A 60,948-nucleotide genomic window follows, 5' to 3' on the forward strand; every position below is an offset into this window, starting at 1 on the left:
GTCTATGATGAAGAAATGGGCCAATCTTATGCAGGGCTGCTTCCAGGAAACACGGTTCAAAAGGACAATAGCTTAGTCACACCCAGAGAACAGTGTTTCACAATAGAGGACTGAAGATACAACCTTCAGGATTTCCTAGTGACAACGCAGGGCCAGCGTCTTGTCCCCATTGAGTCATTTGTCCTACTGCTACCACAACAGACTCCCCAACCTCAAAACAAGTGGACTCTCCTGTAACAGGGCCCAGGTGTTAGCACAACTGACTCCATGGTGAAAGGACTATGCGGGCCACAAAACTCAGCACATAGACAGTCCCACCAGCCAAAACTAAAATCAAGGCCTAATTCACCAACGCCCATAGTTCTGGGAAAGTCTCTAATGGCACTGGCCTTGCTTTTCGGCTTCAGTAGTTCTGGCTAACTGTACTTGCTAACAGTATGTCAACCCAGACCAGTTTTTGTGCTTAAAAACTCACCCTAAGAAAAGCTCAGGGTGATCAATGGGACCCACAACACCAGTGTAGTCACTGGCCGGCTAATAAGGACTCTCTTTGACTTAAACCCATGTCTGAGCAGTCTTCTCTGGCAGATATCCCACAACACCCTTATAGAGAGCAGAGATCTCTTTTCTGGATTGCAGAAGTTAGTCCGGATAAAGCCTGAGGAGAGCCTGAGGTCCATCGCCAGGATTTAGAGATCTTTATGAACTGAACAACTTGTGTTAGCTTCCAAACTGAACATTCTGAAAGGTGGAATAGAGACGGCCAGGACCAGCAGAGCTAGCCAGACAAGAAAAGAGATAAGACAGTGTCCTTTAGATAAGTGGGAATACATGAGACGCCCCTAGACCAAGTGAATCCCAGAGAAAGGAGCATTACTGAGGTGTTAGGATATGCCTCTGCTCAAGAGACCTGCCTTCCATGGCAAAGAGACCAGATAGTGAGACTTTCTATAGCCAGAAGAACAATCTGGGGTAGGGGTGGGACAGTGTGCAAGTGTCGCAATAGGTCAGGGCTGCAGAGAGAGAGCTCAGTGTTTCAGAGCACACTCAGATCTTGAAGAGGACCTGAGTTCAGTTCCCAGCACTCACATTAAGCAAAACAGTTCAAAAACACCTTTAATTCTAGTTCAGGGGGATTCAAAGCCTCTGTTTACACACATGCATATAACCCCACATAGACACACATGCATGCACATTGTTAAAAATAATAAAGTAAGTGTCTTAGTTAGGGTTTCTATTGCTATGACAAAACACGATGACCAAAAAGCAAGTTTGAGAGGAAAGGATTTATTTGGCTTACTCTTCCGTATTGCTGTACATTATTGAAGGAAGTCAGGATGGGAACTCAGAACAGAGCCCTGGAGGCAGGAGCTGATGCAGAAGCAACAACGGAGGGTGCTGCTTACTGCCTTCCTTTACATGGATGGCTTGCCCAGCCTGTTTGTTTGCTTGCTTGTTTGTTTGGTTGGTTGGTTGGTTGGCTGGTTGGTTGGCTGGTTGGTTTGTTAGTTAGTTGGTTAGTTGGTTGTTTGGTTGGTTTGTCGGTTAGTTGGTTAGTTGGTTGTTTTGTTTGTTGGTTAGTTGGCTGTTTGGTTGATTTGTTAGCTAGTTGGTTAGTTGGTTGTTTGGTTGGTTTGTTGGTTAGTTGGTTAGTTGTTTGGTAGGTTTGTTGGTTGGTTGGTTGTTTGGTTGGTTGGTTTGTTGATTAGTTGGTTGTTTGGTTGGTTTGTTTGTTGGTTGGTTGGTTGGTTGGTTTTGTTGGTTAGTTGGTTGGTTTGTTGATTAGTTGGTTGATTAGTTGGTTGTTTGGTTGGTTTGTTGGTTGATTGGTTGGTTGGTTGGTTGGTTGGTTGGTTGGTTGGTTGTTGTCTCTTTTTAATTTGTCAGAAGCCATCTAGGAATGGATATGACAAGCGAGCGAGTTTTCTGGAGATGGCCCACTGAACTATATGACTGCATTGGATGAGCTCTGAGATGCAGGGTCCTCAGAAGCCATCAGGTTTTTGGTCCCTGAGTAACAAGAGAGTGTCAAATTTCTAGAAGTCATCAGCTTTGGACCCCAGTCACAGACACCATATCCCTCACTGCCTTGTTGAAGAACCTGACTGTGGGGACAGGACCTAGCATTTATTTACTATAGATCCCAATTGAAGTTTGCCCTTCCTCCTCTCCTCCTAGTCTCCCCATCTCACCTCACACCCTCCCTCCTCTCTCCCTAGACCCCCATCTCACCTCACACCCTCCCTCCTCTCCCTCTAGTCCCCCATCTCACCTCATACCCTTCCTCCTCTCCCCCTAGACCCCCATCTCACCTCACACCCTCCCTCCTCTCCCTCTAGTCCCCCATCTCACCTCACACCCTCCCTCCTCTCCCCCTAGACCCCCATCTCACCTCACACCCTCCCTCCTCTCCCCCTAGACCCCCATCTCACCTCACACCCTCCCTCCTCTCCCTCTAGTCCCCCATCTCACCTCACACCCTCCCTCCTCTCCCCCTAGACCCCCATCTCACCTCACACCCTCCCTCCTCTCCCCCTAGCCCCCCATCTCACCTCACACCCTCCCTCCTCTCCCCCTAGCCCCCCATCTCACCTCACACCCTCCCTCCTCTCCCCCTAGCCCCCCATCTCACCTCACACCCTCCCTCCTCTCCCCCTAGACCCCCATCTCACCTCACACCCTCCCTCCTCTCCCCCTAGACCCCCATCTCACCTCACACCCTCCCTCCTCTCCCCCTAGTCCCCCCATCTCACCTCATACCATCCCTCCTCTCCCCCTAGTCCCCCATCTCACCTCACACCCTCCCTCCTCTCCTCATAGCCCCTTCTCACCTCACACCCTCCCTCCTCTCCTCATAGCCCCCATCTCACCTCACACCCTCCCTCCTCTCCTCCTAGTCCCCCCATCTCACCTCACACCCTCCCTCCTCTCCCCCTAGACCCCCATCTCACCTCACACCCTCCCTCCTCTCCCCCTAGACCCCCATCTCACCTCACACCCTCCCTCCTCTCCCCCTAGACCCCCATCTCACCTCACACCCTCCCTCCTCTCCCCCTAGACCCCCATCTCACCTCACACCCTCCCTCCTCTCCCCCTAGTCCCCCCATCTCACCTCACACCATCCCTCCTCTCCTCCTAGTCCCCCCTTCTCACCTCACTCCCTCCTTCCTCTCCTCCTAGTCCCCCCTTCTCACCTCACACCCTCCCTCCTCTCCTCCTAGTCCCCCGTTCTCACCTCACCACCCCTATCCCTCTCTCCCTTTCTCCTCATCAAAGGGGAGACCTCCCATGGATATCAACCCACCTTGGCATATCAAGCTGCCTTAAGACTAGGTTCTATTATTGAACGTAGACAAGGCAGCCCAGTTAGGGGAAAGAGAGCCAACAGCAGGCAATAGAGTCAGAGGCAGCCCCTGCTCCAGTTAGGGGTCTCACATGAAGACCAAGCTGCACGTCTGTTACATATGTGTATGGGGCCTCGGTCATCCCAGGCACACTCTTAGGTTGGTTGTTCAGTCTCTGTGAGCCCTTATGGGTCCAAGTTAGTTGATTCTGTAGATTTTCTTATACCGTCCTTGACCAATATGGCTCCTTCAATCCTTCCTCCCTCGCCTCCACGAGATTCCTCGGGTTCCACCGAATGTTTGGCTGTGGGTTTCTGTGTCCGTTTCCATAACCTACCAGACGAAGCCTCTCTGATGACAGTTATACTAGGTCCCTATCTGCTAGCACAGCAGACTACCATTAATAGTGTCAGAGGTGGGCTCTCTCATGACATGGCTCTCAAATTGGGCCAGTCATTGGCTGGCCATTCCCTCTATTTCTGCTCTATGTTTACACCCCTGCACATCTTGTAAGCAGAACAAGCTGTAGGTCGAACGTTTTGTAGGTGTGTTGGTGTCCCCATCCCTCCATTGGAAGTGATTCATTTACACAATGGAATACTACTCAGCTATTAAAAACAAGGACATCATGAAATTTGCAGGCCAATGGATAGAACTAGAAAATACCATCTTGAGTGAGGTAGCCCAGATACAGAAAAACACATGTGGTATGTACTTACTTATAAGTGGATATTAGCCATAAATTATAAGATCACCATACTACAATTCACAGACCCAAAGGAGCTAAGTAACAAGGAAGGAGAACCTAAGTGAGGATGCTTGAACATTACTGAGAAAGGAAAATACAATAGATATCAGAGGTTGATGGAGAGAGGGAACTGGGTGGGAGCGGAAGTGGAAGGGAAACAGGAGGGACCAAATGTAAAGAGGACCAAGGGAGAGAGAACTGGGTTTGGTATGGAGGCTACACCTGGGATGAACTAGAAACCTAGGGTCCTAACCCTAACCCTATTCTAGAGGCCCTGGGTTTGATCTCCAGCATTACACACACACACACACACAGAGAGAGAGAGAGAGAGAGAGAGAGAGACAGAGACAGAGACAGAGACAGAGACAGAGACAGAGACAGAGACAGAGACAGAGAGACATAGAGAGAGACAGAGACACAGAGAGACAGAGAGAGAGGCAGAGAGAGACAGAGACACAGAGACAGAGACAGAGTGAGAGGACAGGAACAGAGAGAAGATAGACTGCTAGACTTCACCATGACATGAGGTCACTATAAATTAGATGTGATGCTGAATTATGTTAGGTGCCTTTCTGTTTTAATTAATTAACTCATTTATTTATGTTGGGAGAACATGCCCGTGCCACAACTTGTAAGTCAGAGGACAACCTGATGAAATTGGCTCTTTCCATCCACCTTATGGTGCCAGGGATCAAACTCCGGGAGGAAAGGAGAAGGAGAATGCCAATGGCTATCGCTTGATTCTGAAAGGTCCCTACAGGCTCACAGTGATTGTGACAGGCTTTCTAGCCCGAGCTGGCCTCAAACTCACTATGTAGCTGAGGATAGCCTTCAGCTTCAGATAGGTGTGTACCACCTGATTTGTACTGTGCCAGGAACCCCATCAGGGCCTCCAGCAACCTAAGCCAGCTCTCTACTTTGGAGCTACAACTGCAGCCCAAGTCATCCAGTCTCCGTCCCTCATCTCCCAAGTGCTGAGATTACAAGTGTGTAGCAACAAACTTAATGTAGTTCTGAGGATCAACCCCAGGGTTTGGTGCAAACTAAAATTGACAGCCCCAGGCTAGTGGGTTTTTTTTTTTTTAAGATTTGTTTATTTATTTTATTAGTACATTGTTGCTGTCTTCAGACACACCAGAAGAGAGCATCAGATCTCACTACAGATGGTTGTGATCCACCATCTGGGTGCTGGGAATTGCAGGCTCTTCACCACTGAGCCATCTCTCCAGCCCCAGGCTGGTGTTTTGAATGGCATTCCCCAGCTGGTGGTATGATTTTGGTGGGAAAGTAGGGCCACAGAAATACAGAAAAACAAATGCTAGGTTCTCTCGCATATGTGGACTCTAACTTCACTTTTATATAAATGAGCACACGCACACACAGAGAGAGTTAAAAGTGAAATATTCCTTAAGATAACATCATTTCATTTACATCTAGAAGGTTCTCAGACCCCACACAAGATGCCACAAAGCCTGGTAGAGCTCTAATTGTTGTGAGGCCCAGTGTTGTGGAAATAAATTAGGTATTAAGTACAAAATCATTGGGCTGGAGAGATAGCTTGGTGGTTAAGAGCAACTGCTGCCCTTCCATAGGTTCTGAGTTCAGTTCCCAGCATCTGTATGGTGGCTCACAAATGTAGTCCTATGGGATTCAATGCCCTATCCTGGTGTGCAAATATACATGCAGGCAAAACACCCATGGACATAAAATACACTAAGTTAAAAATAAAAGCAAACATGTTGGTGTACAACAAGCTAACAGACACTTTGCTTTCCAGTTTAAATGTGGTAGGTGCAGATTTCAGAAGGCAGATGTCTCAGCAGCCAGTTAACTCTAGGTTCCCTGCTTTCCCATTCTCTGCTGTCCCAACAATGACCTGAATCTTGGCAATGTATAAAGAAATAGGTTTACATAGCTCACAGTTCTGGAGACCCAAGATGCCAGCATCATTCAGCTTCCAAGCACGGAAGGGAAGTGGCAAATAAGCCCACAGCTCTTTTGCCTGGTCTGAGGTAAAACAAGAAAAGGCAAACACCGTCTATGCAGGTTACCTGGGTCTTGCTGAAGCCCAGAGGCCAGAGGTCCTGGTACGGTTTGCTCTTCTAGGATGAGAATTTAAAGTCTGAGGTGCCCAAGAAGGGGTTGCAGCCTGGTATTCTGTGCAGAAAGTCTTTATAGAAGCAGTTGGTATAAATGGGGTCATCTTAGGGCAACATTCTGAAAAGCATTGCTTCCCATTAAAGAATATAACATGGCCAGTAAATCAGGTCTTTATCTCATCGAAAGAAAAGCAGATGTGTGCAGCACAGCAGGTTGTGTGGTAAAAGAAACAGGGGAGCTGAAGAGAAGCTCAGGGTAGAGTGGTTACTATGCAGGCAAGAGAAACAGATTTCAGATCTACAGAACCCACAGAAATGCCAGGTGGCCACGGCAGCCTGCTCTAATTCAGCAGTCTGGAGGTTAGACAGAGGATCAGGAAGTAAACTAGCCCAATTGACAAGCTCTGACTTTGAGTTCAGCAAGAGACGATGCCTCAGTACATAAAGGGAAGAATCAAAGATGACATTCAACATAAACATCTTTTTATTTTTAAGATTTATTTTATGTATATGAGTACACTGTATCTGTCTTCAGACACACCAGAAGAGGGCATTAGATCTCATTATAGATGGTTGTGAGCCACCAAGTGGTTGCTGGAAATTAAACTCAGGACCTCTGGAAGAGCAGTCAGTGCTCTTAACCACTGAGCCATCTCTCCAGCCCCTCAACATAAACGTCTATCTTCCACAAATGTACATGAGTGACTACACACACACACACACACACACAATTTAAAACAATAGTTTTTGTTTAATCTGGTGGTAGCAAACTCCTTTAATCCCAGCACTCGAGGCAGAAACCGGCAGATCTCTGAGTTCAAGACCAGACTGGGTTACAGAGCAAGTTTCAAGGAAGACAGGAAGAGGCCAGTTTGGGAGCCCCACAGAAAGCTTTCTATTCACTGCCAGCAGCAGGGCCCACAAAAAAGATGATGTAAAGCTCTTCCCTTGGTGAGGAACAGAGGATTTATTTCCTCAATGTCCAAACAAAAACATATTCTAGAGGCAATAGGAAAGACTTCTTCTCTTCCCTCTCCACTCTCTTGGTCAGGCAGATTTTAAGTGTTAGTTGAACCAGGTGATATAATCAGACTTAATGCCTCTGGTCTATGCTGACAGTCTACAGTCAGGGTGTGCTCTCGGTGTGATCCCAAGGTGACCAGCAGCTACAGGATCACTTAGAAACTTGTCAGAACCAACCATCTTTGCTGAGCATGGTGGCATACACCTGTAATCACAACACTCGAGGCCAAAGAGGAAAATCAGGAATTTGAAGCCAACTTGAGGCACATAGTGAATTCTATGCCAGCTTGAGCTACATAGCAAGATCTTGTCTCCAAAGACAGAGACAGAAATAGAGATAGAGAGGAAATCTTTTTATTGTTTTAACATGTGTCAGTGTTTTGACTGTAACAAATGCCCACAGAGGCTGGAAGAGGCCATCAGATTCATTGTGATTGGAGAGTTATGAACCACAGTGTAGCTGCTGAAAACTGAACCTCAAAGTTCTGCAAGAGCAGCAAGTAAGAAGCCTGCTTTGACCCCCCCCCCCCACCTGCCACATCAGAAACATATTCACTGTTGTTTGTGACAGAATCCTCCTGCCTCAGCCTCCTGGATGCTAGGATTATAGTCATGCACCAGAACCCTTTCAGGATTGCTGAGAGCTTTGAAAAGGCAGTTAGGTGTAAGCACTAACTGAAAACCCATCGGGTATGGGGAATCTGCAACCTTGAAGAGGGGGCCTTCAGGGGTGCATTGCAGGGCTGAAGGGATTATTGATCCACAGATTTCCCAAGATCCTCCACTAAATCCTTTCCAGTTCCTATTCTCTTCCAGCCTCCCTAAACCTCAGCTTCCTCCTAGAACTCTTGGCCCAAACTCAGATTTCCTCACTGACCTGAGGAATCTTCCTGCTTCACAGATCTTAATCTTCTATCCCTCAATCCGTCCCCAGTGCATCCCAACCTGTGTACTTCCCTGAACCTATAAAACAAACACCCCCTCCCTACCCCCTTCCTGCCCATCCCAGCCTAGTCTTAGGCCCTAGAAATCCACCCCCACTCCACCCATCCAGGCCTAACAAAGGTGACCTAAGTGATCCCACCGCCTTCAGGACAAGGCCTCCCTCCCAGTCGGCAGGAGCTCAGGCCTGCTCGCTGTCTGGCCCCACAAGCAGCAGCGGCTGAGTATTCTTGCCCTTGTCATGCCAGCACACGTCAAACATGGGGTACACTGGCCCAGGCAGACGCTCGTGGAAAGAAAAGAGCGGTGTAAGCGCGTCGGCGTTGCTTGCATCATAGAAAGCCAGGACGCCGTCTGAGAAGCTTAGGTAGAGGCCGATGCGCGCCGGGGGCCTCTCTGGGGTGCGCAGTGCCCGCGGCTCCTTGGCCTCTACATGTGCCTCCAGGATCTTGCCATCGCGCAAGCCGAGCAGCCACAGCCCCTGTGAGGGCACCGCGTGCAGGCGCCCACGGCGGGAAGCGTCAGCTGCCATTACACCCAGGGCCCAGCGCGGCTTGTCGCCCACCTCCACCTCCCAATAGTGCTCGCCCTGTGACAGCAGCTGCTTCGCCACCACCGCTACTGCCTTGTCGAACTGGCGCGCGTCTTCTCCCGCTGGCGGCACCTTCTGCTCCGAGCACTCCACTCGGCGACCAGAGGGGGACACCACCAGGCTCGGGTGCGCAGAGCTGGGGTCAAAAGTCAGTTCCTCCAACTCTGCCAAACAGACAATGAATGGTCAGGCTCGCTCTGTGGAGCCTTCCTTTTCTCAAGGGTCCTTTAGACTCCTCTCCCCGTCTCCACGTGCTCAGCGTTTGCTCAGCTGCACAGTGAAGCGTGGTGGGCAGGACTGGGAGACACCAAATGAGTGATATTTTCTGAGGCCCGCAAAAGGCCCAAGATCCAGAACAGGAGCCAGGAAGCCCAGTTCTGTCTGTCTTGATGTAGTCCCTGGGCCCTAAAAGTTTTCTCTTGAATAAACTAGAGTTCTTGTCATTCCCTGCACTGGACCAGAGGCAGTAAAGGCTGAACAGCTCTGTGTGTGTGTGTCTGTGTTGTGTGTGTGTCTGTGTGTGTGTGTGTCTGTGTGTGTGTGTCTGTGTGTCTGTGTGTGTGTGTCTGTGTCTGTGTGTGTGTCTGTGTGTGTGTGTGTGTGTCTGTGTGTGTGTGTCTGTGTGTGTGTCTGTGTCTCTGTGTGTGTGTCTGTGTGTGTGTCTGTGTCTGTCTGTGTCTCTGTGTGTGTGTCTGTGTGTGTGTCTGTGTGTGTATGTCTGTGTGTGTCTGTGTCTCTGTGTGTGTCTGTGTCTGTGTCTCTGTGTGTGTGTGTGTCTCTCTCTCTCTCTCTCTCTCTCTCTCTGTGTGTGTGTGTGTGTGTGTGTGTGTGTGTGTGTCTTGTTAGCTCTTGGGAGAGGAGACTGAATCCTTGACCCCCAGCCACAGGCTCCCAGAGGCAGTGTCAGATATAGTTTTGTCTCCAGGGTTCCAGGAACTCTACAGAACCTAAGCCCACGGCCAGCAAGACCATCATCTCAATGGTCAGAGTCAAGGACTAACACAGCTCAGCCCATGCCAGCCACAGCAGGACTGGGGTCAGCTGAGTGTTTTCCACAACCTTCACCCATTGTAAACAGGTCCTCAAAGGTCCTTCTCCAAGCGCAGGTTAGAGGGCTACAAGGAAGGACCCCAGAAGCAAAGAATATCTTCTTTCGTTGCTTTCTGAGGCAGGCTGGGAGGCCTTTCCTTTGTCTTGGGCCTCCCGCCAACCCCACAGTTTTACAAACCAAGAGCCACCCGCCCTCCTCAGTACCTGGCATCAGAGCCCGGAACATCTTCCTCCACACCTGGAACTTGAAGTCATCTGAGATGACAGGCAGCTGGATATCTAGCCTTGCAGGTGGTGGTGACTCTGACAGGATCTTCTGCAGCCTGGGGGTAGAGAGGTGATACTGAGGGGCAGGAAGAATTACTCTAGAGACTAGAGGACACAGGTTGGTGGAGAGGGATTTCGGGGCTTCCTTGCCTTAAACTCACTTGGGAATCAAGAAAACTCTGGAGATGGGTGAAGATGGTAGTGTACAGTATGAGTGTATGTTATGCCTTTAAATACAAATGCACCCTTTAAAATGCTTGAGCCAGGCACGGCGGAGCATGCCAATGACCCTACCGTGTAAGAGGCTAAGACAGGAAGAACACCAGTTCCAGGCCTGCCCACATGGTGCGTTTGAGGCCAGCCTGCACTTTGCAGGGTTATTTCCCCAGCCCCTGTCCACACTTCCAGCTCCAATGTCCTTTCTCTTGGGAGTCTCCTTCAGCAACCCCCACGCCCAAGCAGTCTTGAAATGATACCTGTGAGTACTCCACATCTGAGGCACTGTGGCACCAGTATATGAGGTTCTGGGGTAAGGACTTAAGCTGTTTTGTGTCCGTGTTCAACGCAAAGTACACAGAAATGGTTGTGAGAAATGACTGAAAAGCACACGGTGAACAGAGGGTATCCCCGAAAGACTAGGGCAAGCAAGTTCAGCGAGAGCCAAAAGCTCACCTGCTGGTCACCAGGCAGTATTTCTGGAGAAAGAGAAAAGGAGAACGGGGATGAAGCAGGAAGGAAGAATCTGGGGAATTCTAACACTAAGTGTGGGGTCAGAAAGATGAGAAAAGCCAAAAGAAACCCAAGACCCAATACCACCCTTGGAGATTAACTATCATGTGAACAGAGAAACGGGTGCCCTTCCCTATCCTGGAGACATATATCCACCTCTTAGAAAACTGTCCCATGAGACACACAAGCCTATAACATGACGTGAGTGGCTCCACAGACATTCTGAGCAGTTCAGAGTCCCAACTGACATGAAGTCCTAGCTTGTCCCTTTGCCCTTACACACTTCAGGGTCCCCATGTGACAATGGGGTGTGACCTCTAGAGCCCAAGCCATGGCCTAGAGGCAGGGAGGGAAGGTTCTCGGTGCTCACCATAAGAAATTCTGTCTGTGGCTTGTCAGCCACCTCCTCCAGCACCTTCTCCATCTGCCTCAGTTGCTCCAGGTACGAGTTCAGGCTTGACAGCTCCCGACGCAAGGCAACCCCAGCCTCACCCCGGACCCTTTCGGCTTCACGGTCCAAAGAACTTTCTAGGGCAGCCAGGAACATCCGCATCTTCCCCAGCTGCTCCCCAACAGCTCCTCGGAACTGACGCACTGTCTCCTGGGTGGGGATGAGAAGATTCTTACCTAGGGACCCTCAGCCTGGACCTACAGTCCCAGGGTTCTCCCACTCTCGGCCCCTCACCTCCACCTCCGCCAACTGATGCTCCAGCACCGTTACACTCTTCTCCTTCCGCATGCATGCTTCCTGCAGCTGTATCTTCTGTTGTGGAAGCTGTGTCTACAGGACAAAGTAAAGGGGATGGTAGCAATGCCACCCTCATGTCATCCACACTTTCCCCACAGCATTAGCTCCTTCTCCAGCCTTCCGCCTCAGCCCTACCCACTTACTCACCTCCAAGTCTGACCATGCTTCACCCTAGTACTTTTCCCTTTGGCCTTCTAGTTTTTTTTTTAATTTATTTAAAATTTTATTTATAGGAGCACACTGTAGCTGTCTTCATACACACCAGAAGAGGGCATCAGATCCCATTGCAGATGGTTGTGAGCTCAGGACCTCTGGAAGAGCAGTCAGTGCTAGTAAGGGCTAAACCCGATGTTCTATTTTTTTACTTCCCACCAACCTTAATTTCCCCAGCCTCAGCTGGAAGCAGTTAAACCCAGTATAGGCCCTTGCAAGGATTGCAAACACAAGATGACCAGCTGACTGCCGAGTATAGCATGTGGCACACACGGCAGGCTTCCAGAAATGAATGATAAATAAAAAAAGAAAGGAAGCTGGTCACAATAGTGCATGTCGGCAACCCCAACTCTCAGGAAGCTGAGGCAGGAGAATCACAAATTTGAGGTCAACCTGAGCTACATAATAATACTAATACTTTGTCTAAGAAGAAAAAGTAAAAAAGGCAGAGAGAGGAAGGAAAATGAAAGGGAGGAAGAAGCACAGGAGTGGGGAGGAGGGGGGAGGGAAAAGAGAAGAAGGGGAGGAGGAGGAAGAGGAAGGAAGGGGAGGAGAGGGAGTACAATCTTCCCCTCCTGGGTTTCGTCCCTTACTTAAAAATGCAGTCACAATCAGCCTGGCGCCCTAGCCAGCCCTTCCCATGTCTATGGGCTCTGAGGACAGAACATCTAATGTGCACACACACCCGCTGTGGATCAGCTGACCCTCTGTGAGCTGGCTAGGGATCCTGGAGGGCAAGCATGGGTGAGCTTCTTACTGTCCCTGCCTTGGTCACCCCTGCCTTCTTACCAACATTGCTCTCCTCAGCCTCCTCTTCCTCCTATGCAGAATGGGGGCAGTAACACCCCCATTTCAACAAGATGGCACCTCCTGCTCCCCTGGGAAAACTGAAGACACAAGGTGGTGTTTGCTGAGGAATACTGGCCCAGGGGAAACCACAGGGCTGAACCAAGGCCTCCTGGCTAGCTGCCAGATCAGCCTCTTCCTCTTCCTCCCTTGAAGCATTGCCATCTGTTGCCAGTGAAGCCAGCCTGTTTGCTCTGGGCGCTGTGGTCAGAGGCTCAGAAGTCTCAGGGCTGAGCCACGGCAAACAGGCAGAAGGTTTAGGGAGCCTGACTGGCCCAAGAAGTTCAAGCTTGAAGCTGGCTCCACTCTCGAGGGCTTTGGACACATCCTGGGAGATAAGGGGAACGTGGGCCACTGGATGCCATCAACCTCACCAACAAACCGGTGGTCTTCAAGGACTACAGTGCCAAACCCATAGCAACCATGCTGCAGGACATGGGTGTGCAGAGACACGCAACACAGCTCCAAAAGGCAGTGTGAGCCCCCCATACCCAGGAACTCGTCCACCTACCCTGAGTCTGGTAAGTGGGTTCCCGACCTAACCCTCTAGCCTGTCAAAGCTCCAGGCATCAAGTCAAGCTCCTGAGCTATTCCTGTTCCCATTCCCCCTCCAGCTCTTTTCTAGGGTCTCCTTCTCCAGACCTCCTAAGGCTTAAGGTTAAGCTGGAGCAGGTCCCGGATACTGGAGCGCCACCTCTGCCCCTTATGTTTCCAGAAGCCTGATACATCCTGGGCATGCCTTTAACTCTCTGTCTGCTAGTCTTACCAGATCCTCCACCAGGTAAACATACCAGTCTATTTCACGGGTTCTAGTCTCTCCACACAGATAAAAATGAACAAGGTTAGAGTTCAAGGGTTAGCAAAGAGGAGCTGGACTGGGTGGTCTCCCAGGCTCACAGCCAGGACTGAGCTGAACTGAGAAAGGCAGACGCAGGAAGGAGGGCTGTGAGGAGAGGCCCTGGAACGTAGGAGAGTGAAGGCTAGGTGCTGAGAAAGCAATGTCTGGGAGGCAGCAGAAGACAATGGCAACAACTTCGCTGGGCTGGAGGACCACTCCTTACCTCTCGACCCCACTCCCCGCCCCCTGCACTGTTGCTGGGTTTTTGTTCCCATAGCCTAATAAATACTTAATAACAGACATCCCTGGGCTAGGTGAGCACCTATCTGCTAGTATCGCCTGCACATGACTGGTGATACACATGATGATTTGTAGAAGTCTGTGTACTTGGTGCATATCCATTCGACGATAATTGGATTACTTTTTCCTGGTGTAACTTCAGGATAACACAATTGTGTTGTATTCTACTTTAAACTATAGTAATAGCTTAGGCTGGAATCTTGGGGCTGCCTACCCATGGTGAGCTTTGGCCAGGAGTGCCTCCCCCTTCCCACTGCTCTCGAAAACTTCAGGCTTGCACAAGTTTAGTAGTTTCAGGAATGAGTAGGCCTCTGCCATTCATCAGTGCACAGCTGAACAGCCAGCCGGTCTCTGGGATTCCTGGGCATGCCTTTAACTCTCTGTCTGCTAGTCTTACCAGATCCTCCACCAGGTAAACATACCAGTCTAGCACGCCCACCCAGTTCATCCAAGAGTGTGTGGGCCGATATGTGTACCAGTATGCCAGGCACACCCCAGTTTGGTAAGAGCCAGTTTTTCAGGCTTGCTGGAGACTGCCGCCAAGCAAGCCAGCTATTCTGCAGGCAGCTCCCAGCCGGGCTCCTGTGGGCGTTGCTCTGCAGGCGCGCTACTTGCGGCCGTAGGACCTCCTCTTCTGGCTGCTTAGCTCCGCCCACCCTCCGTAGCAACCTGGAGCCTATCCTCAGAAGCTCATAATGCAAGTCTTCCCAAGGTCAGACCCCTGCTCTATTCAGCAGTCCCACCCGGCCTTTACTCGGTCCCGCACCTTGAGGCGTGCGTGGGCTTCTGCGGCAGGCAGAAGACGGTGACCACGGTGCGAACCGAGCGAGGCACACACACCACACACAAGTGTGCGGTCCTGCTCGCAGTAGATGCTCAGTGGATCCAGGTGTTCCTCGCAGTGGCCTTGGGGCACTTGCGCCAAACCCTCCACAAGGCGTGCCAACTGGAGGTTAGTGCTTAGTGCCTGCGGCCTCGTAGGCGCCTGACAACAGGGACAGGCAACCGTGCCGTCGGCGGCAGGCTCCCCTGCCACACGGATCAGGCAGGCACGGCAGAAACTGTGGCCACACTCAGCGGTCACTGGCGCATCGAACAGCTGCAGGCACAGCGGGCAGGACAGTTCCTGGCGCAGAAGGCCGGGTGCACCCGACATGGTAGCCTGGGAAGAGGAGTCCTATCAGAGAGACCCAAAGGCAAGAATTCCAGCTCAATCCTACACTGGATCTGTGGCCCGGCAGCCAGAGCTCCATCCTGTAACTACCTCAAGTTCCATCTGCTTATGGCCAAATGGTAACGAGGATGTGGCGTCGTCCCAGAGAGTGTATGTCACCATTCTCAGCCCAGATAAAAGTAAATGTGACCCAACTGGGCATTTATCAACCCTAGTTTCTAAACACTACCCAGTTCCACCCACTCTTTGCTCCTGATTTAGCCCAGGCGTCAGCCTGTGACCTAGGTCTGGGCCTTCACTCCTCTGAAGTTATCTAGAATCCCCTCCCCAACTGACCTCCCACTGACCTCCCTCTAGAATATCCAGACCTTTCCTCCCCCCCATATCTCCAGGCCCACAGGACTCACAGGTCTGGTGAGAGAACTTAGGCCTAAAAAGATTCCCAGGAGGTCCAGTCAGGGACAGGCAGAGAAGCAGGGTGAGCGGAGTTATGTCCAGAGACAAGCAAGAAGCAAGCAGCAGGCTCAATGCAAGGGCAGGAATTCAGGACCAGATGACAGTGGGTGGATGTAACAGGTGACAAGCACAGAGTGGACAGACCCTCCCAGATAGTTCAACGGCCCAAGAACTATATTTAGCTGTCCCATCCACTCCCTCCCACCACTTTCTGGAAACTGTTCTAAATGTGGAGTGTGAGTAGTCAGCAGACAGACTTTCATGTCTAGGCCACCTGGCCTGGTCTGGCCCGGATCTTTCCTTAGAATCAGTGGGGAAACAGGGATGCCGTTTCCACCTGCACTTCCACTCTGGCTTCCTTCCTCCCTATTCATTTCCCACGCTGGCAGTGCTAACCCCACCTGTGGGAAGGTGGGGCCTCCTTCCTCCATAACTAAGGGGAGGGTATTTTTCCCCGTTTTCTAGCATAGGCCCTGGAACAAAGTACCCCCTCCCCCAAGTGCTTGGGGAATGAATGATAGTTAAATGAATGAACTGAAACCAGAGTCTACAGCTCAGAACTGGAGCTTGCCCCCTGGGAGCACCAGGCTTTCTTATATGCTTATCTTTCAATTGTCAATATAAATTTTAGTCAGTATAGAAATCAAAGTCTTCCTTATGACCTACAATTTATACCCATCTGGCCCCACTCATTGCTCTGGCCTGTACCTCACCTGTTCCCCCTGGTCCCTCAAGGACTTTGTCCTTGCCACCCTTCTATCTAGAACATTCTTGCAGTCCCAGATACTACATAGCTCTTTGCCTTCTCTCCTCAGACCTCTTCTCAAAGCCAAGCTTCCTGTGGTGCTTTTTTAAAGTCCTAATCTTCTTCTTAAACCCTGACTGTCAGTGCTGCTCAGTAACAAGATAAATACACAATATCCCCTCACATCTTTAAATTCTAAGTACGAAGCTGGAGATCTGGCTAAAAGAGCACACTGTCTACTCCTCCAGAGGACCTGGGGTCTGTTCCCAGCACCCACATAGCCGCTCACAACCATCTATAACTCCAGTTCCAGGCAACCTGATACCCTCTTCTGACCTCTGTAGAGGTCACATAAGTGGCACACAAACACATGCATACACCCATACACATAAAATAACTTTAAACCACTTTTAAAAAACAATTACAGCAAGAGGCTGGAGTGGAGTGACTTATGCCTGAGAAGCTGAGGAAAGAGGATCAAGAGTACAAAGCCAGCCTTAGCTACATGAGAACCTGGGAAGCCGGTGGAGGAGGGAGAATATACAAGAGAGTGCTGTTGGGGGAGGTTGCACACTTAATCCCAGCACTCAGGAGGCAGAAGCAGGCAGGTGTCTGAGTTCAAGGCCAGCCTGGTCTATAGAGTATGTTTCAGGACGGCCAGAGCTACACAGTAAAACCTCAGTCCTGAAAAACAAAATTGTGTGTGTGTGTGTGTGTGTGTGTGTGTGTGTGTGTGTGTGGTGTGTAAAGCCAGCTCTGGGAGTCACCTGTAATCCTGCAGACAGGAAGGCTACAAGCTCATGGACATCAGGATGCTGTGTATAAATAAGCAAATGAAGTAAGGCTATTTGGGGAGTTTTGTTTTGTTTTTTAGTTTTCAGTTTTGGTTCCTTCTAGTTGTTGTTGTGTTTAGCTTGGTCTTTGAGAGAATGTATCCTGCAACCCAAGCTGGCCTCAAACTCCCTCTATACAAGAAACTTGCTTTGAACTCCTGATCCTCCTGCCTTCACTACCTAAGTGCTAGGTTCACATGTGTGTGCTACCATGGCCAGACTTAAAGCAAGTATGTCCCTCTTATGGATACACAGGGAGGAAATTGCTCACCCATGTGACATACAATAGCTCTCTGCTGGAGAGATGGCTCAAAGGTTAAGAGCACTTGTTGCTCTTGCAGTGGGGCCAAGTTTGGTTCCCAGCCCCCACACATGGCTCCCAGCCATCCTTGACTGCAGTCTCACGTGATCTAACACACTTTACAGACCTCTGAAGACAGGCATACACATGAGACACATACATAGACTCAGGTAAAACATCCATACACATAAGCTAGAATAGACAAATCTAAAAATAGGAAAAGAATAGCCCTCTGGGTCCTCAATTCCAGCATGACACGCAAAACAGAAAGAACAACAATCTTGCCAAGAAAGCAGGGAGGCACAACATGGAGTCTGTCTCAGTCAGGGTTTCTATTCCTGCACAAACATCATGACCAAGAAGCAAGTTGGGGAGGAAAGGGTTTATTCAGCTTATACTCCCACATCGCTGTTCATCACTGAAGGAAGTCAGGACTGGAACTCAAGCAGGTCAGGAAGCAGGAGCTGATGCAGAGGCCATGGAGGGATGTTACTTACTTGCTTCCCCTGGCTTGCTCAGCCTGCTTTCTTATAGAACCCAGGTCTACCAGCCCAGGGATGGCATCACCCACAATGGACTGGGCCCTTCCCCCTTGATCACTAGTTGAGAAAATGCCTTACAGTGGATTTCATGGAGGCATTTCCTCAACTGAGGCTCCTTTCTCTGTGATAACTCCAGCTCGTGTCGAGTTGACACAAAACCAGCCGGTACAGACACAGAGAGATGGGTCAGCAGTTAGAGCACGAGCTTTCATAAGGGTCCAAACTCAATTCCTGGCACCCACATCCAATGGCTCACAACTACCAACAACTCTGTCCCCTGCTTTCTTTTGGCCTCTATGGGCACCTGCAGCATATGCACACACGTGCTAGTGCTCATGTGCACACACAGAGAGGGAGAGAGAGGGAGGGAGAGGGAGGGAGAGAGAGAAAAAGAGGGAGGGGGAGGGAGGGAGAGAGGGTATCTTTTAAGGAGGAAAGGTACTACACCCAATATGCTCCCTATCTGCCGCATACATTGTGTCCTTATCTGTTCACAAAGAACTTTGTCACTCAGAACATACTAGGAACTGCAGGCATCTTAAACATTTATTAAGTGGGGGTTTCCAATGTTTATGTGCTACCCACACTCTATGTAAAGCTGCAATGCTGTGTGTGAGATACGAAATCCGCTGAAAGGAATTCAGGAATTGATTTTGTGAAGTCCCATGACCATAGCCTATGCAAAGAACTGATTTCTAGGGCAGGGAGAGGGGGAAAGTCAAATAAATAAAATCTATTAAAATATTCAAGCCAAAGGAAAAAAATCTCACTTCATATTTTTGTATTTGTGTCTATATACAATTTATGTGATAAATGAAACAAAGTTTCCCACAAGTCATGTACTTTCAGCAGATATGATATGTATAACTTTAAACTTTCTTAGGTTTACTTTATATATAATATACGAGTGATATAGAGTGAAGTGTGTGTGTTTTGTCTGCATGATGCATGGTACCATGTGCGTGCTTGGTACTCACAGAGGTCAGAAAGCATCAGGTCTTCTGGAACAGAAGTTACAGATGGCTGGTGCTGGGAACTGAACTAGGGTCCTTTGCAAGAGCAGGCAGTGTCCTAGCTCCACAGCTCCTCTGTAATTACAACAAGATGGTATTTCTCTCATCTGTTCGCCCAAGCCCAATCTATGTGGCATTTCACTGAAACCAAAATGAGTTCTCTGAGTTCCTGTAACCCTTCTTTCAATGGACTGAGCCAGTAATTGATGCAATTGCGCAGATCATAGTTGTTCCTTAGGGATGCAAGTTCAATTCTGTTAAGGTAATTTTTATATATAATTTGTTTTCCTTTTTGTGGTACCACATGAAGATCAGGGTCTTAAACATGCTAGAATCTCAATATGCAGCCAGGAATATCCCGAACTTAGGATCCTCTGTCTCTACATTGCATATACTAGTATTATGACAATGACTGCTTTGTCCTTTTTTTAAAAAAGATTTATTTCATGTATCTGAGTACACTGTCACTGTCTTCAGACACACCAGACGAGGGTATCAGATCCCATTACAGATGGTTGTGAGTCACCGTGTGGTTGCTGGGATTTGAACTCAGGACCTCTGGAAGAGCAGCCAGTGCTCTTAACCGCTGAGCCATCTCTCCAGCCCTGCTTTGTCTTTTTTAAAGATATCAGTATATGCTGCCAAGGCTGGCTTTGAACTTATAACTGTCAATAACTTTTACTACAGATGAGCCCCAAATGATGGTCTCATGTCTCCCCGAACTCCCTCATCTCTGCTTCTTCATTCTGATAAAGTTCTCACCGTCATATACAGCATATCTGACTTGGTTGCTTTATTGTCTTCTGCTAGAATATAAATGTTGTCCATGCTTGTCTCTGGCTTAAAATAAAGTGCAAGGCACTCTGATGATCAACTGTTTCCAAAAGGGAGCAGACACAGAAACTAACTCTTCTTCATTTGTCCTCTCACATTCAATCAGTTTTGCTCAGCCTTCAACTGGCTTTACTCATTCCTCCCTCAATGGTTCTTACCCAGATTCTTTACATTCTCAGTCTTCTCTTTGGAGGCTCTTTGTCTCAGTCTTAAGTGTTGGTATTTCAAGCTTGCTGTAATCCTGCTTCTTTAAAGCTAGTGTTCTCTCTCAGAAACTTCTTTTTCTCCTACTGTTCATTAGCTCTAAGTCTCCACCTACTTCAATGATGTTGGACTGATCAGAGTTGGCCTGATGTTTGTAACAGGAAGGGTGTGGAGCAAATGTATATTTGGAACCGGTTGCTGAAGCCACAAGCAGTTTCATTTAAGTTCAAAAACTAAGGTCTAAAAAAGTTTTATCTCATCTAGAATTTCCATCATTGTCAAATTGAGACTACAGATTCTAGATTTGATCCATCCATTCACAGCCAAAAGTAACAAAGACACACTAGGTCTCTTATTTGACCCATAAAAAAGGCATTGTCTTAAGTAGGCTACAGTACGAGACAGAACAAGAAGCCGAGTCCAAGGAGGAGGGAACCAGTGTTGCTGTTCCTGAGGTCAAACTCCTCCAAAGGCCCTGGGGCTCAGAGAAGAGCTCTCAATGTATATCTAGGGAAAGTCTCCCAACAGCCAGAATGATAAGTCCCATGAATGGCTCATACCTGTGACCCTAGCTCCCCTCAGGAAGCCGAGGCAGGAAAACACCCACAAGTTTGAGGCTAGCCTGGACTAGAAATTGAGTAGTGGCACCCTTAATTCCAGCACTTGGGAGGCAGAGGTAGGTGGATCTTTGTGAACTTGAAGCCAACTTGGTCTACATGAGTTTCTGGATAGCCAGAGGCACATAAGGCTACATGTACATGCTACTATGAGGAATAAAGAGGATAGCATGCCCAATGAACAGGGACAGGAGTCAAGAGTTTAGGAAGTGCTATCTGCCACTACTGCACTCAAAGTCTGACTCCACCATCTCACTGTATACTCTTGCACAAGTCAGTTAGCCTGGTTTTCTCCCATTCTCTCCCAGGAAACCGAAGAGTCCAGGGAATGTTTGTTTCTCCTACTCTTCATTATCTCTAAAATGGGAATTACATGTTGTAATAGATACTAGATTATTATGAAGATTCAGCTACTTAGTCCTTTGGACTTGAGGATGGGCTCTCATATGTGTTTACCTAAGAAAGATATACCTAGGTCCAGGTTAGTCCTACCTGGCCTTATTAACTTCTCCATCTGCCCACTGAGGATTAAGGTGTGAGCCATGCATCTGACAAGCACACAGAACATGTTCAGCAAACACTAGGTACTAATAGTATTACAATTCTTTCAACTAATTTCTCCAGTGAACCCTCCCAGCAACCTTGTGAGATCACTAACATCCCAGCCCACAGGCTGGAAAACTATGTTAGATTCTATGTGCCAGCACTTTATAGCCTCTAACTTTTTTGGGTCATGAAACAGACCCCACTATCCCTGCCTATGCCTTAGGGAACAAAAGAGACACAGAGGAAGCTGAGTAATTTGCCCAGTGTTCTGGAAATATTAGAAATATGTATTCTTGCAACGCATAGTAACACATCCCTTTAATCTCAGCATTTGGGGGGCAAGCAGTCTACAGAGCTATCGCCAAGACAGAGAAACTGTCTATCAAAAAACAAATCAAAACCAAACAAGCAAAACTGTAGCCTTTCTGACTCCAGAAGAAACAATATGGTTCACTCAATCACTCAGTTATTTTAGGGGCTAAGGGATCATACACTCAGGAAGCATCTCACTTTACCAACCACTCTGGCTTTGGTCCAGCAGGGCAGGGGTAAGCCAGAGCTGAACCCTAGAGGTTCTTTTCTGTAAGAGTTAAGCATCTCTCTAAGCATATTATCTAGAAATAAAAGAGAGTATTTGACTTCCCCCAAAAAATCTAAAACCCATATATTTATCTCCCAGGTAGAAACTACCTTAGCAATCTCTAGGAATCAGCAGACTTTTTCTCTGCCTCCTTGGAGACAGTGGGCAAGACACTGACTTTCTCAGAGTACTGATTGACATTGGATCCAGACCAAGGGGTGTGACTTCCTTGATTCAGAAAGAGACAGAGGGTCTGGGAATTAAGTGTGGCTGGGACTAACATCCCTTTGTTCCTGCTTTCCCTGTATTCCATATCTTCTGAATATGCTTTGTAAGTTCTAAGGCATTTGAAGCGCTCTGCAAACACAGGGAAGTTAATTTCATCATTACCACAACAGCCACTTTCCTAGTGGCATTTCAGAGAAGTTAAAGAAGGTATTGACTTCCTGTATACATAATCACTCCAAGAAATAGGCATTTTTTAGGGTAGAAAAGTGAGACTTCTGGTGGGATGTTAGGTGGTATCTAGGGAGCCATAGGTGACACAGGGATGGAGTTCCCATCTGTGTTTTACCATTTACTAGCAGTGACTTCTGAAAATGTGTTCCCCACTGTAGACTGGGAAAAAAAATACATAATACCTTTTGAGGTTGCTGGGCTGCCAGGCACTACCATATTTGCAGCTTCTTTGGACTGCTGTCTTACTATTAGCTTTTATTTTTCAATCTTACTAGTTTCTAGGCATTTTTATAAGCACTTAGAACACACAATCTCATTTAATTTCCTTCTGTGACAGCAAGGGTAACATTTCTCCAGTCCATGTTTCTTGCCTCGCTGTGACATCATATCAAATTGCTAACACTTCCTGAAATCCCTGATAAACATCCAAGTCAGGCATCTCCATGTCTTAGTCTGAATATATGAGTTGTGTGTAACTGGTCAGATGTCATCTGATCCAACTTGATCCCCTCTCACCATCAGAAAAGTGAGTGTGGGACTGGAGAGATGACTCAGCGGTTAAGAGCACTGACTATTCTTCCAGAGGTGCTGAGTTCAAATCCCAGCAACCACATGATGGCTCACAACCATCTGAAATGGGATCTGATGCCCTCTTCTAGTGTGTCTGAAGACAGCTACAGTGTACTTACATATAAAATAAATAAATAAATAAATCTTTTTTAAAAAGTGAGTGTGAAGATCCCATTGTTCTTCAGAGGCAACACACACACATACACACACACACACACACACACACACACACACACACACACCTTCATGCCATTTTTTGTAGCCTCCAAGTTTTAAAAGCAAAGGCCATCTTGTCCAAACAAAGGCTCAATATATATATATATATATATATATATATATATATATATATATATATATATATATATATACATACATACATACATACATATAGCTAGAAGCTATGCAACATAATGCCGTAGCACACAGCTGCAATCCTAGCACTTGGGAGAAGAAAAGTTATCTTCAACCACAAAAATGAAAAACAAACTTGAGGAGGATTCTAGCCTCAAGATTTGAAATTACTTAGAAAAGATGACATTTGACTCTGGAGTAGGAAAGGGACGACATCCTTTGTGTAGGTTATAATGATGTATTCCTTTGGCCATAATGATCTGGAAATTGTAGAAGGACCAATGAGCAGCCATAAGCCAAGGAACACTGGCTATTTCACCACAATTGCTGCTGGGATACCATGCCACAAGTATGGAGACACCCTGTCACCCTGCAAGCTTAATCCACAATTTTAAAGTGTCAAGGGGTAGAACCCTGACAGTCCTGGTGGCAGACGCCTTGATCTAAACACTTGTGATACAGAGACTTGTGGATCTCTGAGTTCCAGGCCAGCCTGGTCTGCAGAGTTTAGGACAGCCAGGGCTACATAATGGCATTCTGTCTGGAGGAGGGAGGCACCTTAAGCCAGATGTGGTAAAATACACCTGCTATTCCAATTCCAGCCAGTCAGGGGGTGAGGAAAAAGGACCAGGAGTTCAAGACTAGCCTAGGTTACACAACAAGACCTTATCTAAAGTAAATAAATAGGCAAATTACTATTAGGTGGTGATTAGGTAGAGTGCCTTTGGCACAATGCCCAGCATTGTAACAATCTCCCCAAGCATCCCCCCCCCCCAAATAACCACAAGAGCTACAGACAAGTAGCTATGTTAGATAGCAGTAAAATGATCTAGATGAGTAGATTGAGGATTCTTTTTTTTTTAAAGATTTATTTATTTATTATATACGAGTACACTGTAGCTGTCTTCAGGCACACCAGAAGAGGGTATCAGGTCTCATTACAGATGGTTGTGAGCCACCATGTGGTTGCTGGGATTTGAACTCAGGACCTCTGGAAGATCAGTCAGTGCTCTTAACCACTGAGCCATCTCTCCAGCCCCCTAGACTGATGATTCTTAAGACTGGTCTCTCAGAAAAAGTAACATTTAACCTGAGGAAGAGCATGAAAGATTTGTAAAAGCCAGTGTGGCTGAAGCTTGAAGATAAGGGTAAACTAGTAGTGTGGTATAAAAGAAGACTGAATAGATCAAAACTGGGATGGACTAGTAGACCCTTACCAGCCATGTTTAAAGCAGGTTAGGAATTCTGGGTTATAAAACAGGCTCCAAGGTCATCCCAACCAGCCCAGAAGTAAGGGGTAGCTAGCTGTCCATTCTAGTCTTTCTACATTTCACTGTTTTATCTAATTGTGGTTGTCGCCACACTACAAAATATTTAATTACTAGGGCACTTGGTAAGGTTTCAAGAAGACTTAGCCCTTCCAACCCAACTAACTCATCATGACCCCAGGTCCCCATCTTCCAGCAGATGTGAGGCCGAGAGACAGAGTGACCAAAACGTTCAATGTGGCTGAAACTAAGATAAAGACATAAAGTAGTCACACTCTTTTGCACTTCATTTCGTTCAAGTCTTTGGAATTCAGGGGGCTTAATGTTCTAGCTGTTAAAACTCTAATATCCAATGGCATGTGAGAGGATCCTAAGATCTGGGGAAACAAGATTTGGGGGGGGGGGGTCTAGATTTCCAAGATTCTAAGCTTCTATGCTAAGAAACTCAACAGAAACAGCAACAGCTGGCTTACACGAAAGCTCTATTGAGCCTCTCAGCATCTCTGGACCTGCCAGAGTAACACCTTAGCCCCACCCTCTGCCCCACCCCACTTCCTCTGCCTACTGAACTCCACCTTCTTCTGCAGCCTATCCAAAATGCCAAGTCTGAAAGTCTTAAGAGCAGAAACCAAAACTAGCTTGCTGGGGGAAGGAGAGCTGTAAGTGGAAGAGGGCGGAGGAGGCACGCCCATCAGCCTAAGCAGCTGACTTCCTGGTCTTGGCGGGTTGGCAGCAGGCAGGCTGCAGCAGGCAAGCAGCAAGAGTAAAAGGTGACCACGGCTGCCCACCTGAGCCATGGGGCGGGCACGAGATGCCATCCTGGACGCTCTTGAAAACTTGACAGCGGATGAACTCAAAAAATTCAAGATGAAGCTGCTGTCAGTACCACTGCGCGAAGGCTATGGGCGCATCCCACGGGGGGCCCTGCTGCCGATGGACGCCATAGACCTCACTGACAAACTTGTCAGCTACTATCTGGAGACATATGGCTTGGAGCTCACAATGACTGTGCTCAGAGACATGAGCATGCAGGAGCTGGCTGAACAGCTGCAAAAGATTATGGAAGGTGAGTGTGTCCTCTTGTTCGTTTACCCTCAACTTCCTGCACACCACCAGAGGCTTGCCTTTTAGGCGCTCAACTTTCTGTTCCTCCTACTACCCTCCCCAACCCCCACCCCCCCCCAAAAAAAATCTTCCCTTTGTAGCCTTGAACTTAGCACTCTGGGTGGAGTAGGAAACTACTCCGAAAGACTGTTAAGGGGAAAGAACCACCTGGCATTTCTTTGCAGAGTCTGGAACTGTGGAAGCTGCAACCAGTGCCCCTGCTCAGAGTACAGCCAGAACAGGTGAGGCCTCCCCACCCTACCACACCCTTGCATGGCCTATCTATTGTGCCAAGGCGGGAAGGGAGTCAGACTGGACTAATAACCCTCCCTCCACTTTGCCTATGTAGACATGATGGGTGTTTTTCCTTGATTCTCCAGCCCTCATTATAATTTTGAAGCCGTGTTAAACTTTGTTATCACTTCTACCCTCAGAACATTTTGTGGACCAGCACAGGCAAGCGCTCATTGCCAGGGTCACAGAAGTTGATGGTGTGCTGGATGCTCTGTATGGCAGTGTGCTGACTGAAGGACAGTACCAGGCAGTTCGTGCAGAGACCACCAATCAAAACAAGATGAGGAAGCTCTTTAGCTTTGCTCCAGCCTGGAACCTGACCTGCAAGAACTTGCTCCTCAAGGCCTTGAGGGAAACGCAACCCTACTTGGTGACAGACCTGGAACAGAGTTGAGGTATCTTTTCCAGCTGCATATCTAGCTCCTGACTTTATATACTCAATTTTTGAAAAAAAAACAATTTGTACTTGTGTTTTCTTGACTCTCTCGGAATTTGCTGAGCTAAACTATATTGCCAAAGGCCACATGGGCTAAGGGGTATGGCTCAGTGACAGACCACTACCTAACATGCACAGATCAGTCTCCAACATCAACATTTCAGACTCAGGTTCTGGCTTCTCTGTCCTAGTGCAAAAGGCTTCTCAAATTATTCCTGGTTCTCCATTTGGGAGCTTTCCCCATATTACACCAAAACACTTTATCTTTGAGTACACACGTAACATTACCTATCCAGGTCAAAGTTTAAAGTGAGAGGGGATGGGAGCCAGGTAATGGTGGTGTACACCTTTAATCCCAGCACTCAGGAGGCAGAGACTGCCAAGTGTACACAAAGAAACCATCTCCATTAAAAAAAAAAATTGGCTTAGAAGGGCATCTAGAAACAAACCAGTCCATAGAACGTTGGGGTATGGGACCCCTACCTGCCTAGACAAAGCTGGCCTCTAACTTGAGTGCTGAGATTAAAGCCGTGCATCTCCATGCTCAGCCCAAGTTTTTTTTTTTTTTTCTTTTTAATTATGCATGATTGGTTTTCTAAAAAAGCTTTGTTTTGTTTGGAGGGATGGGGTGTTCGTAGGCCTCTGCACCATGTGCATGCAGTACCCACCAAAGCCAGAAGAGGGCATCAGATTCCCTGGAACTGGAGTTTACAGGCTGGGAATTTAACATAGGTTTCCCCTGGAAAGAGCAGTCACTACTCGATTACAGAATTTCTTCAATGCTCAAGGGCTTATCCTTTTTAAAAGAGACTAGGAATGTTATTGTGTGAGTATGAACATGGGTGCATGTGTACACAGAAGTTTAAAGACAAACTTCTCAGTTCAGTTGCATTCTCTCGGGCTGAGCTTCAGGGCCATTCTGCTTCATCTCTCAGCAGTGTTGGGATTAACAGGTATTGCCATCATTCAGGGGACAGAGGACAAAGCCAGGGTGCAGACATGGTAGGGGAGTCCTCTACCACTGAGTTCCAGTAGCTACTCTTGTGGGGTTGTTTGGTTGTTGGTTTTTTTTTTTGATCCTGCTTGACTCTGGCAGACAGTTGCTCTCTGACAGTACTAAGCACACCCAGCTCATCTCCTTAACCCCCTGTCCCTGATGTTACCCTCATTCTTTAAAGATTTACTTTATGAGTACATTGTTGCTGTCTTCAGAGGGCATTGGATCCTGTTACAAATGGTTGTAAGCCACCATGTGGTTGCTGGGACTTAAACTTGGGACCTTTGGTAGAGCTCTTAACCACTGAGCCACCTCTCCAGCCCTACTCTTGTGTTATGGTCCTACCTATGGAGTTTGAGCCAGTCTCACTACCCCTACATCCCTGACTGGATTGAGTAGAGCTGGGATCAAAGGCTTGGGCTACCTGCCTAACAAGTTCATGTAAATTTTTATTAGTGATTGGAGAGGACAAAAAGGTTTACTGGTATGTCCAGTCTATTAGAAAGGTCAGTTCACTTTGTCTTAAGATACTGACAAGTAATGTTCTCTGAGCCAGTGGGTGTGCCTTTGAGCTTACTGAGACAAGTAGACTTCAAGGCTTTCCAGAGTTGTAATCCAAGTGTTCAGTGCCAAGTGTGAACAGATAGCAGGGTATATGTGTAAAAGTGTATGAGAGAAGATGGGGATAGACGGAGCTTAAGAACCAAGCTTGAAGTTCAGGTGCCATTAAGAATCTGTTACTCTGACCAGTTTTGGTGACTCAGGCCATTAGACAGTCTAGAAGCAGGGAGGTCCAATCAGAGGCCTGCTACAGCTAAGAGGCTTTACTTAAACCAAGTGGAAGGAGTGAAGATGGTGTTTGGTATTCTGGGCCTCCTTGATAACCTGTAGGCACCTCTGCCTCTCCTGTAAAAAGTGTTAATTATGGGGAAGAAAAAAAAAAAAAAAAAGAACACAGAATCTTAAATAGACTGGGCATGGTGGTCCCCACCTTTAATTTCAGATTAAAGCTCCCAGAACAATTGAGTTGTAAACTCCAGTAATTTAAACATGGGAAACCAAGGTCTAACACCCAAGGTTACCTTTTTTTACCTCTACATACAAGCCCTGGGTGTGCATGCCCCAACCCACCCTTACCTATCCCCCCACACAAAATGGGATTCCTTTCCCTTTGTATTTTTCTCCTGGGAAAACTCCATTCAAAGTTATCTTAGATTTCTGGCATTAGGGTTATTCAAATCCCAGCTCCTGGTCTTATTAGTGATGATGAAAACTGTATATCAGCATCCCTCCAAAGTGAGAAAAATGAGACCCTAGCTCATTATTTAACAGCACTGAGACATACACATTGGTGTCCAACCCTTTCCAGTAGGGCATCCAATTGCATCTAGGCCACTCCTATACCAGCTACATCAAACACCATCTAAAAGCTTCTTCCAATCCTGGTTGTAGCTAAAACCCAGAAAACAACCCTACACATCTCTAGTGCCCAAAATTAGACAAGAACTCTGCAATTTTGGTTTCTTTAAAAAAAAACAAAGGTATTTTAAGAATGTGCTGTCGTTTTAATCCCAGAGATGTCAGACTGCTCGAAGAACCTGACCACATGATTTGCCTGGAGCTCTAGCAGAAGCATGGTTTTGCTAGCTGTGGATTCTGCAATTGTATGAGGTTTGGAAGTCTGGGAACCTCTCAGAGAATAAATGCTAGGGCCCCTGAGAGGCATGGATGCTGGCTGTTTGCAGTTTAATAACCATGGTCAAAGAAGAAAGAAGTTTGATTCAGGGACTTTGCTAATACCTTTTCCTGTTTCTATATTTAGTGTTAGAGGGTAAAACCAAGGGTGGTAGGATCGGAATAAAGGATGAAAGAAAGAAACCATGAAGTGTAAGAAACCAGCTACAGGAAACACTACAAGCAAGAATTAGTGGCCACTGTTCAGCTCAAACAGCCATGCCGGAGTCACAAGCAGCTGCTATAGGCAGTGGACAAACTTGTCACCAGCAGTCCTAAACCCCCACGGAGTCAACTCAGAAACTTCCATCATTGCTCATGCCAATCTCTTAATGTTGCTCCAATCTCCTGACAAAATTAAAAGTTACAAAAGAAAAAAACAAACATTTTTGCCTTTTTCCCAGGGGAAGGGTGGGTGTTTTTTGGTTTTTTTTTTTTGGGGGGGGGTTGGTGATAGTCCCACTATATAGACCAGGTTGGCTCAACTCAAAGACCCACCTACCTCTTGCCTGAGTGCTAAGATTAAAGTTGTGTGCCACCATGCTGCCAGGCATGTATTTTGAGTACTCAACTGCATCACTTGTGATTTTCTGATGTTTTCCAAAGTCCCGGGACTATAGGTGGATACCATAAAAGATGAATTTGCCTTCTCAAATCTCCTATTCAAGCTTAAATTTTGAACAATAAAAGCCATCGAACGCTAAGCTTATGTTCTAAAAAACCCATATATAGGGCTGAGCCTATATGTGCCATATATCCTTATACCATAATCCCCAGCCATCAGGAGGCAGAGGCCTGGTCTACAGTGTTTCAGGACAGCCTGAGCTTCAGTGTGAGGCAATCTTAACCATGAGTTGGAGACAGCAGCAATTATGAGCACTTGCTGTTCTTTCTCAAGGATCCAGATTACGCTCCCAGCACCCACAATACTGGCTCAATCATTCATAGGCATACACACAATGTACACACACATATCCATGAAGACAAAACACCTATTGCTCACAGAATATGTAAATCTAAAGGAAGGAAAAGACAGCTGTGTTGACAAAGAAACCACATAGTAATAGAAAGCAGGAAGTACATCCTGAGGCAGGGATAGGGCCAAGTTTGGTCCCCAGAACTCAAAACCACCTGTAACTTAAGCTCCAAGGTGATCCAAAGCCTCTGGCCACATGCACACACCCCAGACACCCTGTATACACATAATTAAAAATAGTAAGGATAAATCATAGGAAGAAAGAGTCTGAGAATGTATGCCTGGGTCATCTCTGAAAAATCCAATGACTCTTCTCTGCGTTAATTGGTATCCTAGTTAAAGTTTCATTATCTGTGATAAACATCAGCAAGTAACTTGTGGAGAAAAGGCTTTATCTGACTTACAAATGCTCCTCCCAGTCCACCATGAGGAAGTCAGTATAGGTACTGAAGTAAAACTGAAGCACTGCTCAAGGTCATTCTCAGCCTGGGATACAGGAAACCCCCATCCCATCTGTTTTGTTTTTTGTTTTTCCAAAAAGCAACTTCTACTCAGTTAATGGGTACATGCCTATAGTCCTAGTAGTCAACTGGCAGATCAATACTTCAAGAACATCCTGTGCTAAACATGAATAAAACTCCACTTCAAAAATAGTCAACTCACCTCACCTCACACTGGCAGGTCACCATCAAAATACGCACACTATGAATAAATACATGAAATTACCTCCAAGCTAAGGTATGTATCAAGTAAATTCATTTTTTAACACCAATATACACCAAAATGAGTGTTCCAAAACTTAAAAATACCTGAAACTTCCAGCACTTCTGGTCCTAACTATAGGTTTTGGTTATTAAATTATCTGTATTACTAATAGATAATCTGTATATTAAATTTAGAAAGGATCACTCAGACCAGCTCAATTGACAAAAGTTCAGTCTTTCTCACAAGGGTGAGAATTTTTTTTTTTGTAGACTAATGGTTTAAATGAGAAGTTGGCAAAATTATTTAGGAGTTGGAGACAGAGGGTGTGACTTGTGTGCTCTATGCTGCTCCTGGCACCATTTGTTCTATCACAGGCCAATCCTTTATAAGCCCAATTAGATTAAGAGTAAATTGCACTGGCCATGGTTTTTTATCACAGCAATAGAAAAGAAGCTAAGACAGCCACAATAAATAAAACTGATTAGACTTACTCAAAGTCTAAAGAAATCAAATAAAAAACCTACTACCCTAGAAAACAGCAAGAAACATTTCATAAGTTTCTATTAAGACTTCAGACATTCCAAAGAATCTCTAATTGGGCAACACTGATACCTCCTGAGGAGATATATGAATAGCCTGTAAAAAGCCCACCCATCCCATGCTAGTCTGTTAATTCACTTTTTGAAAAATGTTAAAGGATAGATGGCTTATCAATTAAACATACTTGGCTTTCAAGAGTTTTGTTCCAAGCACCTGAGAGCCTAACATCCTCTTCTGGCATTCAAAAATACCTGCAAACAAGTGGTATTCATTCATATACACAAGAATAACTCGGCCGGGTTTGGTAGTTACCTACCTTTATTTAATACCAACAAGAGACAGAGGCATGAGTCTGAGATCAGTCTAGTCTACATCGGGAGTTCCAGGCCAGCCAAGGTTACAAAGTCCACCCCCCCCCCCAAAAAAAAGGCGTAAAATCCCAGTAACTACATAGTTGCTTTTTTTTTTAAGTATGTCCAGCTTGGCTTCCCACTATAGCCCTCCTCCTCCCCAGCACACACAGGATACCAAAAGATTAAAACTACAGCCAAGAGTTATAGTCTACCAGATGCCTCTCATCCTAGACTCTAGGATTCAGTATCTCCTGGAGACTTAAATTGCTAGCCACCACAAACAAAAACCCCCTTAGGTCAAGTCTGCTAACACTCTTAGCAGTTATTCCATTCTCTTTAGGCCAACACCACAGAGGCCTGAAACTGCTTTGGCATCTGCCATCACATCTTGTCTCCAAAAGCTCAATAAATATAAGTTTTCATAGCAGTATCACTTCTGGGCATGTATCAAAGGAAACAGAATATACAAAATAATGTCAAATACTTACTTTTTGCAGTACTCACAAAGCTTTGTGAACTAAAATACCAACAATTTTGAGTTACTTAAAATGTGCTGTGATTATATACTATCCCCAGAAGGTATTTACATGTGCTGTACAAGTGTCTTTTTCAAGAGCTTTAATCACTGGTTCTCCAGGTCATTCCCAGAAACTAGTAAGTTCAAGAACAGCTAAGACCCTTGTCTAGAGGTTTTTTTAAAAAGAAAAAAAAAAAGAATCAAAGCTGGAGTGTTCAACTTTAAGCACTTGCTGTCTTCCAGAGGATGAGTTCAGTTCTCAGCACCTACATGGTCACTCTCAACAATCTGTAACTTGAGTCTAGGAATCTGATGCCCTCTCTTCAGACCACTATAAGCCAGGGATGCACATGGTACACAGATACATGCAGGCAAAATTATACATACACAAAATTATAAACATTAAAAAAAAAATCTCAGCAGAGGGAAAAAACCCCATAGAAACCTACAGCATCTCCTGCAAAAGAATTCCAGGCTAAAGGGATTACCCCCCCCCCCACTGGGGCATGGCTATTCCTGATCTTGTACCTGCCATTTGGGTCTTGCTCTGCAGAGCCTTAGGACCATCAATCTCTAGTGCAATTATGAATGTGAAAGCGGGTGTCCAATGAGAAGTTGAACCTCTGCTGGAAGTACTATCTTGGTGGATTTGCGTTGCTATCTTTTGTCAACATTTTCTGGTTTTTCAGAGGCATTCCTCACCCCAGCCTACACAGAGCAGAGCCAAATCAAAGGCTATGTTTGGCGCTTAGCTGTGAGCTTTCTCTTCTGGGTGATTGTTCTCACTACCAAATCTACTGGCCCTGCTGGGGTGCTCTTGGGGACTACCTCTCTTTCACCATTCCCCTGGGCACCGACAACTTGGTAAGCTAGCCATCTGTTCTTTCTCCTAGGACGGACTTTTCTGCTCTAAGCTTTCTCTCAGACCCTGAAGACATCTGTCCCATTTCCCATCTGCCCCAATAAAAGACCCTAACTTAAAAAAAAAAAAAAAACTCATGGGAGTGCTAATGAAGCACACATCTTTAGTTCCAGCACTCTGGAGGCAGACAGGTATCTGAGTTCAAAACCTGCCTAGTCTAAATTGTGAGTTTAGGACAGCCAGCGCTACATACTAAGACCCTGTCTCAAAAACAAACCTTTTAAAATATTTAATCCCAGCACTCAGGAGCTGATGCAGGCGGGTCTCTGAATCTGAGATCAGACCGGTCTATATAGTGAGTTCCAGGGCAGCCAGAGCTACAGTGAGACCCTATTACTTCAACCCAATACAAGGACCTGGACCTGTTCTAAAGTTATAAGCTTATCAATGTAAATATCAGAGTACCAACCTTCAGTTCCTAGCACTTGGAACTCTTGGCTATTCTACCAACTGCTAACCTATAAGCTGAAGGTACAGAACTTTTATATAAAGGGAGGGGGGAAAGACACTGAGAACTAAAGGAAACAGATGACAAAACACCTTGTCCCACCCACAAACCCCCCCCCCCAAGGTGTCCCTAATTTGTAACATCACCTGGTACTCCAACATAAACTGTTGCCAAACAGTTGCTTTGAGCATGGAGTTGTAAGACCAATCTGGGGCACAGCATTGAGACTGTGCTTAGTTAAGATGAAGGAGCTCATGGCATCCATATGTAAGCAAATTAACATACTCTGTGGTTAATGCTCATATGCCAGTTTGCATAGGGGAAAATACTTTCAAAAGTGCTTATGAAAGAACATGTGTTTACAAATGTGTCAGGTAGACAGCTAAAGGTTCTTGCTATCAAACCTGATGCCATTTCAACTCCTAGAACCCACAAGATCAACTGAAATATATTTCCTCTCATTTCCACGCATAACCAGTTGCACATGTACATCAGGATACAGAAAGCAGACAGAACACAGTCTACATAGGTCAGGCTGGCCTACAAGCAGGCTGGCTTTAAACTCAGTGATCCATCCATTCACCTGATTCTGTCCCAGTCCTAGAATTAAAATATAAACCACATCCCATTTTTAAAAAATGCTATGCATTTGCATGAATTTGTAAAAACACAGCATCCATAGGTCTGAATTCAATTACAAGCACCTACAACAAGAAGATGAACTGTTTCAGACAGTTCAGGAACATTTAAAATGTACAAAAGTTGCCAGAATCCCAGCCATTCAAAAAAGCTGAGGGATGTGAGAAAACCTTAAATCCAGAGTCTGTGGATTTGTGGTACAGTGGTACAGTGACTTCAATTATCAGCCTGTAAAATAAATCAAAAATAAAAGTGCAGACATTGAGAACTCTTGGGTAGCAATGATTCTCTAGGTTCAATCCACAGGACTGGGGGGAAACCTTAAAGAGCTAAATCTATAATCAGTTAACAGATACATGAAACACTGTTACTTGCCTAACTGTTATTATAAGGATGAAGCTAAGAGCAAGAAATCAGAGAGCTAAAAACAAAAAACAAAAAAAAAAACCCAACACTGGGTGTCACAATTTTGTCACCAATGGTCACCTGGCACCACAACCAACTATCTTCATCTGCCCACATTACTATACTGGACCTAACCAGTACCAAACATTGTACACTAGTTAATTGGTAATAAACTCCAACTTTCGGGCAGGAAAGGATGGCGCCAAGATCAATAGCACATAATCAAATTCCATGACAGCCAGGGCTATAAACCCAATCTCAAAAATACAAAACAAACCCACCCACAAAAAAAGCACACACTGGTCCTGTTCCTACAAGCACCCACAACATGTGATTAGCAACTGCCTGTAATAACTACCTCCTGATCCCAGTCTTCTAGCCTCTGCACATACCCACACCTAACACATATGCAAACAATACAGACACATAAATGAACTTAAAACTAGAAAAAAAATTTTAATCTGCATTCCTTCTAGCTGTATAGACTAGGGAAACAAGCTAATGTATTAGTATCCTAGTATGTGAGTGCCTCTCAAACCAAATTAACACCTATCTAATCAACAGATGCAGGTACATCACAGTAAGAACTCAAGAGTTCTTACCCAGGCATAAGAATTTCCACATATATACAAAGTATAAAAACACTGCCCAAAGAACATTTAGAACATCCAACCTTTAAAGCATGCCTACTTCTTCCTTGCAAGCAGGTGAATCTCTAATAGAGCCATGGTTTCCTGCCTCCAGTCACTAGATCTGAAAATGAAAAATTCCTCTCTAGGTGGATTTCTCAAGTTCAAGGTCAGCCTGGTATACAGATCAAGTATACCAGGACAGCCAGGACTACACAAGGAGCAAGGAAACCCAGTCTGGGAGGACTACACTTCAGCAAAAACTTCCAACTTATGACTTAAGCCTTTGGTGGGAGAAGGCATGACTTGGCAAGAAACAACTTACCAGCTTCAGGTCTCTTGTCAAGTATGCTTCAGGTATCACCTTCTATACAAAGGTAGAAATTCTGTAGGAATCAGGTTGACATGGTGTCTATAATCCCAGCACTGGGGAAACTGATTACCAACTTATAATTTCTGGGCTCTTTAGACTGGGTCTTTTTGTATAACCCTTGCTGTCCTGCAATCTGCCAGCCTCTGCCTCTCAAGTGCTGAGAATTCATACCTTTACAAGATTTTATGTGCTGTGTATATACCTGCTTGACACAAGAGGGCATCTGATCCCACAGGTGATTGTGAGCCACCCAGATGTGGTTGCTGGAAATTGTTAACAGCTAGTTGCTCTGCTCAGCCATCACTCCAGTCCCAGGATTCTTACATTTTCAAGTACTCCTATACCAGGCATGAAAAGGCTAAATGCCAAGACCATCCAAAAAACCTTCAGTGGAGGTACAAATCAATGGACAGCTCTTGTCTTTAATAGTAGTCTTGTACCTAGTACAACCAAAACACTATCTTTGTCCTAGGCAGTTTTAACTATAATTCTACTTTTTAAGAGTTGTCACCTATAAATAGGTTGGTGCTCAAAGAACCATGCAATTGGTTGGCTGTGATGATGTACCTCACCTTTAATTGGAGAAGAGTGAGACATGCATTTTGTTTAAAAAGCATGTTACAGCTGGGAGTTAGTAGCACACACCTTTAATCCCAGCACTATAGATGCAGAAACCAAGCAGACCAGCCTGGTCTACAAAAACCCCATCATACAAAAACACAAGTTTCAGCAGTTTGTGCTACATTCTGAGACATGATGCTTGCCTATTTAGGGGGAGGTGCCCTTTTTTATGGGGAGGGGATTCATGCTTGCAGTCCATGTTGGCCTTGAACTTCTGATCCTCCTGTCTCCACATCCAAGTACCAGAAATTTAGGAAAATCCTTAACCATGCACAACTGATTTGGGTTTGTTAGCTTTGGGACAGAGTGTTACTATATAACTCAATCAAAGCTGGAAATTCTGCCTTCCCAGTGCTGGGATTACCAATACATACCATTCATGGCTAGTTTTCAGTTCTACATACTAATCTAAATATTCAGCAAGTAGTTGGCAAATATAGACAAGTTATTAATCTTACAATGTTTAAACTCACTGACTTTACCAATTTCCCTTTATTGTTTAACTTCCCCCTTAAAAGAAAGAATTATACCCAGGAATGGCAACCACCTTTAATTCTAGTACCCAGAAGGCAGAGATTTAAGGTCAGGGCTATATTAATTTTCCATTAACTCTATAATCCTAGCTGAAACATGGAGTTCAAAGTATCAAATCTTAAATGACAATTTAAAATTTCTTAAATTTAAAAAACAAGATATATGTAGAAAGTGATCCACTCAGACCACTGTATGCATGGTCTTTTTCCACTCAAGACTAATTGTCTTTTCTCTCCTACATCAAGATTACTTTATCCTACTTCCTACTAGTTAGGAACATGATTCCAATTCCTGCTGAGCAAGACATTTCTGGGGGACTTTATTGCCCCACGTTTAGTAACATGGACCAGGAAGTAAACTGGGGAAACCAGAATTTAACTAAAATGTTTTTTAATGGGAACCAGAGATATGGTTACAATTACGGTAGTCTGACACACACACATACACACACACTGCTTACCCCCCCCCAAAAAAAATATCCATGAGCGATCCTGAATTGTAAGTTTACAAAATAACAAGGGTAACACTGGGTACAGGAAGAGCTGTTCCAGAACTTCAGGAGCCAGGCTAATATGGCCTCTCCCTGCGATCCTGTCTGTGCTCTCCCCTGTAAGAAAAGGTTATCTGTTAGATTCAGAATTACCAAACCCATACACACCCTTCAAATACCTTACTTGTCCCTGCTACCCAACAAATGACTTTAAAGCAAAATAGCCTTTCAAGACTGGGTTCTGAATTCTTCCTCTTCCTTCCCAAAAACATAACCAGCTAACCTGCACTTTCCCAGGGAAACCTATTTCCTCAGGATCTCTAACCAATTTTCATGAGTATTGTTTTGACTTACTCACCTGGAGTCCATCTTGCCAGGGCCAAAACCGCCTCTGTCCCCACCACCCCGGCCCCCTCTGAAGCCCCCGCGGTCCCCTCCTCTGCCTCGGTAGCCGCCCCGATCATATCCTCCTCTGCCACGTCGATCATCTCCATAGTTTCCCCCTAGAACAAAGAAAGTCATGTATCATCCTCAATTCTACCTTCCCTCCCTCTACCCTTGCAAATCTAAAGTGTGGGGCTCTTTCTGGACCTCAATTCCAGCTCTGCTTCCTTCTTACCCATATGAGAGCCTCCTGGTCCCCCTCCTGGGCCATCTGGCTTAGGTGCCTTACACTGGTTGCATTCATTTCTCCAAGAGAAGTTCATGTTCTCACAAGTTCTAAAAAAATGAATGGTAATTATTTGTAAAGGGTACAATCTTAACATTGAATTCACAAGACTTCAAGAGCTAGTTTCTCACCAAGAGCCAAAGAAAGAGATTATTAAACCTAAGCCACTACCACCATTCATCCTTTTTTCAGTTTGTTTGCCACAGCTCGGCTTTCAACAGAAATCTTCAGAAATCCTGTCTGAAAGTCTCACTCCACTGTTAATGAATCACTATCTACCCACTCTGAATCTCAGTTATAGACCTTATTCTTAGTATCTAGTATTTGTGTGGTGGTTTGAATGACAATGGAGGCTTAAGCTCATGTTTAAATAGTTGGTTCCCAGGGGGGGAGGATTAGGAGGTGGGCTAGGGGGAAAGCCCAGTTCTCTCCTCAGTTACTGTCTCAAGATGAGTTCTTGGCTATTACCCCATGCCATGCTTGCCTGGCTCCTCTCCATTCTCCCCCCACCGTGGTCAAGAACTCTAATCCTATGAAACTGTGCCCTAAATTAAACACTATCTTTTTATAATTTGCCTTGGTCACAGTCTTATATTACAATGGGAAAGTAACTAAAACCCAAGTGATGGTGGCAAAGGTTTTTAATCCCAGCACTTGGGAGGCAATCAGATGTTATCTTTTAAGTTGGAGGCCAACTGGGTCTTTATTGTACGCTCCAGACAGCCAGGACCACAAAAAGAAACTGTCTTTAAAATACCAAAGGAAAAAAAAAGACAAATAGGGTTCTGTACTTTCTGAAGTTCTAGACGTGCACTTGGAAAGAGCATGTCTAAAGACTGTACATCTAACCTTCCCTAGGTAAACTATTAACTCAATCTTCCATTGACAATGTGATCTTGACACACAGTAGTTTGGAAAAAAAATTCTGAACTTTTAATATAGTATCAAGGATCACACAAAAACTTAAAAAAAAAAAAAAAGCCAAATTACTACTCACGGATTAGGACACTTCCAGTCCCCAGCTCGTTGCTGTCCTCCACCTCCACCACCTCCACTGGGGAATCCTCCTCGGCCACCGCCACCACTGCCACCTCCTCCATAGCCTCCACGTCCCATAGGTCCTAGTACAGATGCAATCATTAACCATTTCCTTAGTTTGAGTAGTTTAACTCTTCCATAAAACTTACTTTCATCATCTTCAGCATTGTGTTCTATAACCTCTTTAAACCAGAAAAAAGTAAAGACTCACCACCTCGCCCTCGGCCTCCACGACCATTTCCACCACCCCGATTGAAGTCAGCTCGGCGGGTAGCAAAAGAAACTTTAATAGGATTCCCAGAGAATTCTTTACCTAAAGAAGTAACAGTGGGTGATTTAACCAAAATGAAGTATGTATGAAAGCCCTATGTGGAAACTTACTATTTGTTTAGGACAGGCTTTCACTATTTAGCCCTGGCTATCATGAAACTATATAACTCTAGCTGACCTCAAACTCAAGAGATCCACCTGTCTCTGCCTCCCAAGGGCTAGGATTAAAGACACACATCACTATGCCCAGCCTCTAATTTTTAAACGCAAAAATATTTTTAAGAGGAAGCTATAAAGGTTTTGGGGCTGGTCAGTGGTGACACATGCCTTCAAACCTAGCACTCAAGAGGCAAAGACAGATCTCTAGTTTGAGACCAGCCAAGGCTACGTAGAGAAACCCTATCTCAAAAGACGAAAAGAGGGACTGGAAATCCAGTATAATATAGAAGGGCTCGGTTTAAACTCTAGCACCATACCAAAAAGGGGGGACAAGATAACTTGGTGAGAGTGCCCGCCACCAAGCCTGATGACCCATATTCAATCCCACAAGTCCACATGGTAAAAAACAAACCCCAGATGGTTTGTTCACTGACAGCACACAATAAATGCTGAAACCCAAAGGCCTACAAGACGGCTCAGCAGGTAAAGGTGCTTGATGGCAAGCCTAACCACTTAAGTTCCACCCCAGTGAACCACATTAAAGAACTGTACCTGCAAGTCATTGTCTAAACCTCAAACTTTCCATAAACCTAAATAAATAAAACCTAGGTGCCACAGACCTGAACTCCCAAAATGGAACCTGTTTTCCTAGCCCAACCACCCACTTCTATAATCTTTTTGATACATACCATCAAACCAGTCAATTGCAGCTTTAGCAGAAGGTGGGTCATCAAATGAGACTGTTGCCTCACCCTTCAACTTCCCAGTTTCTCTGTCTGTATACAAATTAATCATAGGCTGTCCAGTTTTCTTGTTTGTCTGGAAAACAAAAAACAAACAAAAAAAAAAAAAAAAAACAATGGATTATCAATCTTCAGATGATAAATGCAGGTCTTAGCCCAGTATTTGTATATAGCCTATATATAATTCACTGTACACGATTAATCACTTCATAGTGATTATGTACTATGAATTTACTCAGTGGATACAATACTTTCATAGCAGCCACAACTCACAGAGCTCAATCACCATCAAGGCAGCAAAACTTTGTTACACTGTTTTAGTCTGAAAAGATTCAACCTGATCTAAAGTTAGTTCAATCTACAAACGCACAGAGCCTGTAGAAACCTCCATCTTTCCCCTAAGACTTATTCCAAATTCAGGCTCCTCTCTTCCCAATTACTCTTCCTGTTATTTCCTGTAATATAACTTAAGTTTAATCATGGTTTACACTGTGTCTTTGAGAAAGTTCTTCATTAGATTTATCTTTTTGTCCTTTCTTTTTAAAAAGCAACAACTAAATGTTGCTAAATAAAGGTAGCAACAACCATCCCAACATTCCTCTTTACAAAAGTCTCTACAAAATCTTAGAATTCTATTTTCTGAAACCCATATGGACCAGGCTGGCCATGAACCTAGATCAGAGATCACTTGTCTCTGCTGGGAATAAACAGTTTAAATGTATTCTTTAAAAAAGGATTATACTCTAATCTCAAAATGCCAACAAGACTTGCTTTTACTATTGAGTATCACCAAGACTTGTTTCTAATGACAAGTGAAGTATAAGAACCTGTAAAAAGAGTAAGAGGAAGTACCTACTCTGTTTAACAAATACCTTAATAATTCCAATCTGCTTGAAGTAATCAGCCACAGATTCAATTGTAACATTCTCGCCTAGGCCTTGCACGAAGATGGTATTGTTATCTGAATTATCCTGTTCTGCTTGTTCAACAGATGAAAATTTAAAGAGCACAAGAAAGACAAAAGTTAGTCAGGTATACCAACAGCATAGAAGTATTTGATATTAAAGCTTTTAAAAAAAATGTACAGGAATTATAATAATCCAAAACAATCCATCCTTATCCTAATATTTGAATATTATTTACCTCCGTCAAAAGTTTTACATTTACTCTCATTATTGTCCTTGAAACACTGAAACCTACTAATACAGAAACCAGCTTCCAAACTTTCTGGACTCTTTAGTAAAAGAGCACTTTTCATACCAGGGCATGGTGGAGCACTCTAACATCCAGCATTTTAGAGGCAGAGGCAAGTAGATATCAAAAATTTTTTTGGAGATTATTAATTTTATATGTGAGTACACTGCTGTCTTCAGATACACCAGAAGAGGGCATTGGATGTCATAATAGATGGTTGTGAGCCACATGTGATTGCTGGGAATTGAACTCAGGACCTCCAGAAAAGCAATCAGTGCTCTTAACCACTGAGCCAAATCCAGCCCTGGATCTCTGAATTCTAGAACAGCCTGGTCTACATAGTTCCAGGACAGTTAGACTACGTAGAGATCCTGCCTCAAAATAGACAACTTTTTAAACTAAAAAATTTTTAAAAATAAAACCAATTTTACATTCAAAAAAATGTAGTATAGCAATAGAAATACCATCATAAATAACATCTCTTAAATAAATAAAAACATTTACTAAAATGGTTCCCTTATATATCTTGCAATCTGGTCTTTTTATCCACCTGTTATTCAACAGTTTAGATGGGTGAATGTCTTTGTTTTGGTTTTACAAACTGATTTCTCTGTATAGCCCAGGCTGTCCTGAAACTAGCTCTGTAGAGCAGGCTGGCCTTGATCTGAACTCAAGAGATCATCCTGCTAGGAATAAAGGTTTAAAACATCGTATCTAGGTTAGTTACTTGTGAACTGTAAATGAGCAGCTTTCAAGCAATGCCCAAGATTTACTAGAATTCATTCTAAACCTCCAGATCCAGTGTCTCTAGTATTTATATAGCACAATCTCTTTCCACATTTGCAGTACTTTTTAATTTCAATGAAAATCCAAGTGAAAACTGTATAAAAACCATGGACTTACCAGAATCGTGACGAGATCCTTGATCCCGAGGACCTTAGTTACATGAAAAAAAAGAAAACAAAAACAAGGCAAAGGAGCCATTAGTTAACTGTAAAGGACAGATAAGGCAACAAATTAACATCAATTCATTCTCAGAATGTATTAGGTAATTGCTTCCAGCCTCTCTCCAAACCCTATCCTGAGGCCTTCCCAGTGTTGAAAATTCTAGACGAATCTCACGGAGACAAGGGCCCCTTTCTTAAGATCTGTTACTTTGAGTCCCCATAGATAATGCCACACTTCAAGAAAATGCTGTTTTCCCCCAGCTAGGGCTGGAAAATGTCCTCAGCACAGATGGGGATAGGGACATTAGTAACTCATTTAAATTAACCAACCAACTCATAAATAACTTGGCCCTGTTCTCTCACAAGAGAAACATAAGCTCAACACCAGCAATGTGATGTGCACCCATCCAGTTTCTCCAAACTTTTACACCAAAGACAACCCTTGTAGAACAATTTGTAATTTCAGCTTGAAAACCATTCTTAACCATGTTGTTTCCCCAAAGCAACATGAAAATAAGAAATATACATAGTAGCTATTGTATTTTAATAACATGTCCCAGGGAACAGACCAGAAATGTTTTCATAATACAGCCTCTATTTTTTTCCAAGACACCATCTTTAACCAATGTTTACCTAATTCACCATATAAAAATAATATTGTACCTGTACACAATGACACCTAAGTCATGAACCCCAAGCCTTTGGCTTTAAATGTTTAAACAAATCAAGAAACCATGTTGTTAAAACAAACCAGAAAAGTTCCATCTTACTAGGAGACTTCTCAAATTTGCCATTTTTTTCCCATGAATTCAAGTTTGTGCTGTTTAAAACCTGGTTATTTCCCATGAGCAAAACACTCAAAAGATCTTTCTTGAAGTAGTCCACACCTTCCTTCCCAGATCTAGTTCCTATGCATTTGAGTATATATGTAGAATTGCATTGACATCACTATTTAATATAAATATATATACACACCAACTTTACCATCCTCAGGGCAGGGCACTATTTCATGTCCCTCTCCCTAAATTAAAACATTTGGGAGGTTGTGTATACATACGCACACACACACACTTGCACACACACCTTGGACACACTGATCAAAAGGATCCTAAAGCCAAGTTGGCACCACATGATCCAAAACATTCCCCAGTTGCTCATGATGGTGTAGTCACTAAGTGCTAGACGTGGCAACACCCACCAAGAGGCCTACTAAATACTTCTATTAACTTGGGTAAAACCAATTTAGTAACAAACTGCCAAGAGCTTATCCCTGCCTGCCTCAGGGTTAGCACACATGTGGCAGCAGGAGGCATTCTACCCCACCCCTTCTGGAGGTGGCTACAGACACTTTAGAAACCTTTGACACTTAACACGCTAAGACATCTGCAAATGAACAATCAGACAAAGCATTGCTGGGAGTTGGGAATTTTGGAAACTCTGTTCACTTACCACCAAATTTATTGAAGCCACCACGGTCACTTCCGCTGGAGAAGACAAGTTAGAAGAAAGGACATGAAGCTTCCAACGGCTACAAAAGGGTTTTTTGTTTTTGTTTTTGTTTTGTTTGTTTTGTTTTTGGATATTTTTTTTGTTGTTGTTTTAATGTTCCCCAAACATGGGATGGTGTTTTGGGAAAGAGTCAAGTGGCTACTAAAATATACCCCTTCCTGACCACCCTTGTCTGACCTTTGAGCTTATCACACACGTGTGCAATTTCTCAGACACAGTTAAGGATTTTACTTTAAAAAGTTGTATCTCTATCCTCTGGAAAAAAAATTAAAAAAGCACATTTTCCTTGGTTGTTCTTCTGACGTAGATGTATTTCCTCTTGTTTCAAGTGGTGGACAACCCAGCAGTTGGTTTAAAGATCTACCCCAAATTTCCCAGAAGACATTTCACACCAGGCCCTGGGATAGCCCTCAACACAGTTTTTTGTTGTTGTTGTTTTGTAGTTTTTGCTTTGAAAGCAGCAAGCAGACTCAACCCCATTCCGTAAAAAGTCACAACCAAAGGCAATTTTCCCCTTAGAGCAAGACAATCTCATCTAAGCCCTATCCTAACTACTGAGCTGTTTTTAAATCACCCTTCACCCCCGGGGTCACCCCTTCTACACTGTGAGAAGAGCGGAGTATTTTGCAATGTCACCTTTCATACCTGTGGCACATAAAATGCAGAGCAAGTTAACAGTCACATAACAGTTGTTTTTCTTTTTAAAGTTTTGCATTAAACACACGCACACAAGAGTTTTTCATATTTTTGCATGATTTTGAGATTGCCCCCACCCACCTCTGAATACTTACCATATACAAACTCAAAATAACCTACTTTTTTCAAAAAAAGAAGTATCACTGACATTTTCCCCTTTTCAAAGGGAGATAAATAAGGTCCCTTCAAAGTCACCAACAGATTTGACAAACTATTTTAACATCAAATCTAGGATTTTACTTCAACTAGAAGAGATTCGATTGGACAAGTTGATGATTTGATATTTGACCAAGTAAAGGTAAACAGTGGAATAAGAAAGCAGAATACCACTGTCAAGTGTATTTTACCCTGAAAATCTGCACACTTCAGTCAGAAGACCCCATAAATGAACCAAGTCACACACAAAATCAGCCAAATTAGTGCAAATCAGGCTCATGATTCAAGTAACTACAGAATATGGATGAGTAAATAGCCAATTCCTACAAGCTGAGAGGTCAAGTTAACCATTACCAACTCCCTTGGAAGACACATGGGAATATGCAGAAGTTTCCCTAATATTTCCCAGGAATAGGTTTCCCTTGCAAACAAGTCTTTACTCCCAAGTTTCTTGCCTGAGATAACAATGACTTCAATCAATCCATATGTATCTGTGTATATTCTTTTTCTTTGGAAATAAATGCACCAATAACCAAATCTCTACTCAGAGCTATGAATGAAATTTTTGGCTCCCAAGTTCTCACAAAAACATAATAGGAATGAATATACAAAGAAACACTACTGGCCACAAACTGAAGTCCTTACATATGCCCGGAGAACAATACTAACCATGCACTAGGGAATGACTTCAAGGGAGATCCATGCAACATTCCCCATTGAGGATGCTCCCTGGCTCATCAGACACCTACCCCATGCCGCCTCTGCCTCCTCGGCCACCTCCACGGCCTCTGGGTTCATAGCCACCACTGCTTCGGTTGTAACCACCTCCACCGCCCCTGCCACGGCCCCCACGATCCTGCTGGCCTCCCCCGTAGCCACCACCGCCGCCACCACTCTGGTCCTGATTGCCATAACCACCACCGCCACCGCCGCCACTCATAGAGGACTGATCTTGGCCATAGTTGCCTGTAAGGAAAACAAAAAAATGCTTTTTAAAGGGGGTGGGGAGTGTTTAGTAGCTATGCATGCTTAGCATACACAAATTTCTGGTTTTAGTTCTCAGCAATAAAAGTGAAGGGATATGAAGTATCATGGAAAGGGCCAATGGTGCCACTAAAAGGACAGTAAAGATCAGAAACCTAGCGAACAAGAAAGTCACAATATTAGGATATTGGCAAATTTGGTGAATAAGGAGATAGAACTGAAGGTACTTCCTCACCTCCACCACCTCCTCCACCACCTCCACTGCTGCTGTTGTACTGATTCTGTTGTCCATAACCCTGAGGTGGGTTGTAAGAGCTTTGTTGCTGTCCATAGCTTTGTTGCTGTCCACCATAGCCAGACTGTTGACCATAGCCTCCACTCTGGGGCTGCCCATAGCTGCTGCTCTGAGAGCTGCCACCATAACTAAATGGAAAACAAAACCAGAATTATGATTTGCAAAATGACCTTGTTTTAATTTTAAGCCATTCCCTTTCACTACCCATCAAAAGATCCAGCAGTTTACCAACATTTTCTGGCCTTACCCCTCTTCCCATACCACCTTACCTTCCTGAGGTGCTGCTAGGAGCTGGCTGTTGGCCATAGCCAGGGTAGGAGGACTGCTGCCCATAAGAAGACTGGGAACTTTGGCTGCTGCCATAGCCACCAGTGGAACCATATCCCTGGGGAGCTGACTGAGTTCCATAGCCTGCTACAAAGGGGAAAAAAAAAAAAGACTAGTATATAGCATTCATTTTTAATCCTAACATTTGGGAGACAGAATCAGATTGCTGTTCAAGTGAGGCCAAATTGGTCTACATATCCAGTTCAGGTCAAACAGAGCTATATAATGAGAAAATAGATACAGAGCAAGAACTAGCTTGAAAAAAACATACTTCCCAGTATTCATCCATACTTGGGAGGAGGGTGATCATCATAGGTATTATTAGCAGCTACCAGGAGAATGGAGAAAGATCAGTTTAAGATCTGGAAAATCGTAGTGAAAGACTTGCCGTGAAGGTCTTGACAACTTGGGTTCAATTGGTGGAAAAAGAAAAGGTAGACACAACTGACCCTACAGAATTATCCTCTAACCTCCACATGTAACATATAACAGAATAAGTTAGAAAAATTATGTTTATCTAGTTTTTTAAAACTTGCTAATCTTTAAACACACCAAGCCTAGTATTTCATGCTGATCCTCTAAATCAGGAGGCTATCAGAAGCAAAAGGGAAGCTGACAGAGTACTTGCTTAGCATACATAAGAGTTCATCTGATCTTCAACACCATCATAAACCAGGAATTGTGATACATGCCTTTGCTCCCAACACTCACAGGCAGGAAAACCAAAGGTTCAAGGACATCCTCAAATATATAGGCAAGTATTGTATGTGGGTATGTGTGTGTGTTTTATGTTTATATATATTCACATATATACATATATACACACATATACACACATATATATGCCCGTCTCAGTTGCTAGGCCCTCTCTGCAGCCAACCACCCAATCCTTTGTGACAGGGTCTCGCAGAATTCAAGCTGCCTCAACTTCTAAATCAACGGTCTTAACCTGTAGGTTGAAACCCCTTTCTTTGGGTGTATCTGATACCATTAACAGTAGCAAAATTTAGCCCTGGCTATGGCAGAACTCACTTGGTAGACCAGACTGGCCTCTAACTCAGATTCAGGAGATCCACTGGTCTCTCTGCCTCCCAAAGTGCTGCAATTAAAGGTGTGCCACCAATCCTGGTCCTACACTTTTAATGTGCTGATATGGACAGAAAACGTTTTACCCTTTGAGGTAAAAAGGGCACCACCTATGTAAATCAGATTGTCAGTCCAACTTCAAGAATTTCCCAAGCAAACCATTTTCTTCCTATCATACTAAACTGGTTCTTTATCAAACTTGATTTTTCAAAAAAAATAGCAAGCAGGGAGAAATCTTCCAACATAGAAACAATTACCAATCAGTATTTTTGTTTGAAAAGATTGACTAAAATGTTAGCAATTGGAGACTGAAAAGGAAAAATGTGGGAATTTCAGTATTGTTCAGGTTTTAAAAAGGTTAACATTCAGAAAGAAATGGATGAAGATGTGTTCCACTAAGAGACTCACTATTTTGGGTCTGTCCATAAGAAGAACCATAGCTGCTCTGGCCGTATCCTGAAGTGTCAGCTGATTGGCCATAACCACTGTAACTTTGCTGGCCATAGGGCTGATTACTCTGTTGGGAGTAGCCCTGCCCAGGCTGGGTAGGATAGGCCCCGTAGCTAGAAGAAAGAACAGACCAGTAATCTTCAACTAAAAGAACAACAAAAGCATACAGAAACACATAAAACTCAAGTTAATCACCCTTGCTGTCTACAAGCTCCAGACCAGAAACAGTACTCACCTTTGAGTTGCTTGTTGGGTATAATCTGTAAAAGATGGGAGAAAAAGGTCTTAATTTTAGTTAAGAATGGAATAGAACTAAGTTCTTCAACCTTTGTACTAGGCACTCCAGATGAAATAATTCTACAAAAATGTAATTGCAAAAGCAGGCTAAAGTTCAGTTGTAACAAAAGATGAAAATAGCCAAGTTTTATTAAAAAAAGCAAAGAAAGCACAAATTTCTACTAGACACCAAGGAGTCTTTGACTTTTGTTCCAGGTAGAACCCAGGGCTTGGGTCATGCTAAGCAAGCTACCATTCAGCATCACAGTGAATAACTACTAATATCTACAAACATTCTTGTGAAAGACTGGTTCTGTATTTACATTCTTGAGGCAGAATTATGAAACTCACTCTGTAGACCAGGATGGCCTTAAATTTAATACTTACAAAGCTCCATCTGCCTCTGCCTCCCAAATGCTGGGATTAAAAGGTGAACACCACCACATCCTTTTAGCCTTTTTGATTTCTTTTTAGATTTAATGTATATGACTATACTGTCCCTGTCTTCAAAGACCAGAAGAGGGCATCTAATCCCATTACAGATGGTTGTGAGCCACCATGTGGTTGCTGGGATTTGAACTCAGGACCTCTGGAAGAGCAGTCAGTGCTCTTAACCACTGAGCCATCTCTCCAGCCATTGTTTCATTTTGAGACAGAAATCTCTATTATGTACTTGACTGTTCCAGAATTCACTATGTAGACCAGGCTGGCCTCGAACTCACACAGATCTACCTATCTCTACCTCTCTAGTCCTAAGATTAAAGGCATGTGGCACCACACCTGGCTCAATCTCTTCTTTTTTAAAGAAAAAAAAATTCTCAAAATACAAATCATCCCTGAACTTTAAAAAGTCCTTTTGACTGGTCTTTCCGAGACCTGCAGCACACACCACCACGTTCTGTAATTTCACAGCAGCTTTACAGAAAAGGTGGTATGGAAAAGGAGTCATGATCAACTCTCACAGTCAGCCCAAGGAATGTGACCCCCTCCAACACAAACGTCTTTAAGAACATTCATTCACCTTGTAACCAACCTTAGAGACCTTATTAAGGGAAAAGTGAAGTTTCAGTACAAAGCCAAGCATTCAAGGCAGCAAATCTTTAACCCCAAGTGGCATAGTACTCTCGAGGCTCCCGACCTGTGACTACTAAGTAATTGAGTTCCCGCCTAAGTTCCCGCCTAAGCAGAGAGCACTTTAAACAGAGTAGCAGTAGCTCTGCAGCTCCATGCAGGAAACCCAAGCTCTGCCCCCGCACTAGACAAAAATGACAGCGAAGAGGATGTGGCCTCGGAAAGCGACTCCTTTGATTTCCTTCCTGCCTCAGGAAAACTAAATTCACAAGCGGGAAATTCAGGTCGGGGTCCCTGGATCCGTTGGTCATTCCCCCGCGGTTCTCCTAATCCCACGGACACGCGAGCCAACTAGGAGTTTCCGCTCGGGCCTGGAGGCCACGGAGGCGGGAAGAGGAAGGCCCCGCCCCTTCCCGAGGGACCGAGGGAGCAGGGCGAGGCCAACACCGGACCAGAAGTCTTCCGCCGAGGGTCTCGCGACAAAAAAACTCACCAACTCCAGGCGGGCGAGGAGGGCTGGGGGGAAGGGGGGGGGGGACGCGGCGAGAAAGGGGGAGGGGCCAGAGGAGCGCGTGCGCGCACCAAGTGCCCGGATGCAGCACTGCGACAAAGCGAGGCCCGGAACGGAGGGAGGGGGTGGGGCGAGGCCGAGGAGACCCGGAGCTTCCTCACCCCTCACTCCACGTCGCCAGGCAGCGTCCCTCTCAACACTCGACCCAAGTGAATGGTCCATGAGAGAAAGCACAGTCTCCGCGCCAAAGGCGCCAGAGGAGCCAAACAAGATGGCGACACCGCCCTCCCCTTTCCTCCTCTCGCTGCTTCCCCTTCCCGCCAGAGGTGCGGGAGCCCACACTCGCCCGCCACCACAGGCCCACCGAAAAAACAAAAGCCTTGCTACGAGGGAACGAGGCTTCCCAGGGACGCGCCATCGCCGCCTCGCGCTCTCACATACCGTTTGAAGCCATGTCCGCGCACGCGCGCACCGGCCGCCAAGCAACAGAGTTCCAGGAGACTGCGAAGGGACGCCGCGAGGACTGAGCAGCCCCGCCTCCCGCGCCGGCCTTAAGTACCGCTGCCGCCTACGCGCCACGCGGACGTACCAAGTCGAACAGCGCGAGGGGGAGGCACGCCCAGGTTCCCACCCCTTCCCGAGGATATAGACAGTCCAGGAAGACAGAAGAAAAGCGGATTCGCTTCACACTAACACACTCGATCGTACTTTATCTTTGTGGCAATGAGCTCTCAGCCGTCCTCCGGGACTCGTCTTCCACAGACCTCTACCCCTCTGGAGGCAGAATGGTACGACCCGGCCTCCCGCTATGGGAGGTGCCAGGGCCCAGCGCTTAAGAGCGGAACTGTAGTCAGGGCCTGGAGTCTCCGGGTGTGGGAACCGAAATCCCTTTGGCCGGCCCCACGGCAGGGCCCCACTTTCACTGGGGAAGGCTTGCTTTCGCTTGCCCTGGCCTATCAACTGAGTGAAACGCAATGTCGCTCTGGTCCTGCACATTCTCTCCTGACAGCACACTGATCAGTCTCGTTTTTCACTTAGTAGTGCTGTTCTTTAGACCTTAACAAGGTTTCTAGATTGTGACGTTTAACCTAAAAGAAGAGCTTTAGTCTGGACCCCCCGGCCCTAGCCTGGTTCAACACTAATACATACGTATACAATTTAAGTGGCTTCAAAACCCACAATCCCCCCCCCCCTTTTTTTTAATTTGGCTTCTCAGTGCAGCTCAGTTGATCTCGAATTCATGATCCTATTTGCCTTAGCCCTGTGCATTCTGGAATTACAGTCGTCCTGGTTTTCCCCATCATCATCTTGTAAAGAAATCTGCCTGCTACAAATGAAGTCTGGGGAATGTAGCTTAATGATAGAGCGACTGCTTAGCCTGTGCATGACCCTGAGTACATCTCCAGTCCCGGAGCTAGGCAGAGGTGGAGTGGAGATGAATTGGATCTTATGAGAGCAGAGAGCCGCTAGACTAAGAACGTGGATGGCGTTCAGGGTCAGACCTTCTGATCTTTAAACTCTAAGTCTGTGAAACTACAAATTGCTTCTTGGTTGCATGAAATGATTAAAGCATTTTAAAGTGTGTACACTTTTTGTCAGTTCAAAAGCAGAATGAAATTCAAGGGAGCTGGAGAGAGAGAGCTGCTCTAGAGAAGACATAGGTTCCTAGTATCCTCATGTGGGCAAACAACCAACTGTAATTCCAATACCCGGGACTCTGGGATCACAGAGATCAGGTGATTCAGTTTGCAATGAAGAGGTTAGGATGGGTCTGAGGAGATGACATTCCTAGTGGGAGTTTACCTAGTGGATGAAGTACTTGTCAGCCCAAACATGATAAGAACAAAGAGGACCAAGCTTGACAGAGAGCCTGCTCTATGAATCCACTTTAGCTGTGTCCTGGGAGGGGATACTGGAGAAAAGATAGGCATTGTCCTTTTCTTAGAAACTACCGCTGACCCAGGGGACGGTGTGAAGAGATGGTGAGAAGCAGGCAGGGGACAGGCAGGCCCAGGCCTCCTCTAGACTGCTTCTTGTCTAAGGATTGCCTTCCTCCTGGATCTAAGGAAAAGAACAGGGATTGGATTTTACTTGGCCACGTGAAGGTCCTGCAGTCAGTATTAGACAATCCTATCTCATATCAATCAAAACAAGAATAAGTCAGAAGTGATGGCTCAGCAGGAAGCTGAAGTAGGAAGCCTGCCAGTTCATAGCCAGTTTAGGCTTTAAAGTGAGTTCTAGCCAGTCTAGAATAGCGTAAGATCCTTGAAAAAAAAAAAAAAAACAACAAAACAAAACCCAAATTGAGAAAGAGAGCACACTGTAGTTCTACTGTATTATGTAGTTTTTTTATTTGTAAACCATTTTTGGGGGGGGCGCATAGGGGCAAGATAGAGTTTCTCAGTGTAAGCCTGGGAGTTCTGGAACCCTGTAGACCAGGCTGGCCTTGAACTCAGAGCTTCTCCTGCCTTTGCCTCCCAAGTACTAGGATTAAAGTTGTGCACCACAACCTGGCTTGTAACTCCCCTTTAACTAGGCCTGACCATAATAAGGTTAAATACATGTTCATTTAAAAGTTGTTTTTATAGCAAGGTGATGGTGGCAGAGGCCTTAATCCTAACAGAAGCAGGCAGATCTGTGAGGCCTCTGTGAAGACAGTAGCAGGGCCAGAGAGATGGCACACCTGTTAAGTGTGCAAAGGACCTGGCTTCAATTCCCAACACATACTTTGTGCAGCTGACAATGCCTGTAACTTCAGCTCCAAGAAATTGGACTCTTGTGGACTCTGGAGACACTTGTACACACATGGAACACACAGAGACCCAAATACACAGAGAGAGAGAGAGATATTCAAACACACGCACAGAGAGAATCACACACACACACACACACACACATAGACTCAAAAACACACACATCAATTTTTTAAACCCTAAGACAAGCAGTAAGCACTCTCTTTTTTTTTCTTTTTTCTTTTTAAGATTTATTTATTTTATGTATGAGTACGCTGTTGCTGTCTTCAGACACACCAGAAGAAGGCATCAGATCCCATTACAGATGGTTGTGAGCCACTATATAGTTACTGGAAATTGAACTCAGGACCTCTGGAAGAGCAGTCAGTGCTCTTAACCACTGAGCCATCTCTCCAGCCCCATCAATCTTTTTTTTTAAAAATAGTTTAGTATTTGGTTTTTTTAAATTTTATTTTATGTGAATGTATGAGAATATTGAATCCCCTGAAACTGGAAATCACAGATGAACTGCCATGTGGGTGCTAGGAATTGAACCCTGATCCTCTCTCTGGAGGAACAGCCAGTGCTCTTAACCCATCTCTCTCACCCAATCTTTCTTGATTTTAAATAAATACAATAAGTTGCAATAGAGGAAAACAGCTGATGTTGACCTCTGGCCTCCTACAAACCTCTCTATCTCTCTCTCTATCTATCTATCTCATACACACACAGAGAGGGAGACAGAGAGACAGAGGGGGAGTCAGAGTTTTGTAGAATGGTTTCCTTTCTCTCATAAATGATTCATATAAAACAATTTTGAAAGGCCAGCCTAGTCTACATAGTGAGTTCCAGGACTGCCAGGGATATATAAACAAATTCTGGAGCAAAGGAGAGATAGATAAGGTAGGTATGGTGGCATACACCAGGCTTTTTGTCAAAGGGGTTTGGGAGGAAATAAGTTAGAAAACATAAGGAAAGGGAAGGGAGAGAAAAGAAAGAACCTTGAGAACTGATAGGAAACCAGGGAAACCTGCCCCTCAATTCAGGGTCTTGCATCATGATGCTCTACTGGGAAAGAAGGATGTACTTTTATTGGTAAGTTTGGATTCCGCTTACTTTCAGGTGAAGATGTCTCTACTCTGTGCTGAGAAATGTGTCATCATGTCACTTAAAAACCTCAATTGCAGACTAGAGAGATGGCTCAGTGATTAAGAGCACTGACTCTTCTTCCAGATGTCCTGAGTTCAATTCCCAGCAACCACATGGTGGCTCACAACCATCTGTAATGGGATCTGATGCTCTCTTCAGGTGTGTCTGAAGACATCGACAACTTACCCATATACATAAAAGTAAATAAATCTTTATTTTTTTAGAATTATTTATTTTATGTATATAAATACACTGTCACTGTCTTCAGAGACACCAGAAGAGGGCATCAGATCCCATTACAGATGGTTGTAAGCCACCATGTGGTTGCTGGGAATTGAACTCAGGACCTCTGGAAGAGCAGTCAGTGCTCTTAACTGCTGCGCCATTTCTCTAGCCCCCAAATAAATAAATACATCTTTTAAAAAAAAAAAAAAAACCCAGTCACTTTAGGGGCTGGGAGTGGTGACGCTCACCATTAAACCCACTGCTCAGGTGACAGAGGCTGGGAGACCTCCCTGAGTCCCAGACTAGCCTGGTCTACATGGAGAGATCCTGTTTCAGAAGGGAAAAGGGTAGAGAAGAAGGAACCCTCTATATAAAATCAGAGATACAGGCCCAGCTTATGTCAGTTTAGAGGGAATAATGTAGCTTTTTGCTCAACAGGATTAGTAAATGGCACTTGTTCTGGTGTTGACAATAGACTAAACTCTGTAGGACAGTTCCTAAACAATTTGAAAATATTTTGATAATCATATCAAAATGTATGTAACTATAGAGAAATTATTGAAGTGTAGCTTACCAGAAGTTCAGAAGTCATACTGACATATTAATGGTTCAAGAAATTTTTAGCCTGAAATAATACTGCCCAAAACTTGGGAGGTAGAGGCATAAGTATCACAGCAAGTTCAAGGCCAGCCTGGTGTACAGACAGAGTTCCAGCCACCCAATGCTATATAACAAGACCCTATCTCAGAAACAAAACCAAAATATATCAAATTCACTCTACAGCTGAGAGTTTTCCTGTGTGATTTCTCAGTTGCTAGCCATGGACCTTAGGCAGGCATCCTAACACTGAGGGGCCTCCAGCCCTCTTTAATATGTATCTATTATATATAATATTGTTTTACATTTGTCCATTCAGTGTGGGGGATATGTGTTGTATGGAGAATGTGGTGTGTGTGTATGATGTCTATGGTGTGTTTGGTGTGTGGTGTATATGGTATATGTGTTTTTTGGGTAGGGTGTGTGTGTGTGTGTGTGTGTGTGTGTGTGTGTGTGTGTGTGTGTGTGTGTGTGTGAATATGTGTATACTTAGTCAGCTTGTATCTTTTTGCACCATGTGGGTTCCAGGGATGGAACTTAGGTCACCAGACTTAGCTACAAGCACCTTTGCTCAATGAACCATTTGCCTCAAACTCAGAGAAATACCTGCCTCTGCCTCCCAAGGGCTGGAATCGGAATCGTAGGCATGAATGCTTCAAGTCATTTCTGTAGTACTTTTAAAAAGTATTATGTAAGGAACTTAATGAATACTTGACTACTTCAAAAAACATAATAATTAAAATATATTAGAAAGTGTCTAGAGCTAGAGAACTTTGCTCTAGCTTTGTCTTAAGCTATTTAAGTATTTTCAAAAGCAAAAAGATGTGTAAACCCTGCTTTGCCTAAAGTAACTTGGGAAAGGAAGAGTTTGACTCACACTTCCACATTACAATGTGTTACCAATGAAAGTCAGCGTAGGAACTCAGTGCAGGAATCTAAAAGCTGAAACTGAAGCAGAAGCCATAGAGGGACACTGCTTACGGCTTGCCTTCCATGGTCTGCTCAGCCGCTTTCTTATACAGCTCAGGACCACCTGCCCAGGCTGGGCCCATAGTGGGCTGGGCCTTTCCACAGGAATCATTGTCTAAGCAAATGTTCTACAGGCCAATCTCATAAGGACATTTTTCTCAATTGAGATTTCGTGTTCCCAAATACTGTTGTCTTATCTCAAACTGACAAAAATCTAAGCACCTCCCCAGTTTTAAGGGGGGTTGAGGATGGAACCCAGGGTTTCCTTCAGGGTAGACAAGCCCTCTTCCAACTGAAATAGCTCTCTCTACCACCATGCCCCCCCCCCACTTTTTGAGGCAGGATCTCACTAAGTAACTCTGGCTGGCCTGGAACTTGTTACTTAGACCACACTAGACTCAAACTCCCAGAGATCCTCCTGTCTCTGGTTCTTAGGTGCCAAGATTAAAAGCATGCAGCAACAAGCCTAGCCTTATTTTGCTTTTCCCCACCCCTGGTTTGTCAAAACAGAACACGGCTTCTCTGTGTATCCCTGGCTGTCCTAGAACTCACTCTGCAGACCGGGCTGGCCTAGAACTGCCAGAGTCTTTAACACACCCAGCCTTCCCCCCCCCCCCAGCTTCTTTGAGACAAGATTTCACAAAGCCCAGGATGTCCTCCAACTCCCTCTGTGGCCAAGAATGACCTTGAACTCATGATCCTCTTGCCTACTTCTTTCATGTACTAGGATTAGAGATGTGGATCATCACACCTGGTCTGATGTTTTCTTTTTAAGACAGGGTCTCCCTGCATTGCTTAGTCTGGCCTGGTACTTTGGGCAGACATCCTTCTCTTGTCTCTTGAGTATTAAAATTACACACATGAGCAACTACTGCCAGGTGCCAGATTACACGTAATATAATAATACGTACATACAACATAATATTACACATACTATAATATTATACATAATATAATAACATACTTTATATAATAATACTTGTTAGCCAGGCATGGTGATACGTGCCTTTAATCCCAGCACTCAGGAGACAGAGCCAGGCCAATCTCTGTGAGTTCAAGGCCAGCCTAATCTACAAAGCAAAATCTAGAATGACCAGGGCTATTACACAGAGAAACCCTGTCTTGAAAATAAAATAAAATAAAATACTTGTTATAAAAACAAACACTATAGAAAATAATTTTGAGGCACATGTGGTTCGTTGTACAAGTTCATACCTCTCTACAACCACAAGGGGGCAAAAAGTTCAGCCCTTCCTAACCTTGTTTGTGTTTAGAAGGTGTGAAACTGGAAAAGGTTTTGGGGGGATTAGAACAGATTCGTGAATACATATGGATTTATCTGGTTATATATAAATTAGTTATATGGTGATTATTACAACAATTAGAATAAACTTAAACTACCAAAAGAACGTCTCCTTTTTTTGACTTTGTATGAGCATATGTTGCCCACAGTACTAAGGACTGAGCCCAGGGAGTGATATGTGCCAATCAAGCACTCCACCACTACGCTGCTTTCCCCAGCTACATTCGTCTATATATTTTTAAAGACATATCTACTTTTATTTTATGTATTTGAGTATTTTGCCTTCATGTATGCAAGTGCACTGTTTACATGCAGTGCCCGTGGAGGCCAAAAATCGGAGGCAGTCAGATTCCCTAGAAATGGAGTTACAGGTAATTGTAGGTGCTCAGAACCAAACCTGGGCTCCCGAAATAGCAGCCAGTGTCATAACTCCTGAGCCATCTCTCCCATTCCCACTGGTAAACATTTTTAAATTTGATTCCCATCATGGCTAATTTTTTTCACATTTGAGCCAGAGTCTCATCCTGTAGCCCAGGTGGCCTGGAATTCACACAATTGTGTGAATTCACACAAAACAATCAACATGAGAAATATCTACTATAGCATGAGTTACTGACGGCCCCACGATGCCCCATTTACCACAATTACCTCTGTACTTGGGCCATAGAGTAATACACATCTGCTGTCTCCAGCCAGTCTTACTGTCACCTGAATCCCCTCCTGGCCTCTTCTCAACCCTAGGGGCTACAACTAGGCCCATCTGGTTTGCCAGGGAGACACCCTGCAGTCACTGTCTTTAAAGTCAGAGGATTTCACGCCTCAAACTCCAGCCCAGAGATTCTTTTTACCTATCAGGAACCATCATCCAAATGGCCCATGATGCATTTCATTTAAGGAGAGTCACACTTGAAGTAATGCAGTTAATTTAAGCCCAAAGTACTATGGCTCTTTCTGGATCTAGTAGGTGATGGGTACTCCCGGGAAGTACTGGGATAAAAGAGGAAAGGTAGAGCTGGTGACCTGATGTCAGTCTGCTCCCTGGAGACCATGTGACTACAGTAGGATGTGGGCATTTGTGATCGAGTAAAATGGAAAGAGGGACAGTCACTCTTCTTCCCACAGGAGAACTCCAGAGGAATAGATGCCAGTCAAGAGTGAAGTCAGAGCTGGTAGCTGCATGCCACACTGGGCTGGGGTTCGGATATGAGATCCTCACTAGCCTTCTTGTCCTCCATTATGCTCTGACCAAACTGATTCTTAGACCTGTCGCAGCTTGCTTGCAGGATCCTCTCCATGACACCTCTTTTCCCTGGGAACTCATAAAGGTGTGAACCCAATCCCCTTGGCTCTTCCAGTATTCACCTCTCAGCCTTTCCTCCTAGCCCATTTCCATTCCTTCCGGCAACCTTCTGGCCTGCATTCTCTACTAGCGACCCCACAGCCACCATACTTGCTTAGGATCCAGAGAGGGCAAAGCAACCATAGCATGAAAGGCACACCCAACAGAGACAAATATCATATCAAGAAACGCCTCAAACATCACAGTTCCAGAATCCCTGTGTGAAAACACAAACATGAACAGCCAGGACATTACTTCTCCACAAAAACACAGGAACTCAATTATATAGGCCTTGAGAAATGGAATATAGCTGAAGCACAACATGAGGACTTCAAAATAGCAATTATGAATATGTCTAAGAACCTTAAAGAGGATATGAGTAAATCCCTTAGTGAAAGCTGTGAAAATACAAAGAAATTGTTGAATGGAATAATATAAATAATTCAGAACATGAAGGCAGCAAAAGATTCATTAAAGAAAACCCAAACTGTGAGGAACTAGAGAAAGGACTGAAGGAGCTGAAAGGGTTTGCAACCCTATGGGAAGAACAAAATTATCAACTAACCAAACCCTCCAGAGTTTCCAGGGACTAACACACCAAGCAGTGAGCACACATGGAGAGACCCATGGCTCCAGTTGCATATGTAGCAGAGGATAGCAGTGTCTGGCATCAATAGGAAAAGAAGGCCTTTGGTCCAGTGAAGACACATTTTCCCAGTGTAGGGGAATGCCAAGGTGCTGAGGTAGAAGAGGGTGACTAGGAGAGGAAGCACTTTCATGGAAGCAAGGGGAAGGGGAGGGAGATGGCAGCAGGAGGAGGGAGGGGATAGCATTTGAAATGTAAATACAGAGAATAAAAAAAGAAATAAAGAAAACCCAAACTGAAGAACCTAGCATGGTGGCACACACCAATTATTGTTGTTGTTCTTGTGAGACAAGGTTTCTCTGTGTAGCTTTGGCTGTCCTGGGTCTCTGTAGACAAGGCTAGCCTTGAACTCAGAGATTCCCCTGCCTCTACCTCCCAATAGAATATTATATATATATATATATATGTATGTATATGTGTGTATATATATATATGAATATTATTGGCACATAATAAAACACTAAATTACAGAACAAAGCATATTTAATACTACAAAAGAAAAAGACAAAGTCACATACAAAGGCAGATCCATTAGAATTACACCTGACTTCTCAATGGAGACTATAAAAGCTGGAAAGACCTGGACAGATAGTCTACAAATCCTAAGAGACTATAGATGCTACTATTCCCAGTAAAATTATCAATCACAGTCAGCAGGGGAAAAAAAAAGACATTCCATGGGGGGCTGGAGAGGTGGCTCAGCAGTTAAGATCAAGGGCTGCTCTTCCAGAGGACCCAGGTTCAATTGCCAGCACCCACCTGTCTTTAACTCCAGTTCCAGGGCATCTGGTACCCTGGGGATGCAATAAAACACCAGGCAAATAAAATAAAAGAAATAAAAGAAAGCATTGCATGATGAAACCAAATGTTAGCAGTCACTATCTATCAATCCAGATCTACGGAGACGTTAGAAGGAAAAATTCAATCTGAAGAGGTTAACAAACACCCCAGAAGTCATAGGAATAAATAATTCTAGAACAGTGCATCACAGAGTGAGAGAACCCACTCCATAAAAACGAACTGACAGGAATCAATAAATACTGTTCATTGGTGACTCTCAATATCAATAAGAGACTACTAGCAGATTGTATTAGAAAACATGATTCTTCTTTCTACTGCATCCAAGAAATACATTCCACCATCAAGGAATGAAAGATGAAAAAATGTATTCCAAGCAAGTAAACCAAAGAAGTTAGCCTTAAAATAGAGACACAGCCATTTTAATATCTGACAAAATAGACTTCAAACCAAAACAAATCAGAAAAGATAGGAGATAGATACTTCATATTCATCCAAGGGAAAGTCCACCAAGAGGATATTGCCATTCTAAACATTATATACCAAATACAAAAGCTCCCAAGTTCATAAAAGAACAACTATTACATCATGTTATAACCATGTATTGACCCTCACACAGTGAAGGTCTTGCCAATACACAGGTCATCCAGAAAAAAAAAAAAAATCAGAGAGGAGGGGGAGGGGCGAACAAACATAGCAAGGATAGCAGGCAAATGAGGAGAATGAGAAATGAGCAAAAGGAAGCTGGAGGGAGGACGTGGGTAAGAAGCGATGGGATGCAAGCATGGACCTTGAAATGTGTAGCAGGTCCTTGTGACGCAGAGAGAAGGCCAGCATACACTTTGATGGGTAACAGGCACTTGGATAGCCATATGTTCCTCTGCCAGAGGTAAGAAAAATGACTCCCTTGGGTAGATGGAAATCAGTGTCACAAGTTTCCAAAGAATGCTGGCTTTTATCTAACTGCCAGGAACCCTGCTATCGACCAGGTTGAGCCCATTTCTGGATCTTTGGACTGCCTTTTGGAGTGGTGGAACAGATGGGCACCCAGGTTCTTTTCTGATGATATGGCACTGCCCGGTCTTCAACAGAGTAGCCCTACCAGAAGAGGAGTGGCTTCTAGATCCTAAACACTTTTTTTTTTTTGAGAGAAGATCTTGTATAGCCCATGCTGGCCTCAATCTTGCTACGTAGATGAGGTTAGCTTGCAACCAGTCCCTCTGTCTCAGCCTCCCAAGGGCTAGAGTTGCCAGTATGAGCTGCTGTGCTTGCCTAAGCACATCCTTCACAGGAGATTCAGTCCTGCCTGGTGCAGTTGATCCTGGCAGAACACACTCAGCTCTGCTGAGGCAACAGTCCTGGCTTTATCTTTTTGTTGTATGTTTTGTTTGCCTCTCGTGTGCTCCACAAGTGCCATGTCACTGTGCTGTACCCCAACCGGTCACTAGTTATTAAATTTATTTATTTACTTTTGTTTGTAGAAGCAGAGGGGGGGGGGTTGAGACAGGGCCTCCTTCGGCCCCGGCTGGCCTTGAACTAGCCATGTAGCCAAAATTAGCCTTGAGCTCCTGATCCCACCTTTACCTCCCAAGTATTGAGATTGCAGGGGTTCATCACCACGACCAGCCTATTCTGTTTTCTGTTCTCCATAGCCCTGTGTGCTCACTAAGTCCTTTACCACTGAGCTATCTCCCCAGTCCAGAAACGGCCAAAAAAAAAAATTGAGGATTATCTAAGGAATTTTTTTCTCTAACAGTGACAATCAGTTTTCTTTGTTTTCTGTTTTTTCCCCCTGAAGTCAACTCAGAAATAAAATAAATAAATAGTGACCTGGAACCTTTTTCTTAAAAGAAACTACC

At 44.7% G+C, this 60,948-nt stretch overlaps 3 protein-coding genes and 1 pseudogene across 6 annotated transcripts; 2 read left to right on the top strand and 2 right to left on the bottom strand.

Moving 5' to 3' along the window:
• Positions 1 to 5,245: 5,245 nt before the first annotated feature.
• Positions 5,246 to 15,479, bottom strand: TRIM72 (tripartite motif containing 72). 2 transcript variants are annotated; one of them, XM_080912590.1, is made up of 7 exons: positions 15,321 to 15,479; positions 14,506 to 14,901; positions 11,480 to 11,575; positions 11,165 to 11,395; positions 10,738 to 10,760; positions 10,003 to 10,121; positions 5,246 to 8,912 (listed from the first exon to the last, which is right to left on the bottom strand). In XM_080912590.1, exons 2-7 carry the CDS (start codon positions 14,893 to 14,895, stop codon positions 8,338 to 8,340), a joined length of 1,434 nt encoding a protein of 477 aa, XP_080768716.1. In that variant the 5' UTR covers positions 14,896 to 14,901; positions 15,321 to 15,479; the 3' UTR covers positions 5,246 to 8,337. The 2 variants fall into 2 exon arrangements, with proteins under 2 accessions (XP_080768716.1, XP_080768717.1); XM_080912591.1 differs by having other exon boundaries at positions 14,506 to 14,916; positions 15,321 to 15,478.
• A 9,548-nt stretch (positions 15,480 to 25,027) lies between these two features.
• LOC308417819 (apoptosis-associated speck-like protein containing a CARD) lies at positions 25,028 to 26,024 on the top strand (the record flags this gene model as incomplete). The annotated part of the gene is made up of 3 exons (XM_080913110.1): positions 25,028 to 25,298; positions 25,522 to 25,578; positions 25,771 to 26,024. The coding sequence occupies 3 exons, from the start codon at positions 25,028 to 25,030 to the stop codon at positions 26,022 to 26,024; spliced, it is 582 nt and encodes a 193-aa protein (XP_080769236.1).
• A 6,370-nt stretch (positions 26,025 to 32,394) lies between these two features.
• Positions 32,395 to 32,761, top strand: LOC308417655 (gamma-secretase subunit PEN-2-like; annotated as a pseudogene). The gene is made up of 2 exons: positions 32,395 to 32,412; positions 32,486 to 32,761. The product of its transcript is annotated as a gamma-secretase subunit PEN-2-like (transcript).
• Positions 32,762 to 36,808: 4,047 nt separating this feature from the next.
• Positions 36,809 to 49,845, bottom strand: FUS (FUS RNA binding protein). Of its 2 annotated transcripts, none has more exons than XM_080912442.1 (15): positions 49,773 to 49,845; positions 47,709 to 47,733; positions 47,432 to 47,586; positions 45,880 to 46,021; positions 45,551 to 45,738; positions 45,081 to 45,297; positions 43,420 to 43,454; positions 41,927 to 41,959; positions 40,702 to 40,805; positions 39,776 to 39,905; positions 38,869 to 38,970; positions 38,617 to 38,740; positions 37,569 to 37,669; positions 37,308 to 37,452; positions 36,809 to 37,066 (listed from the first exon to the last, which is right to left on the bottom strand). In XM_080912442.1, the coding sequence occupies exons 1-15, from the start codon at positions 49,783 to 49,785 to the stop codon at positions 37,027 to 37,029; spliced, it is 1,554 nt and encodes a 517-aa protein (XP_080768568.1). In that variant the 5' UTR covers positions 49,786 to 49,845; the 3' UTR covers positions 36,809 to 37,026. The 2 variants fall into 2 exon arrangements, with proteins under 2 accessions (XP_080768568.1, XP_080768567.1); XM_080912441.1 differs by having other exon boundaries at positions 36,813 to 37,066; positions 45,880 to 46,024.
• Positions 49,846 to 60,948: the final 11,103 nt, after the last annotated feature.

Source organism: Micromys minutus (genome assembly GCF_963924665.1).
Source record: "Micromys minutus genome assembly, chromosome: 2".
Taxonomy (NCBI): Eukaryota; Metazoa; Chordata; class Mammalia; order Rodentia; family Muridae; genus Micromys; species Micromys minutus.

Excerpts from the sequence above, each read along its gene's own strand:
- TRIM72 (XM_080912590.1), bottom strand. The coding sequence starts at position 14,895 with ATGTCGGGTGCACCCGGCCTTCTGCGCCAGGAACTGTCCTGCCCGCTG. Across the intron at positions 11,396-11,479 it reads ATCAGTTGGCGGAGGTGGAG|GAGACAGTGCGTCAGTTCCG; the intron begins GTGAGGGGCCGA and ends ATCCCCACCCAG. Across the intron at positions 10,761-11,164 it reads CACAGACAGAATTTCTTATG|AAATACTGCCTGGTGACCAG; the intron begins GTGAGCACCGAG and ends CTCTTTCTCCAG.
- FUS (XM_080912441.1), bottom strand. Across the intron at positions 40,806-41,926 it reads AGGATCTCGTCACGATTCTG|AACAGGATAATTCAGATAAC; the intron begins GTAAGTCCATGG and ends TTGAACAAGCAG. Across the intron at positions 37,067-37,307 it reads CCTGGCAAGATGGACTCCAG|GGGAGAGCACAGACAGGATC; the intron begins GTGAGTAAGTCA and ends CTTTTCTTACAG.